We start from the raw sequence: 72089 nt of genomic DNA, 5'->3' as shown, positions 1-72089 counted from the left end.
AACCTTAATGTGTGCACAGTTAATATAAGTTGGCATGATTCCATTCTTTCCAACAGAACTACGTTGTTTTACCCCACCATAAGATTTTGCTCATTAACAGCAGTTATTCTCCATTTGTTATAATAATATTAATACATACCTATTAGGAAATTTTTTTTAAAGAAAATATTTACACAGTCATTGATACCTTGCTTCTCATAATGCCTGTGGAAATGTAGGTTGTCTAGATGTAAACACACTCTGAAAAGGAGAGTAATTGTCCAGCTGGAGAGAAATTGTAGTTGGTAATAATGCCTTTTACTTGCCTAAAAAATTTAAAAAGCATTGAAATGTTATTCTAAGAAAACAATAATTGATAAAATGTCCCCGAGTAGACTGATTATGTATTGAATATATTCAATTTACTTCATATCATTTGCTTTCATAAAAATTGTGTTTGCATTTTTTTTTTTTGTTTGTTTGTACCTAGCTACAATCTACCTAGAAAGTAAATGAGGTCCCTCTTTAGGTAGAAGCATATGTTATTTTTCAGAGGTGCCACTTTCCATAAGGAAAATAATCTCATTTGTTAAGAAACATTGCACTGGGGGAAGAGGAACAAAACCCAAGGGGGAAAGCCAGCTGATGGTTTCTTAGGTTTACTCTTACATGCTTATACATTCAGGTTACATAAATTAATTTTATTATTCTGAAAACTTGCCATATTATTTTAAGGATAATGCAATTACTAGTTTTGAATTGCTAATACTGGACCATAAGTAATGTAGTACCAAAATAAACTGAGTAGCAAAGAGGCAAGTAAAAAAAAAAAAACAAAGTATCCAGAATTAGAGTTATAACGTACATAAGGAGAAATATAACATGGGTATACAGAAAGTGGAGTTCTGATAAAAAGCATTCTGCAATGCAGTTATATATTGTGACATCAATGGGTTTTTTTTGCTACCATTTGAAAGGCAAAGGGTTTTAATATTTTTCCCCTCTGTTTATGCATTAATATAATATTAATATAATACTTCATGCTGATAAACTCCATCCTGAGTAAATACATATATGTAAGTTATAAAAAGAATAGGTTTGAAAAATGCACAGCCATTTTTTTTATTTGAATACCAGTCGCACACTTTGCACACGCAATTGATCTATTACAAAAATGTGACTCAGTTTAGTACACCCAAAAGATTAAATTAATACTGTATAAAGGGCAATGCATTCAAGTATGTTTAAAATACATATTGTAACAGTTGAGCGTACTTAAAGTATAATTTTAAGTCAGTGGAAACATTTAAAACTTTAAAGGGCAGAGATATGTTACTACTTTGCCAGCAACGCTACACCAGAGAACACCACAGCAGGTCACCATAATGCGTGCAGAAGGAATATCAACTGAAAGAAGGGAGTGAGGAGGAATCAGCAGTTGGTTACACAGCACATACAGTCAAACCTCAAACAGCTTTTACTCAAAACGTTTCCATTTTCAGTCAGCTGCACGCTGTTGTATTTGAACAGAGAGTTCATTTGCATCTGGAATACTATTAATTCAGGGAAATGATAACACTAAAAGAGAGTCTGAAACATTATGTTGTGTTCCGGTTTCTACATCCCTCATCCTCCCTGCCAAACTTGAGAGACCATCTGACATCAGAGTGCTGAGGTTTTTTGTTTGTTTGTTTGTTTGTTTTCTTGTGCAAAACCACACTGGGGTACTTCCCAATTAGTGCAGCTGCACCGGGTCCCTCCGCAGAGGTAATCATCTGTGATCCATCACAGCTGTCACATCTGGCCTTGTACAACATTTTTCAATATACATTTCAGATGTTTTTAATGTATGCCTCATACTTCAACAGAAACATACTTTGAATTTTATGATCCTAATAAATTTAACGAATTAACCCAGCCTATAAAAACATAACAAAAGCACAAATAAGTATTTAGAACAAAATGAGGTCACCTCATGTGTGAATGTAGTAATAGTCTATTTCCACTTCCATTACATTTATTGTACACTTTTAACATGCTACCTACAGTATTTCTGAATGTCTCTTAGCCTGAATCTTGCTTAAACAAAGTTGCTAAAGATAGCATGAAAAGTGCCTTTGTCGTATCTTAGTTTTTCTTGGCCCTGTTAGGCACAGCACGAAACCAAGAAGTATTTGGCCCTGTGTATCTAAGTTGTCATTTGGAAATTTCAAGTTTTGGTTTCTTTCCTGCATGCTGAGGTTTAATTTAAACCATGTCACCCACCTTGAGCAATGATGTCATATCCCTCTGTGATAGCACTCTGAAGTTCTCTGAAGTTGCCAGTGAGTTAGTGCCATTCTCTCCTCTCATAAATGTTGAACAAGTGCAGTAAAGAAAAATCTACCACTTGTTCATGGAGCAAACTTTGTAATTTATAGAACAAACGCCAGAGCCAATGTTTAATCCTCCTTTAACGTAGAATGAAAAATAATTAATTTTAACTCAATTTGGTCATGTAATCATTATGGTTGTTCTGACTTCAGGCTCCCACTTCTGTTCCCAGGAAACTGTATTTCTTGCTTTACAATAGCAGGTATTGTGGTTCCTGATCTACTCATGCCAGCTTTCAAGGTTTTCATAGATTCATGGTGGGAGTGTTCAGTGTAGCTTCAAATGGCTGATCAAACGGCTTCCATCACCACTTGCCATTTAACAGTTGTAATGATATATGTAAACTTTGTTTTTCAAATGTGGTAGAAATTGTGTTCTGAACTTTCACTCAAAGAACCCATTAATACTGAAAATCAAACAAAGAAAGAGATCCATCTGTATCTACTTGGTACTTCATTCCTGTACCTATAGGAATCATCTTGGTTTATAATATGATACAGATGATATGATGAGACAGAAGAAGAAACAGAGCGGAGACAGACTGTGATGGTGGAGTAGGGACTGGGGTGGTTCAGAAGAGAACCTCCACTGGAAGATGGGGAAAACTAATGTAAACTTGACCAAATTATGTCTTATCTATATGGCACATAGAATCAAGTATTGTGAGTCTTCCATTAGATACCATTTCTTTGTGCTAGCAGTCTCTATGAACTTCTCTTTGTTGGAAAAGTGAGATTAAAGGATTAAGGTATGCAGTATAAGTTACCTTTGCAGATGGTACATAAAGATGAACACATCCTAAGAAAAGGGGGAAGAACTGATTTCTGGAGAAACTTGGGTTTATACTGACTCTAAAGAGAGCCTACAATGTAGCAGAGACAAGATGACCAAATTGGAGATGGGTAGAATTATGTGAAATGCTGGCTTCAGCAGCCAAGGCCATACTGACTGTGTACGCTAGATTTTAACTATGTTCAAAAACTGTTGCCCAACTCCAAAGTTTCAGATGTCTAGAAAATCATTTTTGGAAAGCAAGTTTTCACAGGCAACTTTTTTGTCATCATCATTGTGTAAAAAGCCCCCCCCCAACTATGTCAAATACTGAATAAATACTTTGTGATGTTATGCACTGGATAAATATTTTGGATTTGAGACATAAGGAATATTTGTGCTAACATGATGAACTGGTAACAAACTAGTAACTAACATTGATGAAATTTAGATTCATACATTTTATTTTCTCTGTATACAACAAGGCTAAATCAATCATTGCAGACCATTTTAGACAAGCAACTCTAAGAATGCTTCTACAGCAGAAAATAAATACTGTGTCCTTTTACTTAGCTTTTAAAAATCTTGCTTACAGATATAGCACTGAAGATTTTTATATATTACCTTTTTTTCTGCTTGAAAAGCAATTGTTCTGTGTGTAAATTATTTTGCCCTGTTCCTTCTTGAATGGAGATTTTTGCATATGAACTGACAGGTGTTAGAAATATTGTTTATGCCTCTCACCTGAAAAGCGTGCATTGGGGATGGTTTAGCTTTGTTTGCGGTATTTCTCGTTTTGCTTGGGTTTTTTTCTTCTTGTGTTATTGTATATATTACTTACCTTGGAGAAAATAATTTAAAACATTTGGTTTAATTCCCACCTCTAACATTTTATTCTTAAGGAAAACAAAAACAAAACTAAAAAGTCCCCCAAGATTCTCTACAAATCTTTCTGGGCCTGTCAAAGTGGTATATTGCAGTGGAGTTCTAACAGAATGATGCAGGGACTGTATCCCGATGTTTGAAGGCACCAGGACTGCTTGAATAGTTTTGAAAGGTATTGTAAGGTGGGGCACGCCAAACTTGGCTCTTTGTCATTCCTTATTATTTACAGGTGCCTCTGCACCTGTCCCAGAAATCTTCCCCAGATTTTGACTTAGCAGAAACTATTTTCTTGGTTCCAAAACAAAGCCCAGGAGCTAGACAATCTGCAGACCAGTATTCAAGATCAAAGCTCTTCAGTGTATATACACACACACAGAGCATCTAGGGAGCACTGGCTTTGAAATTCAAGCATTATTGACTCTGTTGTTCATGAAATGACTTGTTTCAATGTCTTTTATTTCCAGTGATATACTACTTATTGCTTTTTGTGATGTTTTAATTAATCTTCACAAACGTTATCAGATGAGAGGGAATAAATAAGGAGAAAATATTTTTGCTATTAAATAGTAGCTTGCAGAAGTAATAGCATCAAGCTGCCGACTATGCTTTAATATGCATCTTTATTTTCCATATTAATTTGTTTACATCCAAGTACAGAATATCTATAACTTAGGTAAGTTCCCTTTTCTCTGCTGGAAATCTTTTTTACTTCATCATGTAAATAGAAATGTTTTCACATCCTCCCCCAAATATTTAAGTCTGCATGCATGGCAGGATATTGACTCTGTATAATGTATCTCCCAGAACAGTATAACAGGCTCTGCCTGGGAATATGCGTATGCCCAGTATGCTATGAAAAAAGAATAGAGGTCTCAGAAACAAAGATATATTTAATTGTTTTTTGGGACAGTGGCAATCCTATTAGAGAGACGAAAAACTCACTATCATTCCAAACAACGTTGGTGAAAATGTAAAAGCATTTACTTTCTGTATTGGTAGCCATTCTTCATATTTTTTAACTGCATTTCTGACAAACCAAGAAGAGAAAAAGCCTGCTTCCCCTGACAGATCATTCATGTTCTGATAAAGAAGAGACTGTGTAAATTGTGCATTATATGGTCAAACGTTAATACCAACTGTAATGAAGCAGTTACACGTACTTTCCACCTCCATAAAAGGAATAATAGTCAAATGCAACTTTTCATGTCCTGCTTCCTATCCATCAACATCTAAAATTATGCTAATCTCTTTTTAAAGGAGTTATTGATTTTTATTTATTTTTAAAGCATTTAAATACCAAAATACGAGGAAAAACAAAGAAAAAAAGGAAAAGGATATCTTCTACCTTCATTGTCTAGATAGCAGGAGGTCTTTGAGAACAAAGAGTGAAGTACTGTCAGTGAAGACAGCACCTAGCAGAATAAGGCACCTGTCCCAAATTGCTCAGTAGTTTTCTTTGCCGTTTTGTTTTCATGTTTTGTTTCTCGTTTTTGTCTTGTTTGTTTTCCTCATTTGTTTGTTTTTACTGTTTAAGTGAAAATGCACACCAATCTGTGTAATTTGCACGTCAGGGATGGGACACACTATATCAACACATCATCACAGCCAAGGAAATAACAAGTAACACATCTGACTGTATGATCCAGAAAACAGAGCTGAAAGGAAACCTTTAGTGCTCTGTTTTTCTGTCTTCCTGCTGTGCAATCTCAAATTCCTTTTAATAGACTCCAAAATATCACTCAAGCAGGCGATGCAGGAGATTGAAATCTATTAAGCCAGGTAACGCTTCATTTTCCACAGACCTCTAGATGAGAAGAGGTCATTTAAAAAAAAGAAAAAAAGAAAGAGAAAAGAAGGTACTTTCAGTCATGTAGTTAACATTTAAACATTAAATGAAAAACACTGCCTCTTCTAGTCAGCACAGCTGACTTTAAAGTGCAGATTTATTTTTTTTTAAGGATAAAGCTATAGCACTAATATGCTAATGTACAGTGTCCTTTAGTTTCCCACAAGGACTGATTAGCGTGCTGTCCCTATCATTACTGGATGAGCTGTGCGACATAAGCAGTGTTAGACATTAGAGGAGCAGGCCAAGAGCACCCCGATGAAGTTCAACAAGGAGAAGCGCAGACAGAACAACTCCATGTGTCTGTACAGGCGGGGAGCAGTCTTGCAGACAAGGTCCTAGGAACCTTGGTGGATAAGTTGAATGTGGCTCACCAGCGCATTCTTGCAGTGATAAAGACCGACCACAACCCCTGGGCTGAATTAGCCAGAGGGTAGCCCACAAATTGAGGATCGTGTTTACTCTCCTCTATTTCCCACTTCTGATCTTGCACCCTGAATAATTTGTCCAGTTTGGGGCACTCTGCACAAGAGAAATGTCAAAAAACTGGAGAGAGTTTAGTGCCAGGCCACCAAGATGCTTAGGGAGCTGCAACACCCGAGAAGAGAAGAATATAACTGAATTTGTTTGGCTTGGATGAGATAAGGCTGAAGAGTATAGGTAATAGTTATACTTCTGTAACACTAATAGCAGGCTTCAGCTACTTAAAAGAGGACTTATAGAACACATGGAACAAGACTCGTTTTGGGTGCATAATGAGAGGATAGAGTACAGTGGTCACAAGTGGCAGCACAAGAAACACAATTGGGCATATGGAAAAAATTCTTCCCCTTGTCAGTGGTTAAGCACTGGAACTGGTTGCCCAGATCAGCTGCAGGATCACAAGTCCTGAAGACTTTCAACATTCAGCTGGGCAAGGCTTTATGATGTCTGGCCTAACTTTGAAGCTAGCCTTGCTCTGAGAAAAAGTTTGGAGCAGGTGACTTCCAGCGGTCTCTTGCAACCTGATTTTTCCTTTGATTCTGTGTTCAAGAGTTTAAAACTTTATTTCAGAAGAATATTTTGGAGGGGGTTTTTTTGGTCCTTGCAATGTTCAACATGATCCAAAATTGCCTTGTTTTCCTTAAAAAAAATGAGCTCACAAAAACTTGGGATAAATACAGAGATCCTTTCAAAACTGGAGTTCAGAATATCTTTGTGTTAGCTAACATCTATATTAACAACTCTATCCTGTATTTCCACAATCACACCAAATAATTCCCAACACCGGAATTTTTAGCTATGATCTCCTGCTTGATTAGAGACATTAAACAGGAAATACTTAATAAACTTGCTCTGAAGAGGAAGGCATTAGATAGCTTGTTTATATAGTTTCATAGGTGGTTTTCATCAATGTTACCACCTAAACATCTCACAACCCTCTCTTGGATTGAAAATTCACTGATTACAGGAACTGCATTGCACAAGAAGGCAAAAAAGAAGAGTAATTCTCTATATTTCAAATTACCACATTTATAAGACTTGTTGTGCTTCCCCTCACCCCTGTCCCCCCTTTTTCCCTCAACATTGCTATTTTGATCCTATGTCTTTTGTCCCTAAATAATCGAGGGCAGACTTTCATAGTTCTAGCCATTGGTTACCGCAACTTGTGCATTAAATACTGACTGAGCACAGGCATCTGTTTTCTTTCTCTTATAGAATTTGAGATCACAAAGTATAAACAAGATATTTCTTAAGAAAAAAAAAAATTGAAATAGATAGGAGAAAGCAAAGAAATATACCAAGAAATTCTACAAGGATATCTGTCTCATGGTAATGTGAGCAGTCTGAAATTTTTCAGTCATATTTTAATGAACATATGTTTTTTTTCAGTCATATGGGTTTTTTTCAGTCATATGTTAATGAACTGTTTTCCTTAGGTTGGGTTCAATTATTTTAGAGCTTTATCAAACTCTTCTTTGGTCTATGAGCATTCGCTGAGCAACTGCTACTTCTGGGTTATTCCTTCCCTCCCTGGGTCTTCAATCATACAACTTTCATTTAAAATAACCCAATATATACTGATACAATAAGTGTCTCAACAACTTACAAAATATACAGTGTACATAAGCTGTTATTAGCAGCTTCCAGTTTCTCTCACAGACCAACAGTGAGTGGCAATCTCCTGGGACCAAGAAGAAACCATGATAAAACAGCGAGTTTTCAGAGTCACCATGCCTGGAGCTGCTCCAATTTGCACAACACCTTCAGCCTGGGGCTGTGTCAGGTTTTATTAGCTGAAGTTTGCAGGGCAAAGAAATGCTGAGGCCAGTTCAGATAAGTTTCCAAACTTTTGAATTTTAACTGAGTTAACCATGAATTGATAAACTGCTGGGATGTACAGGTGACTGGTAGGTTCAAATATCGAGGGGAGAAAATATTCCCTGTCAAAATGAAAAAAATTAGACTAGGATTTAAGATGATTAGTATTTTTCATTATGCCCCTCTGTGAGGTGACAGTTATTGGACAAAAAAAAATGTTTGCATAAAACTCACTTTTAGCGATTTTTATCACTAATAAAGGAGAATAGTTATTTCAGAAGCTAAAGAGGTCTGAAAATATTTCAAGAATGTTCTTGGAATTTATTTATTCCTCATAATTCCTTGTGGCTCCTCATGTTGGTTATAAAGATTTGTGAAGTTGGGATAGTTAACAATAAGATATCCCAAAACATTTATATGGCAAATTAATGGTCAAGAAAGTCAAGATGGAACTACTCCAAGACAATTAGTTTGGGTTTCTATCACTGTGAATGGCAATTTAATTCATTCTTTTACATACTTGTCCCCAGGATGACCCATTATCTTCCTTTTCATTTTGAGTAAATTTTTTCCACAATCAACATTTTTTCTCACACTGATGAACACATTTCTTTTATGCAAAATTATTCCTGACCTGTTTATTATAAAAACTAGATTATATGTCTCTATATTGTATGTGTGGTAATGCACATACATTACGTAAGTTGTTCTATATTATATTGTTACTGTGCTGTTATATGAAATTGCTTATAATGTATTTCATGTTAAAAATATACAAGAAATCATTGATGTGAATTTGGCTCTGTATGCCTGTTCTATTTCATTTTCAAAGAAGCTGTATTAACATTGTGATATATTTACATGAGTTGCATTAAGGGAAGGCTTAGATAATACTTTTTCTGATAATAATTCTTTGCTGTTTTTATTATTATTCCTGATAAATCTGTTTTATTTCTCTCATGACAGTCTACAGTTCAAAGATATTCTTTTTCCAAATGTATTTAAACTTCATATATTTAGGCTGCTCCGTTGCACAGAGGTCTAAGCTATGGTATTTGCATAAGGATCAATCTTTTAGGAAATATTGACATATTTGGTTTAGCATTTTCTGTTCAGATATGTCTTAGTCAATACCGGCTTTCACCCCCAAAAGGGAGCAAACTTCTTTTTCTCTTCATTTTAACCTATAAATAGCTTTGGATATATGCAACAGGGTCTTGGTTGGGTTCTTCCTCTCACTGCAGTTTTGTCTCTCAGAAAACGCTATACAAGACAACAGTATAGTTTCATGCAAGCTGACCTAAGCAAAACTGCTATGGTATGAATAAATGACTGTACTGTAAAGGCCTTAGTGCTTTTCATGTAGTCAGTTAAGAAGCTGGCATTGGATTTACAATGATTACTCATCCTCTGGTCTTCCTTTTGAAAGGAAGCAAAGGAAAACAATTTCTTTCATGAACCAATAGAATCTTATCTTCTAGCTCATTCTGCTTTCCATTGTTCTGGTCTCTTTTCTGTTTTGCTTTGTTTTGTTTAATTTTGCTCTAGTTTTTTTTTTTTATTTATTTATTATTTTGTTCAACTTCGATAAACTCAAAGACCATTAATTCTCTCAAACTATACTCATTTTCTCAGATTTCTTGGGAATATTTTCCTCTAAAATCTTGAAATATATACTTCTATACTTCTCTGGTGTCAGAAACATGTAAAGTGTTTTTTTTTTCAATCTTGAATGCAAACAATCTTATTTTGTCATGTAAAAGTAACAGGAGATGTATTTACTTGTAATTCAATAGCTGTTGAAATAGAACAGATGTGGTCTTTGTGACTATTATGTAATCAGTTGTCCATGCTTAGTTAAAAGAACAGATTAGCATTCTTCAATGGAGGTTAATAAACCCACCCACCCCCCAAAAACAAATAAGAAAAAGAAAGATTAGAAAGTAGGAAATTTTAAAATTCCAATGGGGAAGAGACCGTGATGAAAAGAAAAAATAGAGGCAGAGAAAGGGTCGTGTTGTACTACTCCTATTTTTTGCCCTGCTGAATGCATTTTTTTACATGCTTTTTACCAAGGTGAAGAAAGGTATTTTCTATTAGATGCTAAATGGCTATAAATTGAGCTTAGAGGCCTAATCACTGGATCAGAGAAGGGTGTGATGAAGCTTCTGTACCAACAAGCCTCTACTCGTTCTATAGTTGGGTCAGCTGGTCTAAAGAAAATTGCTTTAACTTTTCTAGAGGCTTTGCTTTCATTTTCCGTTTTAGATTTTCATTGCTGCAGTAAGCTTTATAAACCACATGCATTTGATATATTATTATTTAAGAAGCAATTGTTTACTCTTATCAGTGATGTTGTGAGAAATGAGGAGAGTCACAGAATAGTTGGACCTTAATTTTCACTTATCCTTAGCCCCCTTGATTTGCTCTGGCTGTGTAAAGTGGCTTTAAAATTACATTTACCATGTCTTAAAGGCTCCTAATCAGTAGCACTGCCAGAAAAAAGGGCCTTAGTGTAAATGAGAATCAGGCCTCCTGAAGAGTGTTTGCACAGCAGGTTGTCACTAAGGTTATTTAGCTGCAGCTGCTTCTGCAGTAGAGGCACATTTAGAAAATTCACTGTTAAATGAAATTCCAACTCCCATTTGCTTTGCACCTCCTAGGACTATCACAAGCCAAAGTATAGTGATGCAACACAAAGCTTGTGGACCTGTAAGAAATAGAATGCATCCAAGTAACCTCTTTTTTCCAGGATGTAGTCCTCTTACTGATTAACAAGCCATCTAAGTGTGTAAGAACAAAATGTAGCGTTGGAATGCTTTTAAATAACTCACGAGTGCCGATAATTAATTGCTGTTATAAAGTCCTGGAAAGGTTTAATTTCTGCTCAGTACTACAGTTGAAGACTTAAGTTAGAGATAAATTTCAATGATTTCCATATGTAAGTGGAAAACTAAAGTTTGGTCTTTTTGAGGGAAAGAAAAAATGAAGTTAAGTCCACAACCTCTTGTCATTTTAATTCGATATTTGTTGTCTTTTCCTATTTGTACAAAAAAGATACAGAAGAGTTGGAAAAAAATCTCCCTTTCCTATTCTTCCAGTACAGGTTGCTGATTCTTCTGTGTACAGCTGGCATCAGGATGGATTGTTCAGTAGGTTACGGTGGCAAATGCAGTGTTGCCTGGAAAATATCTTTTGACAAGCCTACAAAAGATTTGTTTGTAAAGGAAGTACACAGTCCTTTTCCAGAAGGATGCATTGTGAGTGTATAACTCCGTTCACACCAGATAATGTTCTGAATCTGGTAGGTTCTGAGAAGTAAACCGTTCTTCATAGGTAACTTTAACAGCCAGAGAATAACTTCTTACTCTAGCAGGAGAAATTTACTATTCTCTCCAGAAAAGCAATAAATTCTCTGTGGGTTGAAAGAACATAAAGCTAGGTGAAGATCAGATTCATCCATGCTGTAACAAAGCAATATTTGTGTTTTGTACTCTTGTTCAACATTCTATTACTTAAATATATTTACGTTTGTATATATTATATTTGCATAATAAATTTATGAACTTGTTCCTGTTTCTTCAACACTTTCTAGCTTTCTATGATGTTATAACTGGTTGGCTGGATGAGGGGAGAGTCATAGATATCATCTACCTTGACTTTAGCAAGGCTTTTGACACTGTCTCCCATGACATCCTCATTAGGAAGCTGAGGAAGTATGGGCTAGATGAGGTGACAGCGAGGTGGATTGCGAGTTGGCTGCAGGACAGAACTCAGAGGGTTGTGATCAGCGGCACAGAGTCTAGTTGGAGGCCTGTAACCAGTGGTGTCCCACAGGGGTCAATACTTGGTCCAATTTTGTTTAATATATTCATTAATGACCTGGATGAGGGGACAGAGTGTATCCTCAGCAAGTTTGCTGATGATACCAAACTGGGTGGGGTGGCTGACACCCCAGAGGGCTGTGCTGCCATCCAGCGTGACCTGGACAGGCTGGAGAACTGGGCAGAGAAGAACCTAATGAGGTTCAACAAAAGCAAGTGCAAGGTCCTGCACCTGGGGAGGAAGAATGCTAGGCACCAGTACAGGTTAGGGGCGGACCTGCTGGGAAGTAGCTTGGAGGAGAAGGATCTGGGGGTTGTGGTAGACAGTAAATTATCCATGACCCAGCAATGTGCCCTTGTTGCCAAAAAGGCCAATGGAATCCTGGGCTGCACAGGGAAGAGCGTGGCCAGTAGGTCGAGGGAGGTCATTCTCCCCCTCTACTCTGCACTGGTGAGGACACAACTGGAATACTGTGTCCAGTTTTGGGCTCCCCAGTTCAAGAGGGACAGGGAACTGCTGGAGCGAGTCCAGCGAGGAGCAACTAAGATGATTAAGGGCTTGGAGCATCTGCCTTATGAGGAAAGGCTGAGAGAGCTGGGACTCTTTAGCCTGGAGAAGAGAAGGCTGAGGGGAGACCTTATTATGGCGTACAAGTATCTAAAGGGTGGGTTGAAGGAGGATGGAGCCAGGCTCTTTTCAATGGTTCCAAGTGACAGGACGAGGAGTAATGGGCACAAGTTAGAACATAGGAAGTTCTGTTCAAATTCAAGGAAAAACTTCTTTACGGTTCGGGTGACAGAGCACTGGAACAGGCTGCCCAGGGGGGTTGTGGAGTCCCCTTCTCTGGAGATTTTCAAGACCCGCCTGGATGCAGTCCTGAGTAATGTGCTCTAGGCAATCCTGCTTTAGCAGGGGAGTTGGACTAGATGATCTCTAGAGGTCCCTTCCAACTCTGAAAACTCCGTGATTCTGTGAACACTTGTTTCCTTATATTTTCTTCTGTCTCATTTTTCTTTCCTATTATTTATCTTATACCTTCCTATCCATCTTTCACTATCTACTCCTTATATTCTTGCATCATTGGAGACAAGTTCATACTTTACAGGAAACTGTTGACATCTAAATTTCTTTTCCTCTCTATTGGTAGTGGGAAGGAACAAACACAGCTAATTACTTTCAAAAAAAAACCCTCCTTTTCAGCTTTTCTGAAGGTTCAATCAGTTCACAAAAACCTGTGGAATCATTTGCCCTTGAAGAATTTTCATTGAGTCTTTTGGAGCTACAGCCAACAGTTTGGCATGACAAAATTTCATGTGAGCTTCCAGGCTGTTACACTTGGGTTTATGCTTGCAAGTTTATAAGATCTGTTTCTACAAATTATATTTTTTTTCCTCAATCATTCTGTTTTCTTTTTCTAAACAAAGCTGAAGCTAGGCTGGATGATGAAAACATCCTGTTCATCATTCTGCACAAAAAAAAAAAAAAAAAAAGAAAAAATCCCAACGTGCCTTAATTTAAATGTTTAGTTTGACTGAAAATTCTAGCAGAATATTATGAAAGGAACTAAATTATACATGCAAAATGGAAAAGTTACATGCTTGAGCATTTAGTAGCAGAACAGAGAACCTTCCTACTCAATCTTCTGGTTTATTCCCAACCTAGACCTGTAGCAACCGTGGTTAAAATCCAGTGGATGTTTTGTAACTCGTCATAATGGACATGATTTACAAATACACAGAAAGGAAATAAACCCAAACAAAAGCAAAAATAAAATAGCAGTAGTGCAGAATGCTGTACATGTTATCTACCTGGATTTTTGCAAAGCTTTTGATACTGTTTCCCACAGCATTCTCCTGGAGAAACTGGCTGCTCATGGCCTGGACAAGTATACTGTTTGCTGGGTAAAAAACTGTCTGGATGGCCGTGCCCAGAGAGTGGTGGTAAATGGAGTTAAATCCAGTTAGTGTCCGGTCACAAGTGGTGTCCCTCAGGGCTCGGTGCTGGGGCTGGTTCTCTTTAATATCTTTATCAACAGTCTGGATGAGGAGATCGAATACACTTTCAGTAAGTTTGCAGATGACACTAAGCTGAGTGGAAGTGTTGATCTCCTTGAGGGTAGGATGGCTCTGCAGAGGGATCTGGACAGGCTGGACCGATGGGCTGAGGCCAATGGTATGAGGTTCAACAAGGCCAAGTGCCCAGTCTTGCACTTGGGTCACAACAATCCCATGCAGCACTACAGGATTGGGGAAGAGTGGCTCGAAAGCTGCCTGGCAGAAAAGGACCTGGGGGTGTTGGTGGACAGCCAGCTGAATATGAGCCGGCAGTGTGCCCAGGCAGCCAAGAAGGCCAACAGCATCCTAGCCCGTATCAGGAATAGTGTGGTGAGCAGGACTAGGGCAGTGATTGTCCCCCTGTACTCGCCACTGGTGTGGCCCCACCTCAAGTACTGCATTCAGTTTTGGGCCCCTCACTACAAGAAGGACATTGAGGTGTTGGAGCGTGTCCAGAGAAGGGCTACAAAGCTGGTGAGGGATCTGGAGGACAAACCTTATGAGGAATGACTGAAGGAACTGGGATTGTTTAGCTTAGAGAAGAAGAGGCTGAAGGGAGACCTTATCACCCTCTACAACTACCTGAAAGGAGGTTGTAGAGAGGTGGGGGCTGACCTCTTCTCCCTGGTGACAAGTGATAGGACGAGAGGAAATGGGTTCAAGTTATGTCAGGGGAGGTTTAGATTGGTTATTAGGAAACATTTTTTCACTGAAAGGGTTAATAAACATTGGAATAGGCTGCCAGGGAGGTGGTGGATTCACCATCCCTGGAGGTGTTTTAAAAAAGGGTAGATGTGGTACTTAGGGACGTGGTTTAGAAGTGGTTTTTGTCAGGGTAGGTTAATGGTTGGACTTGATGATCTTAAAGGTCCCTTCCAACCTCAGCAATTCTATGATTCTATGTACTGTAACGTAAAAATATTATTTTTAAAATTTACACATCACTCTAAACTATTTCATCTTTTTGTTACATCCACACATTGAGAAGCTGTTCTTTGAGACTCATCCATCTGCTATAGTTGCTCGCTGACACTTTGAATTAAACCCCACTGACTGGATGACCAAATGTTACAGTAGAATTTTATCAGTGATTTCCAAGGTACAAAAAGTTTAACCTTAATTTCTTTCAGCTTTTGTAAAACCTTAAAGACCTCATAAGTTCCCTCATTTAAGTAAGGAATAAATGTACTGTCAGTAGCTGTTGAAAATAGTTTCACGAGAGAAGAAAGTTTTGTTTTCAATTGACCTGTTTAAAATAAATACTTTGGATTTTTAATTGACTTCAAATTAAATCTTTTATCACATCCAAATTAAATCTTTTGTCACAGCCATAGCAAAAGGATTATAGAAATATTTTATTTAATGACAATATTTTAGAGAAATATGAGATTTAAAAGTCAAGTGAATATCTAAGGTAAAACTTGATCTGGAAAAAAAAGGGGGAAAAATTTTGAAAAAAGTAATTTCAATAGAAAAAGAAGGTTATTGGACAAGAAGAGTTATCCTGCTTTTATTAATTTCTGAAAACAATCTCATTCGTCACCTGACCTCTGTTGGTATGATTTCAGTACTTGTAATATTAAGTGCCATAAGCATTTTGCAAGCTAGAATAAATCTGTCTATCCTATCAAATTTGGCTGATTGAAGTAGTCGGCTCTGTTTACATGGTTGGCCGTGCAAAGTCCATATGATGTAACACACTGGTAGAATCCATTTTGAATGGTTGCATCCAGTGGTTGCAACTGCAATCCAAACAAAATAAATACACATCCATTTTTTGGTGCAGGAAACACTGCTGGCATTTTTTTAGAAAGTCCAGGTATGTGAGCTGTATGGAAACAACAGTCTCGCTATGGGTCCTGCTGAGTAATATATCCTTCCTCATACTAATAAAATTGTTTTTAATCATGGATGCAGGCTTTGTTATTGCAAATAAAAGAGGATAAAAAATATCAAGTGCTATACTACAATTACATTTATTTGCAAGATAGTTTATTTCATTTTGTTCAGTTCTGATCAGGCTTAATAAATTTTGGAGAAATGCCTCAGAGTTTTACTTTCAGAAAATGACATTTGGTATTCAGAACGTTGCTTTGTGCCACTGCCTTCTTGTGTGTAGAGCTGTACTTTGCTGATATTTCACCTGCAGTGATGACATCTTCTGACAAAAACCCAAAAAACTATAGAAGCGTGAATCTGTGGAATCTGTAAGTGATTCTTCCACAGTGTCTGCCCCAGTAGAAGAAACCTCTTTTCCTTCCACAACTGATGTAAAAATTAGCAGATTTATAATATCTTTGCTCAGGATACTGTGTAATGGCACATTTTGTTTCACCCTGAGAATGGAAAGTGACTTAGTGAGATCAGGGAATTACACTACAGGCTATGTAAACCCTCTGCAGCGACAAACTTCTCACCGTGTTTGGGCATTATAGGCACACTGGAGCATCTTAAGAAGAACAGCTCCCACCGAGTTTAATGGGACTTGTTGAAGTTTATCTTTTTTCATGACAGGCTCTTTGTTTCTCTCACAGATTATCTGCTGTATGTTAAGTATGTACACAAAATATTGAGAATAATATATGGCTTATTCCCAGGCAAGGCCAAAATGTCAATGCAGAAGTGTAAATGAGGCCCATAAAAGAGCTGTCAGAGAAGTACAAACAATGCATCCAAACAAAAAAGGTGTTCTAATCCAGGAAAACAATGAAAAGATCCCCTTGAAATTCTATACTGCAAATAAAAGGATAATGTAAGAGTAATCTCAGTCTTCAGTTTCCTGATGTTAACTTTGAAAGTAATAAACATGAATAATCAAATATACAAGTAACAGTTACTCCAATATAAGTATATTGTCCCCCAAAACCTTTACAAAATTTACATCAGGCCATAACACATCAAGCTTTCTTTTTACTCTTAAAAAAGAGGAATACAAGCAATACTAAAGACTACATTGATAGTCTTTAAATAGTTCCATACCCAAACTAAAATCTGGTGTCACTTCATTTCAGACACTTGACTAAAATCCAATCTGAATTAACATTTTTTAGCCGTAACATTCTACCTTGGCTTAGAGGGGATAATATCCTGTTAATTGCATATATATTTCTGTGCATCTTTTTTATTTTGGGATTTTTTTCCCATCTGAAAAGCAGATTCAAATATCCAGATATTAAAATTCAGTCTAAGTACACTGAGCTAACTACTTCTGTTCATCTATTTACTTTTATTATGAGGGATGCTTAATGTTTGGCTGTCTTTTGAATCTGTCTTTTCAAAACTCCAACTAGATGACACAGCTGAAATCTTAGCAGTTTACTGGCTGAGCATTATAGCAAGAGTCAAGTAATTGTGGGGTCAGTCCTTGGTTGCCATTTTTTGCCTCAGTTCCACATCTACAATATTTTTTTTTTATGCCATTATTTGCCTTTTTTTTTTCTTGTAATGGAAGATATTACTGGAAAACTGGTATCTTACTATGTTCCTCTACAATGGACTTCAGCTTTATCTAGGAGCCCAACAAGCCTATGTGATACAGACTCACTTCAATGAGTGGCTAATGATGGACTGTAACAGGAAAGTCTGATATTTGTAATGACTTCAGGCAGGAAGGAACATTATTTTTCTAAAAATAATGAATTCTGAACCACATGTGGAATCCGTCGTTGAGCTTGGTCAAGCATTCAATGGACGCTCTCACCCTCTTTTTTTCTTTGATGAGGATGTGAGCAGACTAATATAGACATCAGAATATCTTCCCAGCTCAGAACTTACTGAGTCACGCTGGCAGAAACACAGCAAAGAAAGCCAACAGTGTAGGCTGTATCTCTTCCTAACTGTGGGGATTTCCATCACCACCACTGTCAGGTATCTCCTCTTGGTGGAAAGAAATGTGTTTAAATTATTTGTATCTAAAGTTAAAAGAATGTAAAATAAATTGTATCATCTGGCTTAGAAAACTGTCATCCAAACTTCAGCTTTAGATGACCTAAACCAACTCTGCCCTTCCTCACTGCTGTGGCCTCTGCTAACAGACTTTTAAACACAATATTTCTGATAAAGACATAATACTGTGAAGACGTGGGGATATTCTAATTATGTATTTGTGAAAATGATTTTGTGAGAACTTTCACCACTGGAGTTTTGTTCTTAAACCTCTGGACACGAGGAATCAGACAGTCATAAAAGTGCCTCCTTCCCCATAAGCATTGCCTGGTACAGAGGACATATCGCTGGCTGTGCAAATTAGCAGTTTGCAACACTTTCATGTTGTACTGAGACAGCCCCTGAAATGGTCCTTATGTGACCACAATGTGGAAATACAACTCTATGCCTATATTGATATCTCAAAAGCTCTTTGCTTCTCAGAGGCATGAAGGGAGACAGCAGCGACTGCCCTCCTGTTCCTCCTCTTATTCCTTCTCTCCCTCCCTTTTTCATTGCAAAGCAGTTGTGTATGGCAATGAAGGGAAAGACAGAAAGGAGACGATTTTTTGGCCACATTCCATTAATGCGCTTGAGTTGTCACCAAGAGTCTGTAGAGGTGAAATAAACTCTGTCCTTTCCACAGCAACAGTAAATTCATAGCTCTTGGGAACCCCTTGGCACTGCCCCGTCCCTGAACATGGCTGAGTCAAATATTTCAATTTCCCCTTGAAGAACCAGCAAATAAACAAAGACATATTTTTTAACAATTATTAAAAACAAAGCAACTGTCCCTATCAGAAATTCTATGTTTTGTGATCCACTGAAAAGCAAGTACATTACCATCTATCTATACAAAGTGTTTACGTCTGGAAATAAGCACTTTCTCAAAAGACAGCAGTGAAATTTAATATTGCTGAGTTTTGAGAGGGCTGAGATTCTGGTCTTCCCCCCTTCCAGGGCCTTTCCCATTACAAATGATTTATAGATTCTAGGACAGTTAAAAACTTTGGAAATGTGAAGTTCTGAAAAGCCAAGAGAGCGAGAGGACACTTAGTGATAATGTAAATAATGTAGCTACCGATGTATTTCATTAGCTGAAGTATTTCAAAATTTCAGCCATTTGTGGTAACTATATATATTATATATACATCTTAATTGAAGATGAGGACATATAAAAGAAAAGAGAAGAGAATCTGAGTATATTTGTCAGTGTCTTTCCTGTAACAGGAACAAGTAATACTAAGAAGTGGAGCAGCAGGATTCCCTGAGGCATGCTGCTGTGCTCAAACACTAGAAAATGTTTAGCACAGATATATATCTTAAGTATCAGCAAGAAAACACCTCAGCCAACCTTCTGCTTTTTACTATGTATTTTGTAATATAAGATGCTCTGCAGGGTTTAGAAAGACAGTTTTCTCCAACAGATTTCAAAATAGTACACCAAAAAGGAGACAGCATCATTTTGTTCTTTTTCAGATGGGAAAGTGGAGAAATGAAAGGTCAAATACCTTGCTGAATGTGAAGAATCAAGATTTTACCTCAACTTTTATGTATGTATTAATCAATGAAGACATATGTGCAACTTCAGACACAGTGAGATCCAACCTCCATTCCCTTTCTGGATTTAAAACACAGGTTAATATTTTATGAAGTTCTTTGGTAAATATTAGTTTAAACTTCCTACTTACTCTCAGACTTTTGCTCTCATCTGAATCTGAAAGGGAAAACAAAATATAAAATTAATTGATCTGGTATTTGCCATCAAGCTGAAAATATGAAGTAGGATAAAATTGATGAGAAACTTGGAAGATGAAGGCTGAGTAACTTTGACTCAGAGCTTGGGGTTCCTGTCTTATCAGAATTATTTTCTTGCTACCATATCATCAAGCAGGATCACACTTCCTGCTTTGCTTCAGTGAGGACTTCTGAAATATGATGGTTATCATAAATGCTTATAGAAAGTTTGCTGAAATTGCTTAAATGCTTGAAAAATTCTGTATGTAAAATCTGCAGATATACTTTTAATGGCTGATTCTTGGCCAGCAGAATCCGTGAGTGCAAAGGATGCTATGGACAGTGAATGCACTGCTATCAAGTTTGCTGCTACGGCTAAGTGAATTTTGAAATATGCTCTTCCTTTAAAGCTTAAACGAAGGAGAAAGTAAAAAGTCTGAAAACAATATGAACATGTTTTACCTTGCTTTTGGTCCCGTGCATTCTTTTCTATTATTATTGAAAGTTTGCCCAAAGGAATAGTACAAAATAGAAAAACACATGCTTCTAGTAAAATAGGATTTTTGAAGTTTCCAAGATCAAATACTTGCTGTTAACCATGATAGTAGTAACCTTTGCTCTCCCTGAAATGATCACACATTTATTTGATAGTTCTTTTTCAGGTATTTATTTGATAGTTTTTTTTTTTTCCCTATCATTTTCCCTCCCCATCCTCCTAGAAATGACACCATAAAGTTTACAGTACAATTACAAAATAAGTTTATGGTTTTTAGTTTTGTAAGAGAGAATAAAATTGATTTAATTTTAAATTAATGTAATTTGTAATAATTCCACAGCTGAATCCATCAAATGCCATTTGTTGCCTGCTCTTATGCATTTGCTCTTAGATCTTGTTAACTGCATCAGATCTGTGACTTACTTTTGTTGCAGAACATCATAAGAACATAGCTAGAGACTAATTAGATGATATGTAATTACTGGATTTCTAATGCATGTTTAGATGAAAACATGGCTTAAGTCTCACTGGTATTGGAAGCAAAGAGGAACGCACAAAAAAAATTGCAGTATACAGGAGGGTTGTCCTTCCCCTTCCAAAAAAATCCCTCATTTGAAACAAACTGGAACATTTTCTTCTCAGCCCAGAAAGTGAAAACATAAAGTATTCAGTAGTGTAGTAATGAATGCCTAAATAAGTTGATCCACCCTCACATGTGAGTAAATCCAGACGTTCCCAAATAGTGGAAATGGAGGGATTGCTATATGAATACTACTGACAACAGTGTTTTTACTTTGGTTTTAACTTTGAAATATTTTCTATTGTATTGAATGAAATCTCTGTTTTACCTCATAAATCATTCCAGTAAAAAAAGCCAAATACCTTAGTAGAGGAGAGTTAATATAACTTTAAGTGATTGAGTGTGGCCAGCAGGTCGAGGGAGGTCATCCTCCCCTTCTACTCTGCCCTGGTGAGGCCACGTCTGGAGTACTGCATCCAGTTCTGGGCTCCCCAGCTCAAGGACAGGGAACTGCTGGAAAGGGTCCAGCAAAGGGCTACAAAGATGATTAGGGGATTGGAGCATCCTTCTTATGAGGAAAGGCTGACATTCTTTTTAGTCTAAAGAAAAGAAGACTGAGGAGGGATCTTATCAATGCTTATAAATACCTAAAGGGAGGGTGCCAGGAAGATGGGACCACTCATTTTTTCAGTGGTGCGCAGTAATAGGACAAGGGGTAACGGGCGCAAACTTGAACACAGGAAGTTCCATCTAAACATGAGGAGGAACTTCTTTACTTTGAGGGTGGCAGAGCACTGGCACAGGCTGCCCAGAGAGGTGGTGGAGTCTCCCACTCTGAAGACATTCAAAACCTGCCTGGATGCCGTCCTGTGCAACCTGCTGTAGGTGACCCTGCTCTGGCAGGTGGGGTTGGACTAGATGATCTCCAGAGGTCTCTTCCAACCCTGACCATTCTGTGATTCCATCTAAGTCCTTATCTCATCATAACGAGCAGATTAAAATGAACCAGTTTATTATAAACAGCAACATTTCTACAATATAAAATCTTGAAACTTGACACAAATGCATGTCAGAGTGAAGAAATATTTGTGAACACACACCTGCATATTTCATTTGCTTTTCTCACAGTCAGTAATTCTCTCAAAGGGGTGACATGGCTTTGGTAATTAATCATAAATACCATTAGTTAAAAAACACCAACAACATAGGCTAAAATTTGTTTATTTAGAAATTGTTCTGATTAACAGTGTATTCAGAGCAATAAGGACAAATTTCTAAACAAATCACCGATTAATTTGCAGTAAACAGTGTTCCCACAGCACAGAGCACAGTCTTACCACATCTGCTATTCTTATAATTATATTCCACCAGGAGAAGAATCCAGGGGTTCAGGTGCTCTCATCCCTAAGAACTAACTATTGATCAGACACACTTCCTCTGCAAACCATGTAATACCACATAAAGGTCACCATGGACAGCACAAATTGCTTTTATTGAACAGTATAGCGAAGAGGCATTTAAGACAAAAAAGCACCTTTATGTTATTTTGGCAGGCAGTTGATTGTTTGTGACTGTATAGTTCATGGTTCTGAAGTCTGAAATTGTAACATTCTGGCCTGCCTGAATACCTAAGACTATTTACTTTGGGAGTTCAGTATCTCCCAAATGAATCAGGCTGAGCAATCTGTTTACCCAGAACAATAAAGGATGAAAAGAGTAATGAAATGCATCTGCAACATATTTTCTGAACACCCACATGGGGGAAGGGAGTCACTATTTAGAAGACAAACATATATTTGACTATGTCAGACACTTTAATTCACATTTTGTTATTTGATTATTAATAACTGGTATCACCTGCTTCAAAACTAAAACAGTATTTATAGTCATAGATGAGTATACCACAAAAAAAAAAAACAAAACAAAACCCAAAACAAATAGACATAAAAATCCCCAACCATATTGGAATAATTAGGAAAACGATGTGCTTTGATCCTTCTGAAGTGAATTCAAATTTTATTCCGTTTCTTCTTTTGGTAGAAAAGGTACTCAACCAAAATTGTTTCCATACAATATTCAGACTGTATAGAGAAGATAAAATTCTACTGAAAAACCACCAACAGCATTCACCAAATCTGAAAAGGGAGAAATGTGTGGTTTGTAAGAGAACTAATGTTTAATGCCATGTTTCACCATGGCTATTGAGACTTTCCACCAGCTATTAATGAGCCTGTGAATCTTGTTGTACGGGGGAAGTCAGTGCCATGTTCTTCTAGCCCAGCTTCATTACTTTGATAACTGATAAAGGATAAGTCAACCAAGGAGATTCCTGGGCGACAATTCACTGTCTGAAGATCAGCATGTATGCGGTCAAGCACACTCAAATGTAAATGATCCTGACAAACAGAATTTATAAAAATAGAGAAAAAAAAAATAAAAAAGAGCACCATTCAATAAGAGATGTGGGAGTTTTTTCCTTCCAATAGGCATAATCAGCTGAAGAAATATCAGATGGGGAATAAACAGCTTTGCAAGAATGTTGTCAGACATTTGGAGAGATCCTGTGGGAAAGCAGTGACACTGGTCAGAAAACAAGAAAACATAATATATGGCAAAAAGGTTAAGAGTTTGATTTATGTAAAAGGCAACAAAGAGAATGAGGGCTATTTTGTAATGCTCTTCAGACATGTATAAGCCTATTGCAAAGAAGAAACAAATAACACATTTTCTATTTCCCTAAAGAATGCAACTTTTAGTTGTAGCAGTAAGAATTCAGATTGAGTATTAAGATAAACTTTTCAACTGTGAAAATTATTAAACACCAGCCTATGGAGGCTATAGAACATCCAGCTTTGGGAATTGTTAAGGATACACTAGTAAGGAATGGCCAGCGGTACCATTGACACGTTCTTGGCCAGAGCAGTTGACTTTTTCAAGTTCTTCAGTCTTCTGTGCTTTCCTCATGGCTTGTTTGTGTTTGTCATACCATTTCAAGGTTATATCTAAGCAGTGTCAAGTCCTAATATTCATTACTGCAGAATCTAATTTGGGACGGTAATTAACGTTTTCTTTGCAAGAGAAGTTGAGGCAGCTCTGAGTTCATGTGTGGCAATGGTCATTGCTATAACTAAAATAGGGGTTATCAGTTTTAAACTTTCTAAAACCAAGTGGATCACCACCCGGGATCTAGAAGATATTTGCCTAACAGTATCAAATGGCACATTTACGTTCATTGTGGGGCATTTACCCCTTTCTCACGTGGCACTGGTTGCTCTGGCAACAGGATACTATATTAAATATCAGGGTATTCTGTTCTTGTGTCACACTTTCTGTGCTGCTAAATGATGCACAGAGAGACTTCTCCAAGTTGGAAGGTGAAAATATATACCCTTCAGAGAGGAAATGGCCATATTTTTTCAAGCTGTGAAAACATAACACTTAACACCTGAAGAGTGTAGAATCCCCTGTATCATATTCAGCTTTTATGTATCCTTGAGCCCATGAAAAAGCTGAAGTAATGTGCAAGTAAGAGCCTGTCTAGACAGCAAATGAAGACAGAATAGAAGATCTATTGCCAGTGATGGCTACTGTTGCTTATCCCAAGAATAGGGATAGCGAAGTTGTGTAGAAATTCCCACCAAGACAGCAAATGAAGAAAAGCACAGACCCTTGAAGGTAACAGAGAGAGCTGCAGAGAAATGAAAATGGCTGAGTGGCTGGTTAGAGAATAAAACAGCAGTCCCAAATCACTCTGCTGGAAATCAGCTGACAAATCCGGCTAAGTAATTCTGTCATTCAAAAACAAAAGCAGCAAGTGAAGTGTTATTTTCAAGCTCTGCTTTGCTGTCTAGCATATGCAGATATGTAATGTGGAGCCACATAAAGTTGTACATTGCCTTTTAACAGCTAATTGAAACTCTCTACAGTCCAAGTACAGACCTTCACCTCGAAGGTAAATGGAACTGATCATCGTTCTGATGTGTTTTTTAAGACTGTTGTATCTATAGATGGTAAACTTGAATGAGGAGTTTATTTTCATATATACCCCAGTCATAACTCTCCAATGGTAAGCAACATTGTATTTCAAAGGAATTTAAGTTTAACTTATACCGCTGTAATCAAACATTACAAATGGAAATCTATATGCTCTCACTTACCTTCAGATAGAGAAGAATACTCTGTTTTCATTCACGTTGTTGAAGATGTTTTATTTTGGGTAAATATTTTTCTAAATTAGATCAAAATCAGGCCTGGTGTTAACAGTTTTCACATCTTTTTTTCTTTCTTCTTATTTCTTTTTTTCCTTTTTTTCACTATGATGCAGATCCAATAAAAGCAAAATACCTCCACCAACAAAAAAAATCTCCAAAGTCCAGAGATCTCCCTCCTGTGATCATCACCAAACTGGTGAACATTAACAAATCTTTCTATGTTTGTAAATATTTTTATCCTACACTTTCCAAAAACAGTGAAAATTTGAAATAGAAATATCATACAAAAATACATATCAAAGCTTCTAATTAATATCGCCTGAAACCTGAAATTAAAAGAAAAAAAATTGTAGCTGTCCAACAAAACCAGGGTCTTTTCCACCCAAGGTTGTCATTGATAGGATTTCAGTTTTGGTATCAGTTTCCTTATTTTTAGCTGCAGAAAATCAAATACTCTGATTCACTATGGTATGATTGCAAATTTAAACTTCTGAGCAAATGTGAAGAAAATAATTTTGTAGCACAAAATTGCCTAAAAATCCAAAGGAATAATTTCTGTCACCAGAAGTCTGGAAGAAATACCACTTTAGGAAAGACTGAAAGAGTTACTTCAGTGGAGAGTTTGTTAAGGAACACAAACCACGCACATTTCCATATATTTTTTGCCCAGTATTTCTTCAGCCAGATTCTTCACTGGGAATTCAGAGTAAATAACAAGGACAAATTTTCTGATAGTAAGGGTGTTAAATAGATACTTGCAGAAAAAGTTGGCAGCTTCATTGTTTAGAAACTTTCAGCACTAAAATAAATCGTAGCAGCAGCCCTATGCTGGCCTCAACCCCCTTGTTTTTATTCTCCTTCACACGAAGCCACCTTCTGCGTGTGCTGTGCCTGAATCCTCCTTCTAGCTAGAACAGAGCAGAGAAAGAAAAATCTATTTCAAGACAACTTTTAATATTTCAAAATTTGCTTTTATTTTTCATTCAAACAAATGTCATGTCTATCATTCACTTGTAAATAAAAAAGAAGCGTGTGAAGTGGCAGTTCATGTAGTTTCATTACTAAAGGATGCTAATCTAGGAAATATGAAATGTACTGTGGGATTCAGTTTGTCTAAGTTCAAGGTTGTGTTTCATCTCCAAATTAAGACATGTGGGATTCAGTGTAGATGCCCACACACGGATGTGTACTGCCACTTGAAATATCTGCTGCTGACCTCCAGCTATTGTTCCAGAATGACAGGACCCCCCTTGATCTTTTGTCATTTCTGCCAATTGTGTGTAGATTTTTGAATTGGAAGCTTTGGGGCACCTCCAAACACTATTATGCACGTATGTGGTGGCAATGAACCAAATCCATAAAGAGGGATTAATTTTGAAGTTAAAATACTTACATTTATGTGTTTGCACATGAACCAGGTGTGCAAGTTTGCGCTGGGGTCCCTGGGGCGTAAGTCAATGCAGCCAGGGATGCGCAGAACACTCTTCAGCTCACTCCAAAGTCGACTGTACTGAACTGAGCCTCTGGTCTTTACAGAGCACTGGTTACCTTAGAGCAGCTATCTAATTTCACATTTTAATCAGAAAAGATCAGGTCAATACAGTCAATGGAGTCAAGAGAGGAATTCATCTTATCCTAACGCGGATGGTTATATACTTAAGACTCCACTGCCTGTATTAACTTCTGTTTATTAAAATGGAAATCCACAATCCTATGTCAGAAGCAGACGGCTAACCTTGTAAACATCAAACGTCAGTGGGAGGAATCCCACCTCTACTTTTAAGTCTTGAATCAGGACAGCATTTTTGTTCATTTCAGTCTCCATAGAAACACTCAAATGCAGGTTTCTTCATGTTGCAGACCAGCTGGCAGATCCATGAAAGTTTCCATTCACATATAGTAGCCTTTTTTAAATGAAGTTTGAAACAAATAATTCTCAGTCAAGAAGTTTGTCTTTGTAGAGCCAAAGCATGGCTTTTCAAGTAAGTAATTTTTGGTGAAAATCGTTTACTTAGGCCTATTAACATGTCTTCTCCTCACATGCCTGTTTCTTCTTTATTGTTCCAGCAAAAACACAGTTATTCTGAAATTCACAGTTTAAAAGGTTTTCCTTGCAGAGAACAAGCCTAAAACCACTGAAGTTCCCAAGATTTTTTGTTGATTAAAATACACTTCAGGCAAGAGTTCGTACTTTGGGTAATACTGATGAATATTTCGTTTCAATATAAGAAAGAGTAATTGCTTCTTTTACTTAAAAAAAGAGTATTTTTATATAAAATATTCTATTAAGAGACACAAACCCACCATTTTCCTGAAATTATTGGACACATAATTCTATGATCTTTTGTCTTTACTTGTCCAATTTTTTTTTATAATTTCTCTGTTCTTGTCTGATATCTGCACTGATAATAAAGGCTAGATATGTAAGGCATCTAGTTATGCTGTTTTAACATAGGCTTATATGAACATCATTCTTGATGTTCATATAAACATCTTATATAGATGTTCTATGAACATCTTATATGAACATCATTCTTGTTACTGGAATAGAACAAACATATATATAGGTACATGCATATGTATAAGTAAACAGAATTATATAAATGGTTTTAAATACATTTCTCATTTAAAGAATAATATTAAAAACTTTTTGAAATATAATAGCTCAGAGGAAGTTTAAAAAAAAAAAAGACCTCTAGATGTTAGTGACCGTTTTCATAACATGAAATTTCACTATATGACTTAAAATTGGAGCTGAAACCTTATATGGCCTGAATACCTTTTAAAATATTCTGATGATATAATTAATTTTAAGTGGATACAATGGGTTTATATTGTGCTACAGAAGCTTGTATTTTTGGACACATAATAGATGAGTATTGGTAATATAATCAAGACCTGGGAAACAGTATGCACGTTTTAGATTGCAAACCAGTGCATGGTTTCAAGGAAAAACATATGCAAAACCGGGTTGGAAACTGCAAACAAATGTCCCATGAATCCTATTTTGCATACACTGGGTCTTCAAAAAGAAATGTGTCTGGAGAAACCTGCCTCCGAGCTACTGAAATTGGCTCTGAGAAGTCAATATATCATGACGAATAGGACAAAAGTGTTATTTAGCTATTACCTGACAGAAGGTTTTCATGATTTTCTTACATGGTGAAGATGAACCACAGAACAGAGACCTGGAGGATAAATTATTTCTCTACATTGCACTTGATCGTGCTTAGCTAAGAATTATGAAGACTTTGCTGCCTGCCTCTGTATTGAAAACTATTTTCCTCTTAGTTTTACTAGAGCTGACTTAGTTTTCTTGTCATAACATCATGCAAAATTAACAATTTTCAATAATTGTATCCTCTGGTACAAAATATCAAATAATAACTTAAGGAAATGTTTTACACAAATAAACAAATAGCAGGAGACCTCGACCACTGCATTTATGAGGTGATTGCAAAAGGTCTTGGACTTGTAAAGCTGTAGAAAACAAGCTGTAATTATTAGTGACACAAAATAAGTGACCTAATAAAACAGACCCGTGTTTACATTACAGAACTTCATAATTTGGTATATGAATTGATTTCTTTCTCTTTGAGAACTAAATTTGAAGAGTAATAGAATGGCTCTGTCCTGGCTAATGTAAACTCACATATAGTCACTCACATTCCTCATCCTTCTTCTTTCATTGATATATCATTGAAGGAAGATCCTTCTATAGTTAAAAATTGTTTGATACGCTTGTTACAGTTACCCAGTCAAAGCTATCTTTAGTCAAGGCCTCTCCAGATAATCGCAACGGGAAACCATGAATGGATGTTTTACAGATATTTTGTTCTTTAAATCTTTTTCCTTCTTTTAGAGTGAACTTCATGTTCTTTTAAAAAAGCCTTTAAAATTGGGTGATGACTTTTCAAAGTCTCGGAACATCTGCCTAATGTTCTTCCATCTGTAACAAAAGGCCCCTATGAAGTTCTCTGAACTTTTTCACTGACCTTCTTTTTTGTATCACAGTTTTATCTAAAAGTATTTTGGTTGCCTAGGACCAAGCTATCTATAGACAGCCTGAATAAATGGATGACACACAAGCACTTTACAGGTACTTCTTCAACAGGAAAAAAGTGTGATAGTGATAAGGTTGTAGTAATAAATCTGTTTAACAATGAATATTGAAAATTGCTAGAACAAAAGTAATAGTTTAATTATTTTATGCCTCCCATAATGGAGTAATGTTTTACTGCCCTAGAACATGTTAGAGAAGTTGTAAATACATGAAAGAAAGATGGAGTTGATAGGAAGTCAGTAAAAATTTGTGAAGTAACAAAACAGTGCATTTTCTATGCAGAAAGTCTTCATGTGCAGAGCAAAAGCACACATCCTTCTTAAATATGCCCCAGAGAGAGTTCAGCAATTTAAAAGAAATTGATCATAATAATGCAATGGTAACTCAAGATTCAGTAAGCAAAGCTGTGTGTCAGAATTTTTCAGCTTTTTACACAGTCAAAACTCAAAAACATTTTCAATCAAACCAGTTAGTTAACTTTAAGCTTAAAACCTTTTCGTGGATAACTGCTGCATTTTTGACTAGCTTAGGGTTCTTGCTCTCATACTGTATTATATGACAGGAATTAAAGAAATGGAATTCACAGCAACTGAAATAATTCTGAAAAACATGGTTTCTTCAATTTTGACCTATCTTGATGGACTGAAGGGAGGGTGATGAAAACTGCAATCTTAATAAATCTCCTGCAGCTAAAGATTTAAAACTCACACTGTTTCAAATTAGTGAGGACAGCAATATTTATTTGCTGCTGAATTATAGCCAGCATGACATTTCAGCAGGAAACACTCTATAAGACTTCAACTTATGACCACAGAAGTTGCAAACTAGTGCATAAGTAGGAAGGTTTGTATACTGAACAAAAAGACAAAATTGATTGCCATTTCTGTCTTTGATCTTTCCAGAATGAGGAAGCTACAAATTTTTGCAAAATATTCTGCAGTTCACAAAATGGACTACAAGCAAAGGAAGCCAAGAAAGGACAGCAAATAAAGACAGCATATGCATTATTGTCCCTGCAAGCTCAGGGGCGATTGAACAACATTACAGTCCATCAGATCCAGTGCTTTCCAGCAGGATGTCTGTCTAAAATAACTAGGAAGATGTGCATCCAGGTGACAACTTTCCTATTTGTTCGTCTGTTTGTTTGTTTGCTTGTTTTCTTCTTCAAAGGGGATTTGGATGACTAGCTAACAGGAGGAAATGGAGACCAAAGCTTATCAGAGAGGAAGCACTTACCAACAACAGCCTCAGCTGAAGCAAATGATAAAAGCACATCACAGGTCTTGCTGCTAGATTGGTTTGTTTCCAAAACCCAGAATTATGTTCAGTCATCTCTCCCTTCATGTCCTGACATTTAGTTGTACGCTGAAGGTAATCTCTGCCTTCAAAAGTGGTGAAATGATTGACCCAAATAATTACCAACCTATCTCAGTACTCCCAGTTGTCTTTGAAATCACTTTAAAGGGTGTGGTTCAGGTTCAGTGGACATCCTACTCAAGAGACCATAGAATTTTCTTTCCATATTGAGCAGGTTCTATAACTAAATGAGATGCCTTGGTTGCCACACTCACGTTCATACAGACTTCACCACTGATAAAGTGAGACTGTGACAAATAAATTTTCTAATAACTCACACCACCCCACTGCTGTCATGCATTTCAATCATTTAATAAAAAGTTAGCAGTTGATGGAAAAAAAGCAGCAACTAAGCTCATCAATGAATTTTCAAAGTATGGGAAAGACATTTTTGTATAGATGAGAAACAGCAGTGTCCACTTTTTTGACTAAAAGGTAATAGGTGGCTTGCATTTATTTTGACTAGAAAGTAACAGGTAGCTTGCAACCACCTTTTTGTGTGGAACTACATAATTTAGCTAATTTGGGATTAGAAGAGGAATCTTCAATGAAAAAGAAGTAGTGGTGTTACAATAGAAAATATTATTTCCTTGAAATCAATATAATCCAGTAATTTAGGGACAGAGACACTCCAAGTGCATATCTGCAATCACTTTAAATTATGTTAACTGCTGATGTTGGGCAACCTAAAATGGTGCAAATACAGCTCATATGCATATGAATTAATCAGAAGTTTTCCAAAGCAACACTTATTTAAGAGAAAAATAAACACAGGAATATGTCAAAAGCTGAACTTTTCTGGCAATATTTTTAAAGATCTAAAAAAAGAAACTTTTCAACACTTTGTAATTACAACACTTTCCTTTTCATGCAGATATTCCTCTGATATAATAAAAAGTGGAAAAAATGTCAAAATAAAATATTTCAGTAGGCTAAAAATAATGAAAGACTCAACCCTAAACAATAATGATTTCATATTGTGAAACATTTCTACAGGAAGTTATGCTGTGTTCTTTTTGAAAAAAAAGCAACAAATAAAATTTCATATGACTCAGGGAATGCAAAACCAGTTCAGACCTGTCTTATAAATGAATGAAAAGTACAGGTTATTGTCATTTGGATGACACATCCTCTAAATTTGCTGTGCTGGCCATCTTCCAAAATGGATAATTACATTCTGCTTACCTGATATCCTCCTGCTGTTTTTCTTATAAGATATATTCTTTGTTACATCCTGTTCCAAAATATTGTTAATGATGTTGTCTTCACAACAGCATTTTTTTTTTTCTAAAGCATTAAAAAATACACTTTCTATAGAATGCATGCCTTAAACAATAAACAGCAACAGATAATCTCTAACACCCAAAACACGACTAATTCTATAGCAACAGATCTACCTGTCTCTTTTTGAGCCTTCAGCAGTATGAAATAAACTTTATAAAAGAATCAACAGCACCTGTCATGCTAGAAAACTCTGGTTTTGAATAACCTCAAGACCAGCCAAGAACAAAAATGAAATTTAGAGAATTCTTCTTAACTGATGCAGCTAGTGTAAATATTATGATCAAAGATTCAATTGGACCTTTACCTACCGCAAAGAGAAGGGTTTAATTCTTGTGTAAGGTTTCTTTACTAAGGTCTCGAGCATTTGAAACATCGATGGTACTATGTTACTTTCCAAACAAATAAAAATCCACTGCCTGTATTGATTTGTTCTCCTACCTACTCTCGATCAATATTTGTACTGGTTATTAGTAAAATTCAAAGGTATAGGAGGAACCTTTTACATATATTATCTGTATTTTGAAGTTTGGAATTCTACTTTTTTAATAGTTCCTTATATCTCTATCTCAAAACACCGTTCCATTTCTCAAGTTCTAGGTCCAGCCATATTCCCTGTACACATACCTCCATCACTAGAAATTCTGTTGGACTGGTTTCAATCTTCATCTTCCAGGGAAAACATCCAATGCATCCATGCCCAAATATTTCTTTGGTAGGCTTTAATACCTATTCTGGAAGACACAGAACTTTTGCGCCATTCCAGTACTTTGCAGCTACTGGAATTTCAGCTATACATATTATCCCACAATTCAAATTATAATCATTAAAGGAGTTATACCTTGTTGCTAAGATGTAGAGTTTACGCATATTGATGGAGAATCCCTTGTTAACTGCAAGTGGAACAAATCCTGGCCTATGGGATATTACAAAATAAATATGTAGAAATAAATGAGCAGGCTGGTCTCCAGGCAATGGGCAAAAGTCCTTTTGTAGGAGTAGCAGTAAGTGGTGTTTTCATTTTAAGGATGGAGAACTGGAACAATATATTTCCCCCTGCCTTGCCTTGCCTTGCCTTGCCTTGCCTTGCCTTGCCTTGCCATCCCTTCCCTGGTTTCAGCAGATGCGGCTGTCAGAGCTGACCAAATGAGCTATCTATTATAAATACAGTTATTTGACCATTGTTTTTAATAAATGTGAAATAAAAAGCGTTTACATGATTCCTAAATTTTGGCATATGCCCTCAGGAAAGGTGTATCTCCTTCCAGTAGGGATTTTAAAACTGGTATTTAATTTTCATTTTCGAGTCTATTTAGAGCAATGTGTTCTCCCAATCTTTGGCATGCCTGGCTTTCATATGCTAATCAGACCTGCCATATGTTTAAGAGATTTGCTTCTCACTTAACTGCTTTAACTTGCAGAAATAATCAGCATGACTCAAAGCCAAATTCAATAGCTCGATGAAAAGAACACTCACGAAGCAACTGTCCATCAGTTTTTCATACTGTGACAAAATGGTTTTCATTTTACTGCAATTATTTTGAGCAGTTGTTGTTGTGTGTTCACAGGATTCTGTTTTAAACTCCCTTTTGAGAACAGAGATGAGTTAATTTCAGTAAAATAGCTATTGCATTTATGTATACTTTTTGCTTACTGCTTCATGGGCATGATAAACAAAACTCAAGTTGTTATAGACTAAAATACTAATTTAACACACTTCAAATCAAATATACAGCCAAATTAGAAATAGTATAACACCTGTTATAGTCACCATGTTACAGAACTTAGATTTGTGTTGTAAATCAAAACCTAGCCTAGATATGTTTTGCTGAATGAAAAACTTGACCAGGAGGTGCTTGCCAAATCAAATGTAGCTTCCTTGTCTTCCTGCTTGACTATTGGTTCAAGTTTAAGCAGTGAAAAAAAAAAAAAAAAATTAAAAATTGAACATGATTTACATACAGTAAGGCAGACATTTAGTGTCTTCATTAGGAAAGCTTAGTTAATCTATTTTAGGCTAGAAGGATAAACATTGCATGCCTCACACAAAACTTACTGAATCTTTAAAATCACTGCATTTGATTAAGCCCTAAATGGGCTTCACCTGCTGGTACATCTTAATATAAAATAAATACTTAAGATTTTCTCCAAGAGGTAACTTCATTTCTTAACCTGTTTTCATGCAAATTCTAGGAAGGGAAGGCAATAAAGATAATTAGTAAATATATTTCCGTTAATCCTATAATTCTGTATAAACATTTTTATTACAATTGTCAATATTGTGAAGTCTGAATATTACTAATCAGCTGTGCTCATAAACTGTATTTAGTGTTTTCTACCCAACTACCTGATAGTAAAATTAAATTGTTTATTCATTAGCTGCACAAAAGCCTCGGTTATGTCATAACTTTCTATTTTTGTCATATTTTATCAATATATTTATTTGCACCTATATATTATATAGTTTTTACTTAAAGAGGAAAATTGGCAGTATTGTCACCTTAATAAGCTGCTTATTTTATCAATATCATATTTTATCAATATTTTATCAATATATTTATTTGCACCTATATATTATATAGTTTTTACTTAAAGAGGAAAATTGGCAGTATTGTCACCTTAATAAGCTGCTTATCACAAAATTATACATATATTATAGATTCAATATTAAGATCAACATAGAAATACCAGAAAAAAAATAAAGAGAGAAATCAACGATTAAGAAATGCTTAAGTTTTCAGAGAAAAAACAACTAAAAGTCATACAGAAAAAAACCTATAACAACTACAAAAAATGCTTTATTAAAGAATTTTTCTCCAGGAATCTGACACATTACTATCTGAATTTATTTTGTTTTGTTTTGTTTTGTTTTGTTTTGTTTTATCAATTTCAGTGATTATGTTTGACTTCTTTTTTCTGGATATATTTTAGCAAGTAAGGTAAGTTTGCTTCCTCATAGATAAATGTCCTTGTAGCCTTTAAGCAGGCATAAGAATAAAATGGCACCAGCTGAATTATTTTCTATTCGCACTATCTTCTATTGTTTCTATCACGTCAGAAATCAGGTAGAGCTGGTTATATAGCATATAAGCGCATAGCATTTTATATAGCTATATACCATATATGTAGCTTTGCTTTGCTTATTTTTGCACACTTTTAAAACAGAATTTTAGAGCACACAAGAAGAGCACAGGGAACTAATTAATACAAGAGTTGATCGCAGTCAATTGAGTGAGAGTGATCAGAGCATGATTACATTTAATTGTTAGACGCTATCAAGAGTTACAGTCACATAAGACCTGAAGAAAGAAGGTACTGGTAAAATGTGACAAGTTCTAATATTAACATGAAAGGTTGCCATGTCTTAGAAGTAACATGAAAGTTACTTAAGGAACTTATAATACTTTTGCAGGAGAGGCAACATAATTATCTCACATCTTCCTAGCTCAGGTTTTTTACACCTTCCACTGGAGATGCCAGTGTTGGCCGCTTTGACAAGCACATTACTGGACTGCACAAGCAACCATGGAGCCCTGTAATACGGTGTTGTCATTGCTAGTGACAGGTCCTAACGCTTGTGGCTTTGCTTTAGTTGGTTTAGTTGTAATAATAATTTCTCTAACTGATCAGTTGTCTATATCTAATTTGTTTTAATTCCGCTTATCTTTGTATGATACCACCATAGTTTTACACAGCAGTAATAAGCAGAATTTCTAGATAAAAAGAGATCTTTACAACTAACACAGTGTAGTAGAGAGAAATACAGACCTGGTATGATAGCACAGGTTTTGAGAAGTGCAGCTAAAGGATGCTAAAGAGTTCTATCGGCTTTATTATTCTTTGTATAATGATCATTGTTTAGACTTAAGATTTCCATTACACTAACCATAAATTAATGGCTTTACTTATAAACACTTATACGTAAGGTGTGCTCCGTTTTTTACAGATGAACAGCATTTTGAGCGTAACAAATTTCTGTATGTTCATATAGTTACAAGCTATGTTTGGATGTTTAGAGAGATGCTAGATATTTTGATGTAGGGTTGGGGAGAAGGGTGGACTGTATCTAAGGTCTTCGCATTTTACATCAGAAAGTAATTTTTCATTCAGCCATTATAACTCAGTCCTATTCAGTATAATGTCTATAAGTTTTTGAGTTTTTCAGTTTTTTACAGTTGACACATTTTAGTTGGAAAAGAATTATTAACCATTACAAAGAATATAAAAGATTTTATATTTTTCATAATTAAATATGCTATCATACTTATCATAGATAATTCAGTCACCATTAATATGAACAAAGCTTCAGGAAAAAAATTATTTGCCTTATCAGTAACATTAATTTCACCTTTTGCTTTGATCAAAATACCTGACGTTGTTGGAAAATCTAGTTACTGTCTGTAAAAGAAATACTTGCTTAATAGCTGATGATGGTCAAAATATTATACTAGATAAAAGTGAGGATACAGAAACAAGCCATTTTCATAAAAATGACTGAATAAAAACATTCCTAATCTAGCATTCATATTTGGTTTTTCTTTTGCCTAGAGAAGACCCTGCAATTGCATTGTTGTTGTTGTTATTATTATTATTATTATTTATTATTATTATTATTGCTTCTATAACTATTCATTTTACTATTTCCATTACTATTACTACTTTACTTCTGTCTGGATCATTTAGAACATTTTTAAAGTAAATGTGTTCATATGATTTCTAAGTATGAGAAATACTCTTTTTTTTTTTTTTCTTTAATTGAAATATTCAGCTGCTTTATGCTGAACAGCCTGGCTCAAATTTTCCTTTGTTTCAGTAAGTTTTCATTTTAATAATGACTGAAAAATCTACCTAGGTCTTCAGAATCCTAAGCATTGTGTTTCGCTTGTACCAAAGAGGCGATCTATGTATAAAATACCCATGACAGACTAATGTAGGAATTTTGTCATGATTGGTAGCAATTTTAGAATAAAAAATTCTCCCCCTTTTCTTTTCCACTTTTTTCTTGCACAGGCACATCCTACCTATATGGGTGTGGAAGTGTTCTTGCACTCATGTTGACACCACTGTGCAGTGATCATCTATTGTATACTTATATACTTGTATATATACTTACTGAATACTTACATCTGTAAGGAACTAACTTCCAGTGAAAACTTGAAAACTTCCAGTTAAGCACTTGAATACCTTTCTAAATCTGAATCCAGAATGACATTGGCACTGCTTTTAAGCGTGACCCCTTGCTGTGGGTTATGCGGTTGAGTCTGGCACCTCCATACCTTAGGAATGTTCAGTGGTTCAGAAGAAGTGTGGTGGTACATGGTATGTTGAGCAGGACGTCTCTTAGTGCCAGGTGGGCAGCTTGCTCTTTCCAACTGATTGCAATGTGTTGCCCACTCAGACTTGTTACTAAAACAAAATCTGTGATCACTTCTCATCTATATTCGATCAACAAGATTTGGGTTAACTTGAATAGTTTTCCAATCACTTTCTTAATTTCTTGGTTTGTTGTTTGTTTTGTTTTTTTTTTTTCCCTGATCTAGATAATTTGGACTCATTATAGGAGTGGTGTGCTTATGGCCTCAGTTTTGCTGACAAATGTGGGGGAAGCAATGGGAAGGACAGCCAAGAATTCTACATGTGGCTCCAAACTAAGATAATCTAATGGCAATGGCTCCCTTTTGCCTAGAAGCAGAATTATTTTTTTAAAACCACATGATATATTTGTAAGTATATTAGCTTGAGGAACTTAAGTGAGATAGCCAGAAAAAAAACTTCATTTGAGTATCTTCATGGGATTTTGGAGTTAGATTCTTAGCAGCATCTTAGTTGAGCAGAGTTAAGCTCAGACCTGTTGATACTGCAGAACCACAAAGCAAGTTCAGAAGCAGATTTTCCCAGGAAAACTTAATGCGTGAATCCACTCCAGATCAAAATGCCAGTGTCTTAACTAATTCCAGTTCTAAGAACCCAAGTGCTTTTGCAGTTCTAGTTCCATATATCCACCTACAGCTTTACATATATCAACACTTTAAAAATATGGCCCCGATTTCCTGTAAATAAAATAGTCAGACAACAGAAGAGGCAGATATGTGAAAAGTTAGGATTAATTCATGTCAGAATTTTCTTAAATGCTACTTTTATTACATACATTTTTTTCCCATGTATTTCCTAATTTCCACTCTTCAACACATAAAAATAATTCCACTGTGTGCTATATATGGTAATTTCCAAACTCTTTTCCTGAGAAACCAAAAGCCAAAGAAATAAATGTTAATGTAAAAACAGGTTCAGTCTTCTTTTAACTGTGTATGAGATTGCATTTTGAAAAAAGATAACGATGAAAAAGATAGGGAGACAGCTGAAATAGGAGAAGATATTGTAGAACCAGGACTACAGTAAGTTTTTTAAGTTTTGTGGGGCTCAGACTGGTTTAACATTCCCTGGACTAAGCAAGTTGCTCAGAGATATCTCCCTGGAACGTTTGGAACAGTGTGTCCAGGAACCAGGGGAAGTGGTGGGGATCTGATAAGCAATTCCCCGTTACCTGGCTCAAGGCTGTATGAGAACACTGACAAGCATTTTCTCACTCTTTAAAAAGACTAAAGGACCGTTTAGAATGATTCATTGCGTTAAAGAAAAGTTCATTTCTTTATCCACCCAAAAGGTAGATTTAGTACTTAAATTGCTCCTTCCATTTGATTTGCCTTTGCCTACATCTGTTCCTCAACTTGTCAAAATTGGTGTGTCTGGGTTAAGGTAGAGCCTGAGGCTATGACTAAGATGGCATCTTGAGGTACTTGACTTTTTGCTTTGGCAAACAGCTTGCTTACCGAAAATAAAAAATTGAGTGTTACCTTTAGCTCATCCTCAAGTGTCTGAACACATGGAAAGCAGAGTTATGCTATAAACCTGACTTTCTTTCAGTCTAATATCTTGTGTAGCAGCAAAAGTACTGTTAGAGTTTTGGACAGGGCAAATTTGTCTGGGACAATGGTGCTGAGACTAGTGAATTTCACCAAAGTCTATGTTATTATAGTTTTTGGTATTCCTGTCCCTCTAAATTTAGCGGCATAAAATTACAGCGTAACTTTTAAGGACGAAGGCACTAGTGAAATTACATGTGCATTATAGGAGTCTCAAACAGTTGTTTTTTCTAAAATCTGATTGATTGTTTCATTTACTTCTAACATCTTTCTCACAGCAATTAGTACAGAATTGCTGTACTACAGAATGTATTTAATATATTGATAAAGATACATTAATCAAAATCTGACAGCTAGACCCTCACTGCCAGCTCCCAGTAACTCAGATTTTATTCCATTCTTTTATGTAGAAGGTTGCACTTTAGACAGTAATTTGAATGGCATTACTCTGATATTTGCCATAAAAATACAGCAGTAACAAGCTGGATATTCAGTATATTTATGTGTTAAATATACCATGAAAATATTGCTTTTATTTATATAATAGCAAAATTTCATGTTGACTTGTTTGAATACATCTTTCCCAACCAAATGTGCCAACATCACAGGAGCTGCTGAGAATAAATTTTAGCTATTTTGGATAAAATAGCATTGATGTAACTTCTGCCTCTGAGACAGATATTTCTGTGCACCCAATTAATTTCTGAGCTGGTATTAATTAATTAATTATTAATTCTCTGAGCTAATATTAATTGCACATCACGTTGACAGAATTGCTTTTTTCTTGAGAATGCAGATCTGAGTTTTTCCTCCTTTTGCCACCCCCCAAACAAATACTCTGATTTCTTATGTGAAACAGATGGATGATGCTCATTCCCTACCACCTAATAGACTGCAGAGACCCACATCTAACAGCAAAGGCCACTGTTTCGTTGCAGCCACTGAGATATTTTTAGGCGTAAGTGCTTTGCTACATTAGTGTCTTGTAGCTGTGGAGAGAGAGTTTCTGCAACTTATTCCTTCCTAATTTTCTAATATGCTCATTATTTTGTTTACAGCCTTTCATTTTTACCTGGTCTTACAGCCATCAGAGTCCAGAGTGCAGTTTATATAGTACAGTCTGGGGCAGGAGTGCCTTGTAAGTCACGGACTGATGTTAAAAAAAAACGAAACCAAAATTATAGAAATCTTTTTGCAAACAAAAGGTGCATCCAACTCCACAGACGCATATGTCGAGAAAACCAGCACCAGAGAAAGGGTTCAAAGTCTTTTTAAGACCTTCAGATCCTATTTACCTTTTTATCAGATGGAAAGCCAAAAAAAAAAAAACCAGAAAAGAACTATAGAAGAAGGAAGAAATGAAGAAAATAAAAAAGCTTTGAGTCTGGCTAAGTATGATAAAATGGTGTGAATCAAGGACACGGTCTGATTGCTGGTGAACAATTATCAGGAGGTAGATAAAGTGCTGTCTGGCATTCTCAGCTTTGTAAACTTAAACACTTTCATACCTACCGGCCCCAAAGGTGTCTGCCAGATGTCTTGACTGAAAATGTACTGCAAAGAAGAAAATTTAAAGGGCAAATCACCAAAATAAATCCCTGAATTCATCTCTTAGTGTTTTCATCACAAATGCTTGAACTGCAAAATAAAAAATAAAAGTATTAGAAAAAGCAAAATGTAATTAAAAAAAAAAACACCCTTGAATAAAAATATTGGGTTTGTCCCACACACAATTTTAATCCACAAAGATAAATGTACTTTAAGGCTGAATAAACAGCAAAGTGCTGTTTTAAGTAGATAACATTATAAGCTTGCATACTGCAAAGTAATTAAAGGACATAATACCCCATTATACAAGATCAATATGCACTTGAGATCAGGGCAGGATCCATTTCTGAAATGATATAACTCACACTGATTTCTATCACATTTTCAGTATTGATCTGATGTGAAGATACTTCACAGCTTGTTGTTTGCAGAGGTTTGAAGACTGCCTGTGCCTCTGGAGTGAAATTAAAGTCAAGGCTGTTGGCATGTCTACATAAACTGCTGTTAGCAGGTCTCAGTCACAGATTCTTCAGTAAACAAGCTGTGTATTCATTGGAAATGATCAGTCCCAGCTCTCTTTTAATAATTCCTAAGGAACCGGTTTTCGTGAGAAATTCTTTGATGGGAATGGTGAGTGCAAGAGGCACGTAGCTATGGCATATACTTTCTCTCACGTGTTGTTTGTTCTTTTATGTATGAAGAAGCTCTTTACAGTATTCCGATGCTGGTAGGGAAATTTTGGCGATGATTCTCAGTTGGCTTTACTCCGACTAGATACAGTTGGTATCAGCAATTATTTGAATAAAAAGCACTGAATTAAGGGAATGACAAGGCATCGTTGCAACATTGCTTAGAAACAAGACAGCCAACAGAAAAGGGTTAGCTCCTTGGAATTTAGAAACTCCAGAAAGACACCTACAGACTGTCATTTGCACACAGGTCTGAGACATCTTTTTCACTTCACCCCAAGCCAAATCTCTTCTTATTCCTGTCATATGGGAGGAACAGGAACTTTGGAGGGTGGCTAGTGGCACTTATAATGTGGTCATTGGCAGGGGTTAGAGGTTGGACCCCAAAACTCCAATTCTTGAAACTACTGCTAAGCTTCCACACAGCATTTCAAGTGCACGGATTCAGGTGACAGTAGTTAACTTTTATTCAAACACCAGGGGAATTTTAAAGCTTTCTTCAAGATATGACAAAGACTGACAATACTAAATACCGTGGTTCTTGCCTTGTTCTTAAATCATATTGGGATTTATAAGACGGACAGAATTTTTGGCACTTATTTCTACTGAGGATCTATATGCAAATTTCTTACATAAAAAAGGAATTGAAGAAAAAAACATATTTCTCTTTTCTCCCCATGTATCTGGCATTTCAAAGGTTACCTGTCAATTTGAGAGAGCTGGTTTCAAGTATGAATTTTTATTTTCAAGATCTTCTGATTGTCATAACCATGAGGTATTAAGCTGTTTTGAAGTGGGTCATCCACCATCCTTGTAAAGGACTCTGGAGCCACTGGGTCAAAGTCACTGGTTTGAGTGCTGATTGCAGTTGCTGTAGAGTTGAAATAATTACAGAAAATGTTCCCTATAAAATATATTCACACTCCTCTCAGAGGAAATGAGGTGTATGTGGGAGGCAGTGGGAGGAATGGTTCTAAAACCCAAGACCGGGAGAGAGGCTCTCATTTCTGGGCACTGTTAATCTTGAATTTTTTGACACAAAGCAGAACAGCTTCACAAGAAAAGAGTGGGAGTAAGAGTGCTCCTTCCCGCATCTTTGACTTCAGCCTGCTGATTAGGACACTCCTGTGGGAGGTGAGATGTGTGTTTTGATGCCCTGGACTACCACATCCTATACGAGGTCTCTGATGCTCCAGTATGAAACGAAAGGATCACAGTAACAGATCCTCCTCCGACCGTCTCTTACAGAAAGCAGTGACTCAGGTTCCATTTAGAAAGAGAGGTGGAAGATACCTGGTACAGAGAGAAGGCCTGGTAAACAGAAATGCTTCTTAGTAGAACAGAGCTCACCGTTTAGCACAACCACCCCTGCTTTGGGTTTCTCTGTTGGCTGGATTAGGAAGTTCCCCACTGTTATATATTTTTGGACCCTTTTCCGACCTGCCTGATTTTCTTAGGGCTGATGGGAAATCCTATGTACTTAGGCCAAAGAATGTAGATCCTGTTATGAGGATCATAGACCTCAATCACTTTTGGTACCTGAGACCGTAACTCTTACATATTTTTTTCGGTTTCTATACTTATTTTTCCACAAATGAGTAACGGAAGTTCTTGAACTCAAAAAAAAAAAAAAAAAAAAAAAAAGGATAATATCTTGTCTTTTTCTACAAAGAATCACTCACTTCTGTGATGGTGCATAACCAATACTTGTATTTTATGCATTACCTGAGGTTTTCTTGTGATATTTCTAGAAGTTCTGCTTTTTGGTCAGAATCAAAGTTGCAAAAGAACCCTTCCATCTAGAATGCTCAAAAATCAAAAGCAGTTTCAAAGAGGGTAAACAGTTTTTTATTGTAGTTTTGTTTGGGTTTTGTTTTGTTATGTAAGTCTCAGTAGCTTAAACCTGCATTTGGCTTGACTTCCAGGTAGATCTGATTTTAGTTTGTCCATATTTATTTGCCCATTCTGATGGGAAGATACACCTTTGCATGATAGTCTCTTAGATTAGGTAAATCAATATAATTCTATTGACTGTAGCGTTATGCTGATCTCCATAAACTGAGCATCTGGCCCAAAGCTGAGCTTGTTCATTTTATTACCTGAATTCTTCTTTCCTTGATTTTTTTTTTTTTTTAATCTGAAAAAGCTTACTCATACTTTGTCTAGATTCCTAGTTATGCAAAACATCTGACATCCAGTGCTTCTAGTGCTGCCTAATCACTAGGAAATACTACAGGCAGCAAAACAAAAGATTTGTCATTTCCCCCCATGCCTCCCTGCATTTTAAATCTACAAGATGAAATGCTTAAATGTTGCCATCTCTACACTAGCTTAACATTCAAGGAACATCTACTCAGTTGAATCATTTAAGTAGCTTAAGGAGGTTAATGAAAATGCAAAAAAGCCTCAAGTTTGCTAAATAGAAGCTGGAGGGTGATTTTCAATAAATAAAAACTACAAGATCTTAGATATTTCAAAAGGACAGTGCAAAGCTCCTTTACCTGATCCATTTAGCAGTAAAAAAAGAAAGTAAAGATCATCAGCCTGTTTTAGCAGTTTGGACTTGCTTATTAACAAAGATTTTGTCAAGTGGTGGGTTTTTTTCCAAGTAACAAATTAAATAAGATACACAGCATAAAATGTGATGCACAGCAGTAATGTACCAGAACAATTCAATAAAAATAAAAATCTGATTCTGCTTATGTAGGTGCACTGAGATCTAACGGGAGACCAAGAAGGGGGTGACCACCACCCTATTTTAGAAAGCTAATTGAGGAGGTTCTTCTCAACTTTTGCTCAATTGTGAGAGACTTGGAACCTGCCTCTCCGCTGGAATCCCAGCTGTGCTGCTATTCTGAATTGTCCTTGGAAAAAAAGTGAATTTCAGCTTTAGCCATACTTCTATAGTGAATTTATTCAAGCGATCTCCCTGTCCTTCTGTAAACCTAACTACAGGTATACATTCCCGAAGCATATTGAAGGAATAAGAATGTTTCAGTGGTTTCTCATAGAAACCAACTATGAAACTGAATTGCTGCCATGTCTTTCAACAAATGCATGTAGATGAGGTTAAATATAGCCTATTTGTAGACGTACTGCTATGGGCCAATGCAAAGATCAGATAGTAGATCAAAATAATGCTAGAGTGGTGTGATCTTACTCCGCTTTTAAAAAGTATTCTCATTCTTGGAATTTTCTGTTCCCAGGCTGAAAAGGTCCTGTCATCATATTTACTTTGCAACCTACAATATTCATATACAGATCTTCAGATACCACTATAAACTTTTTCTTGTAATCATGTTTTCAGTTACTGTAACATATAGTAATGAAATTACCTTCACACATGTATCACAAAAGTGAAATCGATTGAATAATTTCTTAGATGTAAAAGAAATCATCTATCAAGAAATAGTAAGAAACCAGAATTTACGTAAAAGGTTTTCTGATTATGCACTTAGTTTAGTATTAGCCAACATCTAATCATAAGATGATAGATGTTAAGGTTAGGATTAATTATTTCTGTTGTAAAAATAAAGACAAAATGTTTTCTTATTTTCTGCAATATGATTTTGGAATCTCTATATTTAGATATATTTCTTCAAAGCCTTTCAGATTAAGGAGCTATTCAAGAAATTAAATTATTTCTGAACATCTATTGGACAAAGCACTGCTAATGTTATTGCTTTTGCCAAAATTAACCAAATATAAATTGTATTCATTAAATTTAAAGTATTACTGAGTTCTTTGGAGAATTGATATATCTATAGTCTACTTTTCTGGGCAGAGGTCTTCCAACTTTCCTACATTTTCTAACTAGACCAACTTAGTTTCTCACTGATATTCTTTCCTCGGGTGATGTTCCCTCATTTTGGAAACGTCATTAATGCTGTAGGCAGAAACTAAGCAGGCTACCCAAGTGCAAGTATTTTAAAAATACTTAAGTGAATATTTGCCATTTCAGGGTCAGTTTGCATTCTGGATGAATGCTCAGATCTGCCTTTTTTATACTTACTGATTTACCCAACCTCCCAATTACTACTTGCTTGGCATCCAGAATCACATCTCATATCTCACCATTTGTGCGGATGTTGTATGTCATCACTCCACTCTAATAAACATCTGTGATCCCAACTTCTCTTAATTCTTAGCAACTGTGTAAACAAAAATGCTAAGGATAATCTTGGAGGGAAAAATAATAAAGAGGGGAAATAAACCCTTTCACCTGTGAAACCTCAGTCTGTTCTGTTAGAAAGAAATAGGTTTAGCTTGGCTCCTATTCATTTCTTAACTTACATCCCAAAATTGTCATGCATAATTTGATCCAAATGGATTGCTTTAGTTTCAGGAAGGGAAACACACAGCTCAACTGGCGGAAAAGAGTGAATCACCTGTAAGTTATTGAGAATTCAGACTCACCCCCTGGGTCAAGGTTAGGGTAATTAGTTGCTCAGCCCAAACTGTGATTTGCCTGAGGAGAAACAAATGAATTTTGTTTCCACATTTTCAGCATGACCCTTGTTGCATTCTTCCTGAATCCAACAACCTCTTCCTTATACATGACTGAAAAATAATTTTCCCACTGCTGAAACAGTAATATTTCTTTCAAAGACAGCAGTGGGTATCAGCAGTCAGCTCCATTCATGAATGTCTCTAATTTCTTGCCAGTCCGCTACAGTCTTCACACTTTTTACCATTGACATTGCAGACTAAGTCAGCTGTAACTAGATTATGCATGCCTTTCATTTTTCAGTTCCCCATCATTTTCTCAGTAAATAGAAACCTGAGTTACTTGCTGAAGCACATTGACCGAGCTTTTGTAATACAAGCACATTTATTTGTGATTCTTTCTCTTTCTCAGAAGTTTTTATATTGTATTTTTAAATGTCATATATTTGTTGTAGCTTTATGCATGTGTAAAAATGCCCTATTTAACGATTACAGACATCAAATCATTTAATTGCCTCCAGTAAAGACACAACTTCTAAAGAAGCTTCCAACTGACTTCATTATTGTACCTCAGCCAGTGTCTAGAATGATCACACCACAGGATTAACTTCAGTCTAAGCAGTCAGTTCTATGTGGTGCACTAGACTGCCAGGAAAGTTCAAATAAGTATTATTTCTGATTCTTTAGTCCGAATCTTCTTTACATCTGTACATGTGCATGTATGTACACACAACTTTTAATAGGTGAGGAAGCAGTAAAATATAAGATTGAGATTGTACCTGCTTTGAGTTGAACCTTGGCCCAGATGCTTTCCAGAACCTCTTCCCAGACTAAATAATTCTGTAATTTTCAGATAGCAACCAATTCTGCTGACAGTTTCTGTCTTGACAAAGCTTCCTTGAATCTTTGAATCGGGGGCAAATATTCCTGCAATAACTTATCAATAACTCCACCATTCATTTCTTTCTATTGGCTACATTTTCCTGCTTTAAAAATGATAAAAAGACTTCTCATGTATTTATTGTTAATATCCCCATTAATAGGATAAAGATCTTCTTGTGTTATGTATTGCACAAACACATACGCAGAGACATACTCTTATGATAAGCTAATTCTAATGGTCTGTTTGTGGAACCGGAGCCATTTAGGCTTTCGATCACATGACACTTCTCCAGATGGGGTGCAACTGTGGCATTAAAGAATGAATGGGTAATGTAAAGTAACACATGGGTCGGTCTATCAACAGAGACGGACAGTGGAGAACAAAAGGTATTAAGTAAAACAGTTAAGGCCATGCTGTCAGTCTAAACTAGATTAGCACAGAACTTGATTGGTACAGCTCTTTGCCTACATTTAGCTGTGCAAAATAAAATGAACATTTATCAAAGGAAGAAAATTTCTTAGGCCTTATCGGGTAGGACTTGTGGGGATTAGGAGTCTATTAAAGAAATTAAAAGAGTTTGAGAAACCCAGCATGCAGCATGTTTTGGTTTCCTCTCTGATGAACCACACTGATGGTTCATTACTACCACCTTGACTCCCAGCCCTTAGCCAATTCCACAGGGTCCAGAACAGTACCAAGAAAACATTTGCAGGATTTACTTTTATTTAAAAAAAAAATCCACAAACTGCATTTGTGCATGTGGGAAAAATAACGTGGTTTCGGGGAAAAGTTATTTAGAACTTCTGTAGAGAAAGATTTCTGTTTTCCTATTAATCAGTCAGTATCCTCAAGTCAAGCCTAACCTTTCCAGTTCATGCCCTGTGGTTACCACTCAATTGGCTGTTTATTTGCACAGTTCACTTCATTAAGATATGATACCATGAGCTACCTTGAACTTTTACAAAGCGAGGGCCTTGTATATCGGCAAGTCTATGTCATTTTCAGCCCAGTATAAATGTATCTCCTTTCTGCTTGCTTTCTTTTTGTAAACAATCTGTCTTTTTCCATTTTTCCATTTTCCTGCCAAAAATATATCACAGTTGCTTGAAGTAATGCCTAGGCAGAACCATGGGGTGAGTTTCTTTGTTTCCCCTTGGGGAAAAACACGTGAACACACAAATACATATAAGCGCACACTATCAGCTACAGCCTGAGGCTTAGCATCAGCCAATTTAGATTGCTTCTGGACAGATTTGCTGTGCTCCATTCTTACATTATTTTGTTATTGGTGATTTGGTGATGAAACAGTATTTTTCTGTCTCTATTCGTAACCTTTAAATCATTCACAAAAGGCCTGAAAAACTGTCCAATATATTTGGCTTTAAATGCTTCAATGCTGCCACTAAGTTTCAAGGAAGCAACTCTCAGTTTGAGAGCAAATGAAGGAAAGCCAGTATGCTTACATTGTGATTATCAAAGCAAATTCAATGCACATTTAGATTCCATGCCAGCCCATTCAGAAACATTTCAGCTCATTGGAAAATTGGCATTAGACTACATTTAGAGCTCATCAACAAGCCATTCAATTTAAGGTTCGGTACTTAGTTTTAGGATAGGATGTAATAGAACAACATGATCTTAGTGATATTTATATACCACACAAAGTACACCAGGCACTTCAGAGATCAGGATAAATATGCAATTTTATTCCTAAGGAATTTGGTATCACAGGCAAGCTATCTGGTATAAAGATGTCTTTCCTAACCTTTCTGCTTTTACAAGATAAAAAGGAAGAGTTTAGGCTGTTTCCCCCAGCTTACCACAATGCTTTGAAACACAGCAATGTTTTGATGTCCAGACGGATGGCCACACCAAGACAGCAACTGGGTTGTCTGTCAGGGTAACGTGCATGTCTTGCCTCACAACATCATGGTTGATACCATGGTCAGCCTAATCACACGCATATTGTTCTCTGTGCTGAATTTCCCAGGATTCTATTAAAGCATAAAAAACCACAACAAAGTGGCTGGACTGTTGCCACCAGAGGTGGTAGAAACAAGGCATCATGGAGTAGTTATGTTCCAGTGCATTAATGTAATTCATTTGCATGGTACAGCTCCATGGGCAGGGCATGAGAGTGATGATGTACCTCTCTGTAGCTACCAAGGAATAAAATAGCGTTAAACATATATACGTGCTCTGTATGTGCCATATAGATATACTATGATCAGCTGATATCATCCCATGTTCAGACGTGGAGTGCTTGTTGCAGGTTGGCCCTGGCCGGCAGCCCAGCACCCACCCTGCTGCTCACTCCCTTCTCTCCAGTGGGATGGGGAGAAAATGGAAGGAACACTCCTGAGTCAAAATAAAGACAGGGAAATCACTCACCGAGTGCTGTCATGGGCAAAACAGACTTGACTTGGGGAATTTCACTGAATTTATTGCCAAATAACGTTACTATGTAATTATTGATTTGGGTATTGGGAAACAAACAAACAAACAAGACTAATATTAAAAAAAATTACAGAAAGAATACCTTTCTCCCCCTTTGTCAGGCTCAACTTCACTCCCAGCCCCACTTCATTTCAAATACCTCTCTATTCTCTGCTTCACTCCTTCACTCCAATCACCTCTCCTACTGCCTTATTACCACCTCAGCACTTTGTTCCTTCAGTGTGGCAACAAGTGGTGCGGGGGTTGTGACAAGTCCCGGTCCGATTTCGGGCTCAGGGGAGATTTGTAATGATCCCAAGAGTGAGACTGAGACACAAAAGAGGTGAAATGCTGCCAGTGGGGCCACTTTTATTGAATAGGTACAGAGGAATGGAGCGATAGGAACGGCAGGAAATATCAGAAGGAAACTAAGCAAGTGTTCAGAAAGATAAGCAAAGGATAGTCACCACCATGGATCCAGAGGCGTCCCGTTGGTCCTAAGTCTTCAATTCTTTGGTGGTGCGTGTGCACCACGGCTTCTTTCCACGGTCCTTCTATAAACAGGATGAGACCTTTTTGGGCTGCCAGCTGGGCCCAGACAGGGGTTGATTTTGGTGACGCCTGATTTGCAAAAGAATAGTCTGCTGCTGTTGGTAGTTTGCACCTTGCAAGATACACTCAAGTAAGCTTTGAGGCAAATATTTGCTGTTGAGTCTCTCACGGGCTGGGATCAGGACACAGTGGTTTCTCTGTGCTGCTCCTTCCTACTCCTTCTGTTCTGCCTTGGCTTGGGTCTTCTGTGGGCTGCAGTCCCTTTGCAAACATCTGCTCTGCCACAGAGCATCTCCTTCTCTGACTTTGGTGTTCCCTCTGCTTTTTCTCATCCTTTTTCCTTACCTGGACAACATGGACTTTTAAAACACAGGTCAAGTCAATCTTACTTCATCTTTGAAAAGGTAACAGACCTAGCAGATAGAGGCATCTTGTATATCGCCATGTTAGCAAGAGTTTCTGATACGGTCCCAGGTGATACTGTTACAAACTAATGAGGAAAATGTGGTTTAATGGAGTAACAGTGTGGGTAAGGAAAGAAATATTTAAAAAAAAATCTTTCAGAGACCTGTCAATGATTGGCCTGGAAGAACAGATCAAGCAGAGTTCCGTGCACCAGGACATGCTGGGGGCAGGCCAGCTAAAAAGCACCATGGCAGAGAAAGACCTGGGGGTTGTGGTGGACACCAAATTCAACGTGAGCTAGCAGTGTGCCCTTGCCACAATAAGAAGGCTGATGGTATCTTGGGAGGCATTAGGATTCTTGCCAGCAGGTCAAAGGAAGTAATCCTTCCCCCCTCTTCAGCACTGGTAAGGCCACACCTGGAGTACTGACTCCAGTTCTGGGGTCCCCAGTACAATATAAATACAGAGCTACTGGAAGGAGTCCAACAAAGGGCCACTAAAATGATTAAGGATACTGGAACATCTCTCCTATGAGAAAAGGCTGAGAGAGATGGGACTGTTCAGCCTGGAGAAGAGAAGGCTCGGGGGGAATCACATCAATGTATATAAACACCTGAAGGGAGAGGGCAAAGAAGAGGGACCCAGGCTCTTTTCAGTGGTGCCCAGCTACAGGACCAGAGGCAATGGGCACAAACTGAAACATGGGCAGTTCCATCTGAACACAAGGAAACATTTTTTACAGTGAGGGTGACTGAGCACTGGCACAGGTTGTCCAGGCAGGTTGTGGAGTCTCCATCACTGGAGATATTCAAAAGCTGTCTGGACATGGTCCTGGGCAGCCTGCTGCAGCTGTTTCTGCTTGAGCAGGGGAGTTGGACTAGATGACCTCCAGAGATGCTTTCCAACCTCAAGCATTCTGTGATTCTGTTCTCCATGGCATGTACTTGGCATGCAGATTTATTCAATATTTTAATTAATGAAATGGATGAAGAAATAGTAGGTAAACACAAGGAAATTGTGCAGGACGTCAAACTCAGAAGAAATGCAGGGCACCTGAAGGCCAGGATTAGGCTCCAACATGATCTTGAGAATCTGGAGAAATAAGCTTCTATCAACAAGATGAATTTCAATGGACAAAGTGCTTCAAATTACTATTATGGATCTCATTGAAACACGGAAACCAGTTATGCTTTTCTATTTAACATTAGTGCAGCTTGAGCTTAGTACTGGCTAACCTGCTGTAAGCTGCTGTTTTTAAACTGGGTAAGCATAAAGTTGAGGGGAAGCTGAAAGAATTGTACTGATTGAGTATATAAAGGAGAGAACTAAACAGGGATATTAGAGAAGTCTCGTAGTATCTACGTAAGAAATGAAGTATCAGAATCAAGAGAACTTTAGATTAGCGATGTATATAGTTGGAAAATGTACAAAAAACTGGAACAAACATCCTGTGGAATTATGAGAATCTTTGTGAGCAAACAGTTTGGTTTGGAGGCTCTTTTCGGTATACTCTTTTCATCAGAGCTTCGATAATTTTTTTTAGTGGTAGACTCAAGGACTCGATGTAGCAGGTCCTCACTCAGAGTATGTTCTAGGTCATCATTTCAGGTTTACTTTCAGCTCTGCAGTTCAGCTTAAAGAGAAACAATTATTGTCCTCTGATTTTACACCTTCAAAAATATAGCTTTATTTATTTTTAAAGAAAAGTAAAAAGAGTGTTAGAGAGAAAACCTTTTCACTTAGAAGTGGGCCTTCTTTTATTCAAAGATGGGTGATTTGCAAAGTATATGTTTGTTTGTTTGTGTGTTTGTTTACTGACTGGAGACAGAGAAAACTGTATTTATATTACAAATAATTTGAAAATTCATTGATGACTTACAATTTTCAGTTCCTTCCCTCTAATTATGTTCATTAATGGAGTATCAATTGTGTGGCCTTAATTCTGAAAAGTGCGCAAATATATGTTTTAATCCATGCATATTCATTCAAGAACAAAAGCTTGTTTTAAAAGGTGAGCGTAAGAGACTAACATGCAACTGTATGTTTACAACACACATTTCTACATTTATACATCTGCTTGAGAGGTCTGTTGATAAGGGGTCTGGAAACTCTATGTAAATGCATGTAAAATGTTTCTGTAACAGTTTCCTTCCTTTATATTTGTAATTGAAATCTGCAAATATGCCCTGGGATATAATTTTTTTATAAAATATAATTTTAAAAAAAAGGTAAAATTCATCAAACCAAAAAAGTGAATTTTAAGGATAATGATTGTAATTGGTCAGAGTCTGCAGTGGTTTCCTGTGACACTGATGGATAAGGAGGCATTGCTGGAGATGTCAATACAAAGGTTAACAAAACCTGCCAAGGAGCCAGATGCTGCTGTCAAAAAAAAAAAGAGACAAATGATCTTCAGTTTTGTATCTGTTTGCTGTGGTTAACATCAGCAGTACACCATTGCTGATTCTCTCAGATTAATTAATCTAGCGGGAAGAGTCTCATAAAATACATTTGTTCAAAGTAACATCTGTTTTAGGTTTCTTTCTCTGTCCTCCCTTTAATTTCTCATAAATACCTTTTATTTCATTTTATTGTGAGTATTTGCCTAAGTTCACTAAGACAATAAAGTTGTCAAGGATTTGTATTTGTTGAGTGAAGGCCATTTCCAGAGGACAGTCCTCTAATTATCTGCACCATGTACTCTATTTGTTTTATAAAAATGTATTCAGTGACAGTATGGTTCCTCCACATAAGAATCCTTTTCTGCTCTTGAGCTGGCTAAGTACTATTTGTGAATTGTTTATTCGATTCCTGTTTTTCCCTCACTAATTGATAAATACATATAGTTCATAAATGAAATGTGTTCATTATTTGACTACATTGCAGATGGTTGAATAATATTAAGCAAAGAAATGATCTACAATATATATTCCTGTTTAACTGTTAGTCATAGCTGACTCTCTTATCTCACTTTATTTGACCTTCCATTTTACCCATCATGCAATCCGCACTTACTCATTTCTCTTGGATATGAACCACACAACCATTAAAGAAAAAAAAAATCACAAAAAAGTTTCCCAGATCACAGCAGGCTTTCATATTACAGCTCCCAGGACTTTCTTTAGTATGTCTAAATGGTTTGTTAAGAACCACAAAACTCCTCCAAACCAGACCCACTACCATTTCTGCCAGGAAATGCTTCTCCAGGCCACCTGTGCACCAGGAGCAGCTTCTCCAGGCCGCAATGCACGCCATACCCTCAGGCACACTTCCAGAAACATTGGATCAGGTGTTCCTCAGAAAGCCTAGTGTTTTTTTGGCTATGTACATGTATGGTGGGTCAGGAGAGAAGGACAATTGCTCCTGACTTCATTGTATTCTTCTCTTTTAGAGTATTTCAGCTATAGCCAGAGCTTACTGATGTTTATAATTTGGGATGTCCAAACAGAACAAGTATCTGGGTATGTAGCTAAAAGCATTTGACCATAAAAGTTTATTTTAAAGAAATGTTAATGCACTGTGTCCTGAAAAATCTAGCTTCAGCTCCTGTGTTGACTTCAACTGTTTTTCCTAAATTGTGCAAAAGAGCCCGGTGGTTTGTGTCAGCTGTTTTTTGGCTGTGTCGCCTTCTTCCGTACAGATTTGGTCCAATAGGTAGTGTGTGCAAGAGAGTTTTCTTCTACACTTCAGCACTCCTCTTGAATTTCACTTCCATCTCTCCTGCATTATGTGCTTGCCTTGTGTAGAAAGGGAATAATGATTACGTTATTTTTAGAATTATTTTTATTTATAATTTTATATCATATTCTGACTGTTTTGTAAACTGCAAAATGTTTGGGTTAGAGACCTGCCATTGCTATTACACCTTTGTATTAGACTAGCACGATGGGACTCCAAATTCAGCTGGGTTTCTAGGCACTACGATAGAGGTTAATAATAAAGCTTATCACGAACAAGAATATATTGCTGTCTTTCATTTCTTGGGAGAGGGACAAGTTGCAGGTTTGGAGCACCTTCTAATCATCATGACAGATGCATTATATCTTACGTACTGTTTGATTTAACCAGAATTGGTAAAAGTCTCTTACTGCATAAACTGTGATTGTACAAGCAAAGCAGTATAAAATAATAATTCTACCTCAGCCACTGAGAAACTCTTTTAAGTTTATGTTTTATTTCACTTCTGAAATTCAGTCTTAGTATATTTAACAGTATGCCCTGATCTAACTGTCTTTCAAGAAAGAAAGGTATATTTTAGTCAAACTTCAATTGCTTTACTTTGAAACAATAATAAAACACCATTAAACCAATGCCCCGTGGAAGCTGGGAGATCATTGCACTGTGGATCCCTCTTGTTCTTGCTGTCTAGGTTGTATAGACTAACCTGTGACCAGTCAGGAAACTGCCTTTAATGTAGAAATTTCAGTTTTGTGCCATGCAAGAGAAAAACATACATTCCATTGCATACTCATGTGATAGCAAGGCAACAACTGGATCTAGAGATGCAATATGTGAGATGAACAGACCTTCCTGTCCCGTAGGCTCTCCATCTGAAAAGCGGGACTACTGGTATGTTACAAAGTATGAATTTGTTCCGTACAATTTTACATTTCAAAAAATGTACATAAATACAAAAGTATATACTGGCATTTTCAATAGGTGCACAGGTGTCCTTAGGAGGAAATAGGTCAGATTATAACATCAACTCTGTATCTTGGTGTTTATGGTTGATGCTTTAGGTTCTTGAAAATCTCTGCTTTCAATTTAAAGTAAAACATTAAGAACTGTAGCAGAAAGCTGTCTGTCTGAGTGCAAAGCTTTCTCTTTTGTGTCTCAATGATTTAAACTCCCAGAGTCTTTTCTTTTGGAGTTCTCAACTAGTATCGTGGCAACAAAAGTTACAGCTGAGAGCAATTTTAACTCTGTGTGCCACCCCCACTTTTCTCCAGTGAGAAAGGAGTTCCTGAGGCCAGAGCACAGGAAAAAAAATAGTAACATAATAATATCTGTCTTTTTCCCCTAAAGAGGAATATTATGCCTATTCCACTCTAAATGGGGTACGTTGTCTTGCACCAATGTCCTGTAGTGTTTCTATAACCATATCTTCATTTGATTTCACGACGGGAATATTTGAGCATTCTTCTGATCACAACAGCTTGAAAAAAAGGAAGGATAACCTTTCATTTTAGAACTGCCGTCTCCAATTCAGTAGTGAGAGGGGCATGACAGTCTGCTCTGTTGCTTTTCTCTCTGATATTCAAACTGTTTTTTTCACATTTTTTTCCCCTTAGTAATGGTACTGTCTTTCATAGGGTCCAGATTTTGAAGAACTTTGGAGTCATTCCAATTGCCTTTGTTGAGGAGTCAAGAAAGATTTCTTCACTCTCAGGTAGAAATGGCATAGGCACAGTGGATTTGCTCAGCTTCCTCAAAGCGTAAGTGTGAAGCAAGGGTATACATTTCTTGGGGAGGATTCAGGAATTGTCATTAGTCATATATAAAAGTATTGTGCCCAGTGTGAATAAAGATCAAATAACCTTTTTTACTAAGTAAGGGAATCCTGGGATTTAATCAGTGGACCTTGAAAGAAGAAGAATAGAGAAGAATCAGTCTTTATAAACTAATATCTTCATTTCAGGTCCTTTCACCTCTTGCACGGCTGTAAGATGGTAGGATAAAAAAGGCTGATGAGAATATCTTTTGGAGCAGCCTGAAGACAACTCTATCTCTGTAAAGTATTATATGATGTAAGTCTTGTAACTTGACCCTTTTAAAGGTCTGGAAAATTAAGTTAATACACTGAATCCTGCTGCTTAAATTGTTCCTGTTATTTCAATTACCTGTATATTCAATTACTTATTGAATTTTATTTCGGTCAATCAGCTTTGGCTAGGAACTCTCTGTCACCACCGTACTGTCTGTAAGCTATTTTAGGCTCTATACTGCTGGGATGCATAAACTTTTTTTTTTTTTTTTTTTTAATGAAGGCTCCTTAGTTCCTAAGGAATTCAATGAGACTGTTGTAGAGTTTCAGAGAAACTGCAAGAAAATTGTCAGAATCGGATCCTGAACCCTTTTGGCTCAGACAGCAAGCTGCCCGGTGAAATGAAAATCAGCTCCAGTAGCTCAGCCAGTAGAGGGAACTCTTACACAGTACAAAGTCAGTGCAGGAATACGTTGTAGTAAATGAAGGATGTAAATATGCATAAACGTGTACATTGCAAAAATCTAACAATAGGGTTTTGGCTTCTTTCTACATGGCGCATTAGCCAACTGCACCTTAACACCGTGAAAGTATGACTACGCCAGATATCAGACTGCAACTGATTTCAGTTCAAAAGTCACCTCACAAAATTTAGCGACTGTTTAGGGGGAAGGAGAGGGAACATCTGTGACTACTCTTTCATTAAAACGTGCAATTTGTCTTCGAGAGTGGCAAACCACTTTTTTCATTTCCTGGACCATTTGTTTTAGAGACACTTTATTTTTGAGAATGCGATTGTTTCGCTCTGAAACTTTCGATGTTGTGACCACGTGACTTAATTCAAGTGTTTTGTTCCTTTTGCTCAAAACAAATATCGCTGACTAAAGTGAGAAACAGGTATCCTTCTGTTGGCCCCAGGGGCTAGATTTACAGCAGTGCTTAGCATCTTCCTCACAGGAAGAGGCATCTAGATTTCTGTAAGTGGGCTTGGGGATTAAGTACTTTAAAAAATGTTTTCAGCAAACACTAAAGATTTCTCCCTGTCTCCCTGTTATTCTGTTTTATCTAGACCCACTGGTTGATCACAGCTATCAAACATTTATAACTCTAATAGTTCATTTTCTGAGCCATTGGTAATCAACTGAGTGATGACTGTTCTTCATTGTCTAATCAACCCGGACACTGCTTCAGGACTCACTTATTAAGAGTTTGCAAGAACACTTAGTTTGCACAGAATAAAGGGCTCTTTTCTGTTTATATCTGATATTGGTATCAGCCCTGAAGATAAATATAAAATTCTACTTTTATCAAAGACAGCTATTCTTGCATGAGCCTTTATAACTAAGCACATGGCAATCTATAATCCTACATCTCATTCCTGTCTGGCAAATCAAATACAGGGTTTAAATTTTTTTATTTTTTTTTTGCATGGTGTTTAGTAAAATTTCTTTCTGTTATGGCCTTCTTATCTTTACTGATTTTCTACAGAAGCTTCTTCTCATTCTTTTGGTGGCCCTAACCAGGTACTTTTGTTGCTTCTCATTCTTATTTTTCCTATTTCCTTTTCCCCTAGTTTTGGCAGTCTCTGCTCATTTTGTGGCTGGTGGTCATGACATGTTTTCTGATGGTTATGAATGTGTGTCAACCTTTTTTAAGTCCTTTGTGGTGTCCTTCCACCTACGGCAACAGAACGAGAAAGGTATGCAGTAGACTGGGTTCGTTTTTCTCATTGCTGTAAATTCAGAGCAACTTCTCTGAAAACACATCTTCATCCAGTGTTCAGTGAACAGATATTTTGTCTTAGCACTTTCTCATTTCCTAAAGAAAGGCATTTTGTTCCCATACCAACCGACTGTGATGGACGTTTTGACATGTAAATAAGTGATTTTTTTTTAATTCCTTTCATGTCACTCAATCACTAAGGGTGATAATTATCTTTTTCAATGTTTCCATGGAGTTCAGAAAGCTCTTTTCAGCAAAGGAAGCTGAAAACACAGCATTTAGGTCTCTCCTTACTTACAATGCGTTTTGTGGTTTTAAAAGTTATTCCGTATGGAACCCTCCCTGCTTAATTTTCTCTTACGTGGACCATTTTTTACATATTTCCAGGACTTCAAGTGGTAACACTTCAGGCTTTTTGGCCTCATAGGGGCACAGGCACCACAAATGCCTTTGCATCTGCTACCTGTAATCCCAGCAGAAGCACCTCAATTCAGGCAGAATTTTGTCTCCGTTTGCTCAGTGCTGCACCCACACTAATCATCGCTTCTACGCAGGTACCGCCTGCTAGCAGAGGTGTTGCTCTGTAATTTCTAAACTTGAGCTATGCATCATTTAGGGGTACCATATGGACATGTCAGATCTGATATCTGCTAGTCTAGTCGTCCATGTTGACACGTAGATCATTGTAATGTCAGTAAGAGTATGTTTAAACCAAAACTTGAGTAAATTGAAGCAGAGATCATCATACTTAACTCCACATTGAAGAAGTGAGGGTAAAAGATGTCTAAATGTAATGTTTTCACACTAAGATACACTCTTTTCACAAAGAAACAAACAAAAAAATCACTGATGGCAGTCTGGCAAAGTCAGCTTTATCCTCCATGTGTCAGGGTTCTTTGTGGTCTTCGCAGTAAATCTTTGGTAGCTGGTTATAAAAAAAAGGAAAAAAAAAAAAGGAAAATTGTATCACAAGTAGCACAGTGGGAAAGAGCTAGGAAATAATGGAAATCACACCCCGTTCCCCCAGCAGCCCCCCTCTAGTGCCAGCAGATCAAAGCCTTTCTATTTCAGAACCAAAGCTTCTTTATATTAAATACCAAGAAAGTATGTTTAGATAACATTAAGGGACTGACTTAAACCATAAAAGTCAGGAAATTCAGAATTAAGGCTGGCACTCTGATCTTAAATCACACAGTGGAGAAAGGCAGGGGTGGGGATGGGATGGTGAACCCAGGCACAGCGGCACAAGCTGAGGGTGGAAAGTGAGACCCATCTTGGCATCTTCTTGCTTGTGCCATTGGAAACCTAAAGAGTATGTGGTTTGAGGGGCTTATTAATGTTCATTATGCCACTGCTTGCCTTTTCTTCTGGAATATTGGCCAAATAAATATGTGTTTTGGCAGTTGTAGAAAGGTTTTAGTAAATGCTCTTCAGAGATCAGTTATGCTTTCTGTAGCTATCCTATTCTGCCAGGCTAAAAAAGGTGATGTGATTAGTCAGCTTTGTTTTCTTTTTATTCTGAAATTCATGCTGCTCTTAGCCACACTGGTCTCAAGTTATAGCTACCCTGTTCTGAAAGCTAGCTTTAAAGTTTTGTTGTTTGGTTTCTTTTTTAATTGAAATCCCAGTTATATCCTTACAGATTTTCCTATGCAACTTCAATAGGATTTGGGTTTTCTCTTCTTAAATCTTTGAGTAGACTGTTGTTAAAAAAGCTGAATCTTTTCACCCTGAACGTGACTTCATTTCAATCAAGACTAAAGTGATTCCTCTATACAGACACATACAGTCTGTACAACCACAGTATGCGTGGCTGGGATCATTCAGAACAAAAGGAAAAAGCCTGTATAGATGCCACAGTATTTATTCACTATGAGAAAAAATTTACTTTTTTACAGCATCAAGAACAAAGTCATCAATTACAGTTTTAAATAGACATTAATTTGTGCTTGATAAAAAACACTTCACCAACCTGTAAGACTAAAAGTGGCAGCTCTGAAAAGTCTGTTACTGTTAGAATTTATTTTCTTTGTGTTTTAATTTCTATTTAAGATTTTCATGTTTACCCCTGGTGTGCTGTTATTGTATGATGGGTGTCAGAAACTACAATTCCTCTTTTATGTATTAAAATCAGAAAGAACACTGACTGTAATAAGTTTAAATATTAACATTGAAATATTGTTTTAATATATATGTGTATTATAAACTATTAATAAGACAAAAATAACAACGCACCTTCCTCTTTGGTATTTTTAAATTAAAAATAAGCTGGAAACTGTATACCATACTTTTCCATTTATTCTTCATGATCTTAAAGAAACCTTAAATGAAAGATGATGGTCACATGACCTGGCCCATTCCTTTTTGGTTTGCGGGGATTTGTGTTTCTAGGTGTTCTTGCAAAGAAGCTTAGCTCCTATCAGTGTTGCCTTCTTCAGAGAAACAAAGTGCTTAACAACCCCAGAAATGTAAATTAACATTTTGAAACAAAATGTTCATTGTCATATAAATTCCATTTTTTTATTTGATCTTCACATTAGCTGGGAGGACGGTCTTGGAAAGAATTTAGTGTGTTTGGAAACTAATCAGAAAACCTATAAGCATGAACAAGTGGGAAAAACATAAGTGTATTTGTACAGGACAATTGATTTAAGAGAAAATATATCTAAGCAAGGTACAAACACAAAACGAGAGCAGAGCATGATGGATGATATTTGTGTAGTATGGCAATATTCAAGATAGACATATAAACATTTTCATTTTTTCAATCCAGATAAGAAATTGATATTGACGATATTTTACAAACTGTGATTTTAAAAAGTTTTTAATGCTTTTCTGTTGATGTTTGTAAATCAGATTTGGTATGTTACCATTCAAATTAAAAAAGAATAACTAGCTTGCATTTCACAGAAAAAAAAATTGTTTAAAACATGAAGCAAATCACAAAATTACTCCTATTCCCACTTAAACATATAAAAATGAAGTGTTACTTCATTTTCTAAACTTCTGTTTGATTCTTCTTTTGATTTCTTCTGCTAAATTAAAGAAGAATAACTCTCCTTTTATGTGGAATATAGATTTCGTTTTCAGTGTCTAGCAGTGAAACAAAAAAAGGTGAGAACATTCTGACTAGTTCTGCATGGATAGAGTAAAATGGTGCATTCCACAAAACAGTAGCCAATATCCTGCTGATTCTTATCGATTTTTTTTATCCAATTTCCTTTCCATCCAGTCAAAACTTTTTGTGTATAAAAATTTGATTATGTAATACAAGGTACAGGTTGGGTATTCCTTTTAGGAATTAGTTCCAAAAAATTTCTATATACTAAAAATATTTGAAAGACATCATTATTTTTCACTGGAAACCAGCCATAAACAGACTTATATGTTGATATACTATTGCACAAGTAGTGAAAACACCAGCTTCAAATCTACTGAAAACTGGGAAAGCGTTTATGCTGTTGAAAGTTATATAAAAAATAACTGTATTTATAGTATTATTATTTTTTTTTAATTTCTATCCACATAAGATTTTCCATTAGAGGGTATTGAAGCATTTGATGAAATTAATTAAACTTCATGACATACCTGTTACATATGCAACATACATATATCCTCTTTACAAGGAGCTAAACTTAAATGTAAAGAAATAAGTGCACTGATATCATGTATATAAGAGTCACATAATCTTATCTGAAGAGAGACTTATATAAACTGGTTGGGATGACAACAGCTGACATGAGCTATAAGGCCAATCCATTTTAGCGGTGTGGCTGCTAACCTACATTTTGTTTGGTTTGTTGGGTTTGGTTTGGTTTGGGTTTGTTGTTTTGGGTATTTTTCTTTAAATTATTTTGTCGCTATACTTTTAAATAGGCCCACTCTGATCCAGGTCTGAGTTGTGCCAGGCATACAAAGCATATGTGATTTGTTGGACCTATGAATGGGTTCCGCAGCTGAGCTGGAGCAGAACTCAACTCCTGTGTTTTATTTCCTTTGGACATAAGCAATGGCATGTAGACAGAAGCAGAAGTACATTAGCCCATAGGCATATACAAAACTAAACATATTAGCAGCGGAATGATAGTGACTACTCCAAATTATGTCTGACTTACTGTTTAACACTAAAATAGTAAAACTGGGCACTGCACAAATACAATTCAAAGACATTTTTAGCATAAACTGAAAACTCTCTCTCTATAGAATTACTCTGATTAGAAGTCAAACTTAATCTGATGTCAAAAAATGAATAGCTAAAATGGCCATAAGGTTATCTTGATTATATTTCACTTAAACGTATATAGCATTAATTTATATTTTGGTGCCTGTCCAGATGTTGCTGTTACCATTTTGCAATCTGTAGCTTAGAGGTATACGGAGTAATTTTTTTGCCTTTGTTTAAATAAGTCAAAGATATCCATCCTACATATGAGAAACCTGGATGCTTAATTCCAGTCTCAAGCAATTCATACTGCACAAATGTAAAGTTCTTAAGATAAAGATTATTGTGGAAATGCTGAGAAACCTTTATCTGACAGTGAAAACAGGGATTTTGTAATCAGAATTAGGTTAACTACATTTCATCCTTCCTTATTATGATTGGCTTCATCAAATTAAGACAACAATAAAGTGAAGCTACCAACATACATGCAATTGATCGTCACTGCTTTAATGTAATTAGTTCTTAATTCTCTCACTAGGTCCTCTGGATCTGCTTAAATTTTGAAAGTGATTCAAAGAGATGCCTTAATTATTACAATATGCGGCTTAATGCATGTTCTACAGACTCCCAGCAGTGAACACCTACGAGTTCCCCCGTTCTTCCCTTCTTTCGGTGTCTGTATTCAATTTCCAGCTTTCTAACATCCAAGCGCGCAGCCTCAGCAGACCCACAAAGCAGGTTAATCGTTGTTCTAATATAGCACTCACGCATACTGGATTTACCATTTGGCTGATTTATATGAAAAATACACTTTTCTCTCTTTTTTTTTTTTTCTCTCTCTTTTCCACTGTCTTGGTGTATAAAGTTGACAATGTCTTTGCAATAAATACTGTATCTTCTTTTTTAATCTCTTTATTATGGATTCGATCCCATGTGCTTTAGCAACACCCTTCTTCGGATTAACTTGTAATAGAAACAAAGGATCAAGGGACCTAGTGAGAACATTACTAAGCATATCTGATTTGACTGAGAAATTCTGTCCAATACTTGGTAGCATCGTACATAGTGCAGTTCCATATCATAGCAGTCAACATATAGAGACTCTTATTCTTTAGCTGGGTTTTGTTGGCTGCACGTTGAACATGCAGATTAAAGACATCCATTGTATCAACCTAGCCGTGTTTTCGCTAAAGTTAAGAGTTTTGTATGTTTGCAAAAGCACCTCTTGTATGCAGCTGTTGTCTATTAATATAGTAAAACAAAAAAGATATTTGTGTTATTTGGAGTGATACCAGACTAAGATATATTAGTACACGCAGTTACCGAAACAAAAAACAGAAGAGGATAAAAAATACAAAATAGAAAGGTTTAGACAAAATTTGTCTCAAATATTTAATCAGAACAAAAGAGGAGTAGAATAATACAGTAATCTTACACTTTTCATAAACCTCTCCCTCCTATGAATATCAGAACAGGTCAGCTAAAATACATCAAGTGACGAAACAGTCTAGCTATGACTCTAGACTTGAAAGTTAGGAAGCCTGGGGGGGGCCCAAGCTGTGGTCAGCATGTGTGGTGGAGCTCTCCTGAAGTCACATACTCCATGATGTTGCTTTTCCAACTGTCCCACCTGGTGAAATGCCATGAAACCGTGCAGCTTCCCAATGCTGTGTTTCAGAGAAGTTCATAAAACTGGCACTACTTTTCACCAGAACAATTTGGTTTTGACAAACAGGATTTTTTTTGTACAAAAAAAATATAATAAATTATTATTTTTTTCTGCAACTTCCTGACCAAATCTAACCATAAATAGATGTGCAGAATCTGTCTTATATTCATTCCAAAGCTTTAAGACTAATCTTTGTTTTACTTCTGAGGTGTCATTTTCAGATATAAGTGCTTCTCTAAATTTCACGAGGATCTAAGAATTATCAGAATTATCAGAATTGTCACGTATCTAGTGGGGACCAAGAGCACATCCTTCAGCAGAACACCACAAAGGATAGCTATTAGTTATGATTATGTCTAACCATAACAATACTCTACAATGTTTATTAAGGTTAAGTTTGATAACTGAATATCATTAATATCTGCACAAGCATCCAACCCAATCTAATAACATTCATGACTTTTGTAGTTTCCTAAGAAGAGGTAACAAAGCATGGTCACATTTTGAGTGAAAAATGTTTCTTTTATGGGCTTTGAATTTTATTCATTTTAATTTTGGTGTGTCCTGTTGTTCGTGTATTACAAGCTAGGGAAAACCACATCAATTTCTTTTTCTAACTTTTTCATTACTTAAATTTCCAATATCCATTTTTCTGTAAATAAGAGTGTATATCAATTAAACTTTTGACAATATTGATTATAAATCAAATTTACAAATTTTTCATTCTTTATTCCAAAGTACTATAATAACTATAGCATTTACTTGTAATTATAGGAAATGACACTACAGAAGGTTGTATGTCTTCTTTTTTTTTTTTTAAATAAATGATCCCTTCCATTTTGAAAGAAGTAATAATGATTATTCTTTAAAATCCTGTGTTGATATATGTCACCTCATGTCACAAGGAATCACCATTTTTTTGTTTGAACAGCTTGATATAGGGCCTTAGGAAACTAAACCCATATGATACTAGAAAGCTAGAAAAACATGATTTAGAGAATCAACCCTTATTCAGCTGGACTAATTCAAGGTTTATGCTTTTAGCTATGATCCTGAACTGAGCTAAAATGCTATCAGGTCCCATAGAAATCACGTATTCATATGCGAATTTTTAATAGCAACCATTGTCATGCAAGTACAGAACCACTTTGAAGGGGTCTGGTTTTGTAATCAGCAGTCTGGTATTTACCTTGACAAATACAGAGTTTGCATACTGAACCCTAAAGCAAACTGAATAAATCTATAAACAAATGTATATATTTTGAAGTATAAAAGGTGTTATTAATATGCAAAGAGGAGAAACAAGTAACATAAAAGTGTAAGGAAAACTGTTATAAGACTACATTGGGAGCATAAAAAACACAGTCAATATTACACCAAATGTTTTAAGGAGTGATTTCCATTTATTTCAGAGCATTTCCAATTAAAGTTTTACCGGGAAGAAAGTCCTTGGCATTAATCAGTTCTTTTAAGAGAAAGATAATCTCCAATAATTAAAGGGTTAGAATTAATCCTTTTTAAAGACAGAACACCCACCTTGCTGATATTAAATTACTCTTTTGAACACCTTTCGAAAGGAAGGAAATTCTTTAACAGGGACATATTCTATTGAAAATCATCAAATGAAGGAATTTCCAAATTTAATTTTATTTGCAATGATTTGAAATACATTATAGCAGATTGTCTTTAATGTTATCTACCGTACCATGCAGTGTAATCAGGCTGTATTTATATTCATGGCTATTGTAAAATTGCTGTGCTGTTGTGTTGGCACTTAAAAATGTCAATTCTCAAGCATTTCTCTAATGTCAGTAAATAGAATTTCATACAGGAAATGCAATTTGCATTTCAGACCAATACCACAGCAGGTTAATAAAATTTTTTAGGAAGTTAGTTTTCAGGTGCCACCCTCTCAATACTCTGAACTTGCCTCAATGTGTGATGCATGAAATGAAACAAAGTTCGTGGAAAACCGTGAATTTACTAGCTACACACTTATAGATTATTTCATTTTGTATAGTTTCACCATTGCACTGCAGTTTCCAGTTCCCTTTCAGAAGCTACCACATACATCAACTCCTAAGCTAACTGCTAAATTTAGAGAAAAGATGTAAAAATTTGCAAATGCAAGTGTTACAAGCATGTGTACTTTCTGACGAAAAATAAGAAACAGCAGTAAAATGCCAGAATATGCCTTGAAATATATTAGGAAGATGATGAGCAGCCTCGTTGCTGGACACAGGTTTTGTAGTTTCCTTCCAGATTTCCACAAATCGGTAACACATGCAGCAGCAAAGTAAGCTTTGTCAAAAGCCTGTAAACAAAAACATTAGCACTGGGAAGGTAGATGTTGTGGGGGATGATCAAGGACCCCTCACAGCCAGGAGATGGAAGTTTCTTCTAGAAAAATTTTATCATTATCAAATTCTAAAATGACCAAATCACTAGACACGATAAATTTGATGACATACCAGCCCTAAAAAGATGGCAAGGGGCAGATATTTGAAATTTAGGATGGAGGACATTATTTCTCTGTTTTGAAGAGGAATAGTGATTTGGGGTAATTTGCTGTTGTGGGTTGTTTTTTTTTAGTTTGTGGGGTTTTTTTTCTCTTCTTTTCCCTCGACTCCAGTATCTAGGTGCAACATAACTAAACTAATCTAATTGGTATGTGGTAATGGACACAAATTCTTTTCAAGCCAAATAAAAGCTTAACTAGACCTTGGATTGGGCCCCACATTACGTTTTCTATTACATTTATTAGATTTGGATGAGCTGTTGGTAATGAATCAGTCAGCAAGTAAACTCAGCCCATCCCTCTATTTGCATCTCACTTCAGAATACATCCCGTTTATTTAACTTGAATTTCACATGGGACTGTAGCGGTCCAGTCTGTATGTGCATCTATTAGGAAGATAAAATCCCGACTCCCAGAACCCTCCTTATATATGTTATATAGTCATTACACAATCTTTCCTGCTTCTTCATTCAGCCACTGCTCAAGCACATTACCTAGGCTCAGGGGCAAACTCTAAATAGTCCCACTGGAATGCGCTTAAGTACCTTGGGTGAACCAGACTCCTTTTCTTTGCCTTCTGAAAATTAAAACAGCAACGTATGCTTGAAAGCTGCTGATTTCAAGCCTCAAATAGCAGGTCTCTGCATTTAAAACATGGCTTGTTGCCTCCTCTTTCTTTTTGATTTCTGCATCCTTTCCTGGTAGGCATTAATCTTCCACTCTTTAATATAAAATACCGAAGGAAGGAAGGGGCACCAATTAAGCCTCTGTTATCTCGGTAAAGGCAGGCAATTTCTTCACTAATTGAATTAAGGATTGTGGAGGGCAGCCATTTCACTATAATCCAAATTTGCTTCTGTAATTAATAAAACATGTCTCCGATGCTGACCAGTTAAAATCATAATCTTGACTAATATTTAACCTTAAGGGGAGATCATTATTTCTAATACATGGACAAACGTATTTTCAGCAGAGTGTATTCAGTAATATCAGAAACTGGGATTTTTTTAATGTTTAAGGCAATATTTTCTTAAAAAGAAAGATTACACTAGATGGTAGTATAAACCCTCATAAATGGATAACTTTCTCACAGAGAGAGATGGTGAACGTCATGTCTAAAGGGCACCGCTGGATAAATAATGTAGCATAAAAAATGTGAATCTATAGTACAAACTACTCTGTGTTTGGATGTTGGCACATATGAGGAAGCTGAGGGTATGATTTTCTTTCATATGTTACAGCCATATCGGAATGAAAAAAAAAATCTTCCCTTTTTATTGTTATTCTACTTTTATATTTTGTTATCAGACTAGAATCTTGACTGAGCATGTTCACTAGCATCCCTATCCTCTTACGCGTTTTTAGTTGCCCGTATGGAGGTGTCAGATATAATCTAAAAAATGGCAATAGTATTAACATTCGCAGTTATTACTCTCGTGGTAACCATTTCATGGAAAAGACAACACACCTCACAGTGTACTAGTGTGTTACTGTCACACAAGGAGCAGAAAACAATATGGTTATGCAGCTTCTAAGGTGACACTTTTAACTCTGGGATAAGATCACCAGCAATGTTTAAGGAATAAAAGAGTCTCTGATTCAGTAAGCTGTCCTGTTTTCTTACGATTTTATCAATTTTTTTTAATCTATTGCCTGAGATCTAGAGCATGTGCCATCAAACCTATAGAGAAGCATGATTAAATCTTTGTCAGAAACTGTCATTTACAAAGTAATTCTTTTAACTTTTCATTTCTGTTGACTTCGAGTCAACAAGATTTTTAGCTCTATGCCCAAGATGCTTAATTTTTGTATGTCAACTTGATGATTTATATTTAACATGTATTAACAAAGATCATAATTATTTTTATGAAAAATTAATAATGTAGATTACATGATGCACATTTATTTCAGCAGGCACTGGACTGGAATTAAAGTGATGGATTTTTACTCACAGTATTTTAGAAACAACAGTCCAATTTATATTTAATTAAATGAGGAAAATATATTTAAAAATAGGTAGATGACTTTAAGTGAAAACTCTACAGATTAGCACTGAATGTTGATACTTTAAATTCTCCTCATGCATATTCAATTAAATGACAAACTCCACAAGTTCACACAATCCTCATTTTCCAAAGTTCTCTAAAAATAAAAAGCCCAATTCACTAAAATCATAGCTAGATGTTTGTGCTGGAATAATACTAACGATGCCAACAGAATTAAACATATCTTATATCGGAGTAAATTCGTAATGATTTAGGCCTGAAGAATTATAAAGCCTATTAAACTTGTTTCACTAAGCAACAGGTCTAAACATCTGAAGAAATAACTTCAATATAATACCACAAGACCCACACAGACACACACCGGAGCCCTGACAGCTCACTTGGAAGTCTCTCCCTACAAAGCAGTCCGTTATCCTTTATCATGAAGGAATGCAGGGTGACATTAACACTGCAATTAATAAAACTACAATGGCCAGAATTTGCAGCATAAAAAAAGTTTGTTCAGGAAAAGGAAAAAATGAATTCAGAAATGTAAAATAAAGGGGGAAAAAAGGGGAAAAATATCTACCAACAGAATACAGTTACTGGAAAACAGGGGTTTAATGGCTCAGCCAGTACAAATCAGCACAGCTTCCCTGGCATAAGCAGTGTTGCCAGCAAAGCCAATAGTTGGGAATATGGACTAATAAAGAAAAAAAGGTTGTTATGGAGGAGATGAAAGGGTTGCAACAATACAAGATTCAGAAACACCTTTTATTTTACTGCACACATACCTGTGCTTCTTAAATACATGGATGTGCTTTTGAAACCAGATGTAAGGTTGTATTTTTTTAACACTTTTAATATTTGGATAACTAAAAAACACATGGTCCAGGGGGAGAACTATCAACTATCCAACCCAAACCATTCTATGATTTTGTGATTCTATGGCTCCATGATTCTATGAAGAACATACTTTCTTCTCAGAAAAGGGCAAAGTGAAATAAAAGTGCTGTAAGGAGTATCCGTCTCTGCTCTGACAAAATAAATAAATCAAAACATGAGCATATGTTGGCAGAAATGGCACTGTCATATAATTTCCAACTACTGCAAACATGATCTGAATTGTGGACAGAAAAATATCGTAGCCTTGCTATTCTGGCAGAATATGCCTGTTATGTGTCTCATTGTTCAACAGGAAACTATGATGAGCATCAAAGACCAGGGAGTTGAGGAAAACATGAAATAAAGGATTTCCTACTGTGAAATGTTTACCATTCTCATTGCAGGGAAGACAGCTTGGATAAAATAGGCAAGCAGCTATTATGTGATTAATAAAGATGATGTCAGATTACACCTAGTAATTTTGGAACCATTTTTTATTTCTTTCTAAGGTGTAATAAATAGCCAGCAAGTGTTTGTTTTCCCAGGTACACGTGTACACACGTGCATGTTATATATAAAATAATAAACAATAAAGATAGAAGAAGCCTCTGAGGTGACTACAGTGCCACTTACATTTCCTACCTGGTCTGATTCTAGTTATTCCACTTATCCTAAAATCTCTCATTTAATTAGAAAGTAGTGTTCTAGAGAGCTAATATATATAGTGTTAGTGTTAGAGCTAATATATATGCAAACACATATGCACACACATTTATCTTCAGTACTGTTTCTTCCCTACAACCACTGAGATACATTTGGCATGCCAGTTTTGTAGTGTCCGTGGGTTGGAGGCACCAGCAATAGCTACATTTATGAATATACATGCTTCCGTTCTCTGCATCTTCAGGGTTTAAACATGTGCTTGTTAGGAAGCAGGGCTCTGAGGAAAGTAATAGCAGACCTTGCACAGGCTATATTGTGCTCTTATTTATTCTCGTGCAAATTATTACTATTATTACATTTGTCGTTCCTTTCTTATGTTCACTTTTGGCCTGAAAGAAAACTTCCTAGGTTTACCTGTCTTTTATAATTGCAATATTCCCGGGGTCGAGGCAGAAACTGAGAGCAACTGCCATCCAGCTGATTGCTCTAATCAACAGCCCCTACGTGTCATGTTCAGTGCTACGTCACTCTTTCTGGCCCTTGGCTCTGGCATTCTTGCATCCACATTGACTCAGATACAAAGAAAGATGTGAAATATCCTCATTCGGACTAGTTTATGGTCAAGCAGACAACTTCTGTTCTCAAGAAGTGAGAGATGGGGGTTTGAAACCTTCCAGACTTAGGAAAAAATGAAAACCAAGACTCCTGCTTGCAGAGTGAATATTTTATCCAATATGTTGTTATGCAAAAAATATGAGACTATGGTTGTGATGCACTGTATTGGATTCAGATTATAGGTCTTCAGAACACTTATAAGGATATTAAGCAGGCTGAAGTAAATCTGTCAATGACAGTAAACAACCCTGCTAACGCAGAAGCTTTATCCCCAGACAGTATGTGTTCCTGGTACTCAGTCCCCAAGACTAGCGTACCTTTTAAATATAGGTATTGTAGATGAATCTCTTGGTATTAAGTAATAAAATTTCTCAAAATCCCATTTTAGGAAACCAAAGTAGGAATCCTGAATGTAATTTTTGCCCCCTGTTCCCTGTTCTTCCAGTGACCTGCTAGGTAGCTCCAAAAAAGTTATTTATTGCATCCTCTGCTACCTCTTATCGTTGTCTCTACAGACAGTTTCAAAAAAGCAGGAATGATCCAGTGCTGCTGTTTATGAAATATCCAGTTTAAATGATCCCCAACCTAGATGCTACTGCAATAAAATTCTTTGTTGCTCTTTTTGTCATTGTTGCTTAAACCATGATTCTCCTACATTTGGTGAGGTACCGCCAAAACCACGTATGTCTGTTGGCCAATTGGACAGTACTAAATAGAAAGATCCACCAACCAAAAGAGCAGAGAAAAAAGATATATATGGAAGATTTTAAAATTGTGTCCATTTTCATTTTGATCTTACTCACATAAGTGTAGTGTTCTGGCCCACTGGGTACCGTTTGATCACTTGGACTACAGTCAATACATTCTTGTATGTGCTTGAAGTTTTGCCTGTTTGCCAAATGCATCACTACACCCTCTTAGACATCACACTTATGTGAGGCAGAGCAACATGACTTGACAATGCCCGTCAGGGTTGATGGGTGCAATATATGTCCAGCACAGTTTTTTAAAATTTTACATTTATTATTTATTCTTTCTTTCTTTTCCATTTTCTAATGCATTCTTTTACAGCATATAGCTCAGTGGAAACATACATCACATTTGTAGCAGCAGTTACAAGAAATCAAGCGATGCAAGGCTGTATTTTTAAGTAATAAAGGATACAATAACAATATTATAAACACATTACACAATCCAGTGGTTCTTCAGATTTTTAATATATTCTTCTCTGTAGCTCTTATGTCTCTGAATGCAATGGTGAGGCTGCTTATATTTGTCATGCTCTTATTACCTTTGTTATCTCTGTTTATTATTACACCCCTAATTAACATAAGAAGTAAGCATAATTGTTTTTTTTTCCTAAATGAAGCAAAAATCTGGGACCACCAAATATTTTCAATCTTAAGACAGTGAAACTCTTCACCTCCAGCTATGAAGAAAAGGCATGACTAAGAAAAACACTAGCAATGGCTATGAAAACAAATGGCTGTGAGCAAAGCTGAGATTCAGCTCTTCCTAAATTCATTCAGTTTCTACATTTACATGGCCAAAAATATCAAAGATCTAATGCAATCACTGAAAGCATAGTACTCTCATGTCATACTAAAAGCACAGCTGGCTTTTGCATTCATGCACTCATAATCCAAGCTGCAAAACATTTCAAATACAGGGATAAAAGGCAATCCCTGCCCCAATTAACTTGTGTTTTATGCATAAAACCAGTGGTAAGAAGTTGACAAATACAAAAACTGTGAGACAATATTGGCTAAGTCAGTATGCGGTAGGAATGGGTACATCAGCAAACGGATACCGACATTTTTCATAAGCATCATGATCCAGAATTTTAAGGGGAGAGATGAAATATGGTAACAGTTAGAGGCTCTGAAAATATTTCTGAGAAACTCCTCCCATGTCGGAGAGGTAGGATGAAGCTTATTTGAAAATATAATAAATAGTGGCGCATCCATCCGAGCTGTGAGCTGATATTTTATCATAAATAAGATATGATAGCTGGGTGTTTCAAGGTTGTGAAGGTCCTTGAAAATGAAGGAAAGTGGATTATGCTTGATTGTAAAGAGATGATGAAGTAGCTGATGGAAGAATTTAAAAAGGGAGGGCAAAAGCAATGAAGGAAATGTGGATGAATATAAGTGGGTCAGCACTTACCAGTGGATGTCAAATCAGAGAGAAAACATTGTATTAATTGAAAAGCTAGAAGGTGAGTATCTAGACAAGAATCTTAGCTCTGTAATTTGTAAGAAACTACACCTTAAACAAGTGCAAACAAAATTATACTCTGAAGAGCCAGAGTGAAATCAGAGACAAAAAATGGCACTTAAAAGCAAGCCTCCATCATGGAAAAAGAGCATTATATTAGCAATTCTGCTTTAGAGCCTCTGCCGTTACTGTTACCATGAGATGATGTAATGGGAAAGATTTTCATTTGTCAGATAAGAAAGTTGTACTGAAACAATAAGCTTATTTGACTGTGAATTCTGGTTGTGGATTACATTCTCTGTAGAAAAAAACCCTGGAAGTACAGCAGGAGTAAGCAATTGGAAATGGAGAGTGGGAGGACGGAGAAGGACATTTCCTGTTCTTCGACAGACTAACTGTTTTACACAGGTGAAGAATGACCAGGAAAGGACAGAATCAAGAAAGT

Source organism: Vanellus vanellus (genome assembly GCF_965231255.1).
Source record: "Vanellus vanellus genome assembly, chromosome: 6".
NCBI lineage: Eukaryota > Metazoa > Chordata > Aves > Charadriiformes > Charadriidae > Vanellus > Vanellus vanellus.
This window is presented reverse-complemented; position numbering follows the sequence as displayed.